This window comes from Ptychodera flava, chromosome 17, assembly GCF_041260155.1.
Source record: "Ptychodera flava strain L36383 chromosome 17, AS_Pfla_20210202, whole genome shotgun sequence".
In the NCBI taxonomy this organism is placed as follows: Eukaryota; Metazoa; Hemichordata; class Enteropneusta; family Ptychoderidae; genus Ptychodera; species Ptychodera flava.
Genome location: NC_091944.1, coordinates 15,702,101 through 15,760,870, shown reverse-complemented (window position 1 = coordinate 15,760,870; position 58,770 = coordinate 15,702,101). Strand labels below are relative to the sequence as shown.

Genomic DNA, 58,770 nt, shown 5'->3' with positions numbered 1-58,770 from the left:
TCTTCCGTGAATTTAGTGTGTGGCTTCACCAACCGATTTTTCAGCTCTGCCTCACACAAGTTTCGTGCATGCCACGTAAAGCTGCGACATTCTTTCATCGTGACGTTGGTTCCATTATCGTTTGTGGCTGGTCTTCCGTATTCACTCTCTTTTCATTGCACTAGAATGTCGTCTTAAAGTCAACAAGCGTAACATGTCGTACGCCCGGGGGCAGTACGCCTGCTTTTCCTACAAATGTGAGTGCACGGCAATTTGTTAGGCGCAGAAGAGAAGCGCACTAAACTGAAGTGCATCTGCAGCGGTCAAGACCACCTCACTTGTCGGGAAAGAGTCTCCTAAACATGCTAAACCATGTTCTATCTCTTTTTCCGATACGCCACGCGACTAAGTGTAAACCAATGAAGATAATCAATGAAACGTAAGATGTAATAATTGGCAAGACCACATTTCCACCACACACTATACATTTTACAATGTCATGTAGATGGTTTAGACAATTTTTTGAACAGTGAATTCTAAATAAAAGATTGGGAAAATATAAGAATGGAACAATATCCTTGATGGTAGAGTGCAGGAAAAGTGACAGAAGAAAGGAGACTAGCAGAAAATGAATAATGAATGCTGATAGCTGTTACTAGCCAGCACAGTGACTTAAGGGATGGACCATTTGACTTGGGAGGGGGGATTGGCAGATTGACTCTGGAGCATATATATTTTTTCTCATTTTTTTCAACTTTGTGAATTCTGTCATCTTTTCTTTCTCACTTCCCTCTCAGAGGAATCCGCTTTTTTGGTGCGCATTCGCACTCTGAAATGCCCGTATCCATCAATGTTATTATTGTCAAGATGCTTTTCTTCACATGACATGACAAGGAAAGAAATGTACAACGGCACAAAGTTCACATGGCAAACAGCATCTACTTCAGAATGCCGAAGAGTTGGAAAGAATTATAGATAGAATCTTCCTTTACTGCAGCAAAATTACTGATGGAGACAAATAAGAAGTTATCGAGGTCTCAATCTGTGAAAAACCACTACCACTGTCAGTGATTAAGTTTTTTTCTAGATAGTAGGCTAAAATAAAGGATGTGGCACAAACCGACCAAGGATTTGAAAGACCACAAATACATAGAGCTAGTAGGATACTGAAATGACAAAATTAATGTGTTATTTCTGTACGTTATTTTTTGTTATGCGCAACAGAGAATATGAAAATTGAATTTTACACATTAAAATGCGGTTCTGCAGAGGTCATTTTGAGTATTTTAAGAAGAGTTTTCATGAAGATTCAAAATATATTAGACACAAAATGATTTCCCATTATTATCAACAGAGAAAAGTGAATATTCCAATAGGAATACTTTATAAGTTTTTAAATAATTAAAGCGCAGTGGTCGTCGCGCTGCGCATCCTCCTGAGGGGGTCCCCCTCTGTTGTAAACAAATCCAAGAACGCCGCACATGTTACGGGTTGATTGTAATGTTTGCGATATTGCCGCTTGTTAAAATGGCGGCTGATCTGTCACATGTATACCAACTAACCAAATGTAACACGCGATAAAAGGTCAATTAATCTAAGTTAAATATCTGCTGAATATTGAACAATAATAATGCACGCTGGATTGAGATCACATTTGCTCATGATTTTCTTGAATCAGTTGAATGGGGCTCGGCTACTGTTATCTCTCGAGCCATAGAGCTAGACGTACGCATGTACGCATGTATACGCCAACAGACTATCAACGACCGGGCTCTAGTTTTCGACATCGCTAGCAAGGACGAGAGCTTTCATTTCAAGAGGCCCGACAGGAGTACAAAGACAACAACCCAAACTACAGAAATCTACAGCTCGCAGAGCAATGCCCGCTGCAGCAAGAAGCATCTCTGCATCTGTTCCGTTCCGTGGTCTGTATGAACGTCCGTGTCAAACCGGGTATATGGCGCGCTTCACTCGGCTGTGGAGAATCCAACTCAACTACAAAGTTTACCCCGTTTTGGGGTGCAAACGAGAATTCCGAGTAGGCCTACAGGTATCAAGTCAAGCGAAGGACCTTTCATAGGTCTTCTTGTTATGTGGGGGTTATCTCACTTGAAAAAGGATTCAGACCTACCCGGCAATCAGGAGGTACAACAACGAAGTTTGCCCAGCACCGGTAGGCCTACACCAGCTAGCGGTTGGATCACTGCCATGACCGTGCACAGGGCCGGGGCACAGGATCTCTCGATACGTCTATGCACGGTGTAGCCGTGCAATTTTCCTGCCAAATGCCGCGAAAACCCGCTCGTTTTGTCTATTGTTTCCTGTCATTTTACTATTTCTTACCACGTAATACTAGGAGAAGTAAGACATGGTGATCAACAGTTGGTTGTGGGCCAAGTCGTCGCGGGCCGGTACGTTGTGGGACCGGATTCTCTATATCCGTGTACGTCAACGCGGTGACCGTCTCCCAACAACATCTCTCGTGTCCTGCTCTGGCTTGCCGATCATGGTCTTGAGTGTAATTTTTGTGTTAGGCATTGTGCTTGTTGCTGGTCTACATATATAGGCAACGTTGATCATTTTAGTTATGTATTTTCACTGTACTCCTATTGAAGTTGAGAAGACTTATGTTTACAAAAATTTATGTTTATCAACAAAAAAATCACGCACGCGCAGCGCGACGACACCTGCGCTTTAATGCAAAGAAATTTAAATTAATGCGAAATCAAAATACAGCTTCTGCATATGTACATATTTGGGATTTCTTATTTTTCGAAAGTTCATATGATACATTGGTCCAAATTCAGGGAATAACTATTCATATTGGAATGTAGCTTCTATTTGGATATTAACATGTGTATCCTATAACATGCTTTGAAAGACAAAATAAATCTTCAATGCATATCGAGACATTTAAGTAGGTCTATTTTACGGCAAATTCTTGCACCCTTGTTCAATCCAACGGTCACATTGGATTGCAAATGTTGTGCTTAAGGTATACAGTCACCTGTAATCTAAATATGCCCATATATGGTCAAAGGGGCGTTCCTTGGTATTCAAAATGCCCATGTGAGGGCGCTGTTTTTAAAAAGCGGCCACCCGCTTAAAATCTGTGATTGGTTAGATTTTCTCTTTCCATGGTATCTGTGGCAAAATTGGAACAGGTGACAGTATACCTTTAATGTTGTTGGACACTGAAAAAGAGGAGTTTATGGAAACATTTAACTTTGGTGTAAGGGCAAGAGCCATGGTACGACAAATAATTTTGTTGACAAGTCATGATCATCTTGGCACACTAAGAACAACAATTGACGCACGATATCCAGTGCAGGCTATGTGGACAAGCTGAATCGAGTAATCCATCCTGCAGGTGAGAGGATGAGAAACTGAAGCGGAAGCACACCAAATGAATAATGCTGATTAATGTTTCAAATTAAAACACTGGGTACACGTAAAACGACAGCAAATGTGGGTTCATTATGAAATGTAATGAATTTAATCAGATGTTAGGTCGTGACCAAAGGGTGTGACGAAAATGGATCAAGTCATGAAAATAAGGCTCCCGAAGGGAACGCAGAAATTGTAAGATATTATAACCAGATATGAACTGTAAATGCTCACGTGTTTCATTATATATTGCAGTTATGTGTAAATTTGAACCTTTGCCACATGTTTGCAACTTCATTGAAAGTATTATGATCAACATAATGGACAATATTTACCACAGATTACCTCTATAGGTCATTAAGTATTCAAATACGCAATTACCTGAAATAGAAATAATTAATTTCTTTGACTGCTGTCACTGTATCACCTCTTTATATAGCAAGTGTAATTGCCTCTTGTCAAGTCCTTCAAACTAAATATTCCAAACTTTGAAAGCTCATTAGATATGCAAACTATAAATTAGCTGACTTCCAATTAAATGACTTCCAATATTGGTATAACCTGGTATAATCATCAATGTACATAGCATGTTATGCCAACTTTGATCAAATAAATCCAAGTATATATCCCTAATTAGGAAAGCTCATTAAATACACAAATTAGGAATTGGCTGAAGCAAAAATGCTTAATGCCTTTCAATAATGTTAGCCTACATAATGGTATCTTTAATGTACATAGCAAGTTTCATCAATTTTGGTCATGTAAATTCAAATATATATCCCTAATTTCAAAAATTCATTAAATATGCAAATTAGGAGCTGCATGAAGTAAAAATGCTTAATGACTTTCAATAACGTCGTATTATAGTATCTTTAATGTACATAGCAAGTTTCGTCAACTTTGGTCTCGTCAATTCAGATAAATACCCCTAATTAGGAAAGTTCATAAAATATGCAAATTGGGAATTGGCTGAAGTAAAAATGCTTATTGACATTTAATAATGTTCTATCATAGTATCTTTAATGTACATAGCAAGTTTCATCAATTTTGGTTATGTAAATTCAAATATATATCCTTAATTTCAAAAGGTCATTAAATATGCAAATTACGATTTGGATGCAGTAAAATGCTTAATTACTTTCAATAATGTTAAATCATAGTATCTTCAATATGGATACAAAGTTTCGTCAATTTTGATTGAGTAAATTCAGATATATACCCCTAATTAGGAAATTTCATTAATATGCAAATTAGTAAATATCTTTCACGTCACCCCTTAATTACTTTCACAGCTGTATATCTTGATGTGATCAACATTTGTAGCAAATCTCATCAAATTGTGTGCAGTCGTTCTCGATATATATCCGTTTTTTCTAAAATAACTAATTTATGCAAATGAGCAAAAAGTAAGCAAGCCACCAACCAAAAACTAATCAGTTCTTGCCATTTGCAAACTGAATCTATGTACCAGATTTGATTCTTATCTCATGAGCCGTTTTTGAGATATTGAGCACACAGACAGACAGACAGACAGACAGACAGACAGACAGACAGACAGACAGACACACAGACAGACAGACATCGCTGTGACATATGCTCACGTGTGTCAACACGTGAGCAAAAAATGGTGCTCCCGAATGGCGCGCCGAAAAGGAAAGACTTAAAGTAACTGTCCTGGCATTATTTTTCATTTCATATCTGCTGGCAATCTTATTTATTTTTCCTGCAATCATTGGCTGCATTTATTAAGGCAATCTCTCGGGATCTTCCCCTCCCCCCAATCTTCAAAGCTTCAAATGGTCCGCCCAAAAATAAATTCTGAGTGAAGGAGTTCCGCGCTTCTTACGAGATAGGTGAACAGCTGCTAAATATTCCCTTAGCGGCTAATAATAACCTGAAGGCCAACCCCAATAACATTTTCAGCAAAGTACGTCAGCTCAATATAGCTACTTAATATCCAGTCTTTCGTGACTATTGACAGTCGTAGCTGAATAGTTGATGACCGTTTCAAATATGTATGTATGTATGTATGTATGTATGTATGTATGTATGTATGTATGTATGTATGTATGTACGTATGTATGTATGTTCACTGCAAAAACTACACTGAATGTATCACTTTAGCGGTTCTCTCTGTGTTTCTTTAGCGGTTCTCTCTGTGGCGTCTCCGCTAGGCGACTGATGCCGTATGTTGTGGATTCGGATTGAAAACTAGCCGTATTTTCTACCCTGGGTTGGTAACTCTGCTGGTGGACAGAATTGTCCCCTAGGTTATCGTTCGCCCAGTTAAAGCGATGTATTCGTTGCTGTTCGCTTCGATAAAGTTTGTATGTGCGATGTGTGATAGTGAGCATGCGTGCGTGAGTGCTTCACGAACTCTACAACGTGTGGAGCGGTCTCAGTCAGAAAAATGTAACAACTTAGCCGGCTATCTTTTTTGGGAGTGGAGATTTAGCCGAGCGGTTCTCTCTGTGGCCTCTCCGCTAGGCGACTGATGCCGTATGTTGTGGGTTCGAACCCGATTTGAAACTAGCCGTATTTAGCAATTTGTTTTGACAATGACGGTGAGTTGAAGACAGAATTTTGTTCATGTGACAATTTTACGTAAAAAACATGAATTCCAAAAATACTAAAATGATCAAAATTTTAAAACTCAAGAATTACTTGTTCAATTAGCAACCAACAAATTTAACTCCTTGTAGAGTAGAACAAGTTGGACTGCTGTTCGTGAACGTATGGCATTGCACATACCATAGATTGTAGTTCTTCTAAGGTCTATTATATGCACACACTAAGGACAAAGTCGGATGACATTGTCTGGTATCATAAGTAAAACATTTTATCATTTTGTATCAAAATACACTGTAGGAGACTTACATCGCTCAGGAAATATCGATTTTGAAAAGTATCGAATAAAAATTCCATACTCCCAAATGTTATGGATAATATCGTCTGATGTCATATGTTTTATATCAATGTGAACGTACAACACCAGCGGTAACATCGATACTGTCGGACTGGCGAAGATGTGTTTAAAATCATAGTTTTAAAAACCTAGACGTTTAATCGGCAGTATCCGACACCTATCTGGTATTTTAACGCACGGCATTGTCGGGCCACAGGTCAAGATGTGGTGAAAAATGGAGGGACCGTTGAAAAATGTATACTTTTGAGAATGATAGCACACGATACAGCTGATAGTATTCAATACGACTGGGTGCTTACCGAGAATACCTGAAAATAGTGATCATTGCCATCTACATTTCTTATCTCGCAACTGGATGATATATATATATATATATATATATATATATATATATATATATATATATATATATATATATATATATATATATCTCTCAACTGGATGAGATTGATATATATATATATATATATATATTATATATATATATATATATATATATATATATAATATATATATATATCTGATATCGTTTATATATATGTTCAATGTCGAGCTGTCCTCAAACTGGTCATTCGCATAATACTCTACCACGCGACATTAGGCCGGAAATTGCCAAGCTGTAAGCCCTGCAAGGTGCAAAGGTCGATTTTGCATACGCATTTCATTGAGTCTCGTCCCATGCGTGCGGCAAACACGCAAGTGGCAGAGGCAATTCGGTGTACACAGTGTCACTGACGGTTCGACGTGCTCAGCTAATTCCAACTTAACAAGCTTGGGACATCAACGTAAGTAGATCTCGTCCATGTTTTGTTGATTTTATCAAAAGTTTACATTCTTGACGCAAAACAACCGTCAATCGTCTTTCTCTCCGAGAGTCCACGGGAAAGTTTTCATCTTGTCAGTCTTGTTGCGGTTTGTTTACAGCGCTGAGCGGCTTATCCTATGCACCTTTATAGGTCAGCTTGGTACAGACAATACTCAATTGCAGTGCAGAACTTCGTACCTGCACTATACGCACTGATCACGACATCTTTACAACTGCTATGGTTCTAACAACATCCAATCCCATGAAACACGGCATTGCCTATCCTTTTGCTTGGGATAAGAATATGGAAATATCATGGAGGTAGCTACTACCTCCATGGAAATATACAGTATCCTTTAAAATATCGCTCCATCGCAAGCTACGGCCTTCTTGAACATTGGATTATAAATGATGTCTACACGTCAATAGTCATGAAGCTAGCTCCATGATCAGACCATGTGTTGAAGCAACGAAAAAAACAATGTTATCTCGATTCTTTTCTTTCCCCTAACTCATAAATAACGCGCTCGAGTCAGTTCGTCAACACACTGTCCCATTGCTTGAGCAAGGTCGTTCTACGGTATCTGAAGGAACAGCGCTAGTGAATGAACGGACAGATGGGTAATGAATACATCAAGTTCGTTGTTTGTCGAGGTTGTTTTTGCAGTCTGTTTTTTTTTTCATGTGAAAATATCAACGGATTAGTCTGGTCAAGGACTCCATGTAGCCCGATCTCTACCTCTTCACCGTAGCACACTGTTTCGGTTGTTTATCGACGTGCGTCACCGTGTTGTTGATTGCCTTGCCAGGTCACGGAGGTCCCGGATAGAACCCGTATATCGGATGACTCTACTGCCACAGTTTGAAGGACGTTTAGAGTACATTGACAATGTTCAAATGAATCAACAAATAACTTCTTGTCAAATTTGTATGGTATTTTGTACTCTCTATGCTGGGAAATGAGGGCTACTATCTTTGTTTGCAAAGTAAATACAAGGTTTGTTTCAAGTAATCGCCCGCATCGAAAACCCTTGTTTCCTGTTCTGCGCCTGCATTACTTCAAGACACACCTTTCTTTCAGGCGTGTGCTCCCGATAAAACCCATGCAGATTGGAACAAGGGACGGAAAGCGTTTTGCAGTATGAAAGCGTATCTGGCGTTGTAATCTCATACTAGGATATAGGAAACATAAGAATCATGTAAAATCACATCACCGCATCACTTTCGCCCAATGTCAAGGTCAACAAAACACGATTCCAATGTCTCTTCCGTCGCCTCATGTTTGTCTCCTGTCAAGGACATCTCCCTTTGTGTGAAATGTGAAGGGTCGTTGAAATTTCACTTGCTGTTGACCTGGCGTAACCAGAGCCGTGTTTGTCGGAAAGAAGGGTGTGGGAATAAAAAAGTACACACCAACTTCTCTTAGACTAGGAAACTACTTTGGGGTGTGACTCCTCCTTTGCTTCTATATATCGCCATCGTTGCACCGTGCACGTAAACACGTGGTAGGTTCATAGCGAATCTTATAAGATTGGTTTCAGGACAGTGTATTGGAGCAAAACTATATTTCAGAGTAGTTTGTCATTGTCATTATGATTTTCTCTTCCCCCCAGCGCTAGAAGAAAAGTATCCTGATCTGGATCGGCGCTCGTATCATCTTTTGAAAGTACACTTACCTCCATGCATCACAATGCATGGACTGTCCATGCATAAAGCAAGGGAGTGTCAGTGGCTCAGAAAGAGCATGGAGGTAGCAGAGGCAGCAGTGACAAAAAAGTCGGCACCCACGAAATGTGGTGTCGGTTTTTAAGGGTGTATTAAGGTAGCTTTCTGCCTTTGTTTTGGTATTTTGAGATAAAAACACGATTTTTCTTTTATCCCTGAAAAGTATTCCTATAATATTGATCTTCCTTGTGTGTAGAATATCTTGGTCGTGAAGTTCCTGTTTTTGGGTGAAATTTTGGAATAAAAATGTACGAGAGGCACAGGTGTACATTTTGGCATTTGAGACTACCGTTAAGTCTTGATTGACAAGGGATTACGCTAAGCAAGTAGCGTCACAGTATTCACATGCACTTAGACAACATCCGCTGTGAAAATCCCATTAACACCTACCGTTCACTGCGTGGGTCAAGACCATAGAGTGTACCTGGCGAAAGGTGGGTCTTACCGTTTTTCTCATAGGGGTGGCCGCTCCCAAAAGATCATAATTTATCGACACAATCGGACAAGGTCAGACTTATATGACATTGTTGACGGTACAATTTCAGATTACAAAAATGGCCCACACACTAAATGTTTTATCTGGGACATTTTTGTGCTTTTGTAAAAGCACCAGGAGTGGTGGATAAGTTTCGTAATGTTAAACATCTTTGAAGAGGCTGTCCCGTATACATAAATGGTACGTTCCACTGGCGGCCTCAGTAACAGCGGGAACACTTGAATACCGCAACAGACACCCTTCACATCTTCAACATTCAAGCAACATTCGCCTCTTTCGGCCGAAGTTTCGGCTTCTTTTCGCCCCAAGACATTTCGACACCCCCATTACGATTTGTTTTTTTTTTCCCTTCAAACTTATAAGTAACTGACAGACCAGTCATATTCATAAGAGTGACCTTTGCGTTCTGACCAGTATGACTTTTACAGTGCCGTTTAGGCGCCGCTTTTCAAACTTTGACAGTGTCGGCGGCTATTGCTATCGAAAATGATATGAAACTCTTTCCTCACGGTTTTTCACCATGTTCTCACAAACTTTAAAGCATGTGAATGCTGACACTATACTTCTCAGTGTTTTGATTTGTAACATTTGGCACGAGTTCCCCCACCAGGTAGTGCCGAAACGTCTTTGGTCGCGTTGCCTAAACGTCTTGGCGTCGGAAATTGTGCGGCCGAAACGACTTTGCGCCAAAAGGTCTAGAAACCCGACATTGTCCGTTCGATGAGAATACTGAGTGAGTTGAACAATTTATGAATAAAAATGAAATATCAGAAACCGCGGCTCTTGAACTACTTGGGATTAGAAAATACAAGGTGGAAACAAATTGAATGGGCTTCAAGACATCGACAGGAAATTTTCCCAAGGCAAAATACGTAGCAATGCAGAAATCACGCGCCACAAAACAATAGCTGCTTTGGTTTGCAGACGTTTTGGCACAACGGCAGTGAACTGAAATGTCGAAGTCGTTTCAATCCCGCGGTCCCGTTTTTCCTTGTCCCATTTCGTTACCGACCTTGACAAGGTAATACGTCGACTAACAAATGTTCATCGTACACCGGACGAATGTGAATCAAATGATTTTATGGGAATGGACACGACAACATTGTTATCAGTTATCATGGCAGTAGCCAAAATGCTGCAGGACCGAAGACAAATTTCAATATGAATTTGACCGTCACAACGTAATAACGTAATCGCCCTGAGTTTTCATCAACATGTCATCATTGGTCGGTAAACCATTGAATGAGACGCTTACGGGCTAACTACTTGAATACAGTGCAAAACACCATCCTAATCCTGAAATTTACATGTAATGAAGACGGGTCTGATATCATATTCGCCTGGAATCGATGGTACTCATGTTGGATACGAACGACAGCAGAGAGTTATCTATCTGTGACGTATGACGCTTGACGAGCGGTCTATGGCATGCAACTTGCGCTTGATGAAATTACGTACTTTTCTCTATGTTCATGTTTTCTCAACTTCTCTCCTTTGACTTATGCCGCCGACAGGCGATTGGCTCATCTTAGCATAAATGACTCCAGAAACGGTCTTCACCCACAGAAATGCTGTACAGAGTGAGGACGAACTATTGTCTCAGAAATTCTCGTAGTTTGATTAGTGTTAATCGGTTTTCAAGGCGCGTGAAGATCTAAAAAATGGCTGCTTACTAGAATCCTCGTTACTCTAACCGTAATGGATCACAGCATGGAGCTGTTCTTTTTATCTCCATGATCACATCACCGCAAATGTACATCCACATACAAACGCAGATATTTTTGTTGTCAGCCAATATTCTTTTCTCTATATCACTCATCGGGCTCGCTTTCATTCCGCAGCCGTGAGTCGTTTCCGAGGTCGAATCGAATGCTGCCATAAACTTACACTACAGTGTACGCTTGTCATGGAGGTAATTAGTCCAAGCGCTCGTGTAGACGGCATCGAGATGCCGTAGCAGTTCCGACAGTTAGGTCGAACAGTTAATACTCTATTTAAACCTTACAACTAATCAGTCAACAGATTATGCATAATCCCTTCCCTGGCACTCCCCAAGTTTATTTACTCATCAGCTACTGTGTAGATTGCGCTCTAAAAAGAGTACAACGCTCCCAAATTCACCCATTTTACTAGCCTCATTTCGACCGTTGACACTGATTTCAATGAGTGAATATACTGTTGAAGTTGAACACTTTGATTTCACTATCTGGTTTTAGTGTTTTGTCGGTTGAGTACATTGTTTATTGCCATTCAAAAGGAAAAACCCGAACCAATTTACTAAATCGCCTTTTTCTCAGTTCGGCATTTTGTCACATTGCAGCACGTTCAAAAGAGTTTAACTCGAGAACGCGTGAACGAAGTTCACCAGATTTTCACAGACGTTTGTCGAGTAGGTTGTCTCCAAAATCGTGTCTCAGTTTTTTATGAAGATTTTTAAAGTCGAGTTATTGCTGCTTAATTAGGCGGCATTGTAAGACTAATCGGTGGATAAACTTTGACTCAACGATGTGAAAAAACTAAGGCCTTTTTCAAAAATCTGAGACACGGTTTTGTAGCCAGTATTCTGAAGACCAATTGCCCGTTAACACCTAAACAATAGCCCCTATCCGCTCAGACTTAAACTTTTTTACGTGAGACCACCCATTTTCTTTACACTTTCACTAAGATCTTCAAAAAAATTCATCGCACACTAATTTTCTCGATAAAACAAAAAATTCATAGAAATAGCTTTTAGGTGATATATAATACTTGGGTAAAAGTACACATCTTGATGGCAAAATTCACGTTTGAAAATAGGTCGTCGCAAAGGTGGAAAGCTACTCTCATCATGTTTGTCTTGTAACCAATGTGTTTTTTTACATGAGACTATCGTGTGATTTACTACAGCGGATCAGTCGACCAAACTCATAGCCGTATATTTGTTGTGTGCCTGGCATTTTTTTCAGCACTTTATAAATTGGATATGTGGTGTGATCGTCGGAAAGTTGTGTGTTATGTGCGTGTTGACACTTGTTTGCTAAGGCAAATCAGACATGGACAAGGTGCTCATGACAAGATTAATCAACCTCCCGCAGATCCAGCTGATGAGGCTGCAATAGGTGTGAACAACCCGGAATAGACCGGGGGGGGGGGGGGGTAACTGTCTATGGAACAACGAACTACTTGGCAACGAACTACTTGGCCATCTATTGTTTCACTATGCTTGTCACTGACACTTTTCTCCTTTTGACATCACATAGACAGTAGAAACTACTGTCTATGGTCACCATAATAAAAAAAGGCACTCACATGAGTGACAGCTTCTGATTTGCTTATTTTCATCCAAACTGAACACGTCACGGCAAACCATGAATAAATGCATATCAAATTAGCTGGTCACCCGTGATTTTCACGTGTTGAAAGGGTCTCTGGCCGGACTCTTCCAGGCGGCGTTACTTGGCATTCAAACAGGTATCATAGATCTTGACCTTTAGATCCCTGAGGTCATATATCCATGGATCAAGAAAACCCATTGTTTAGAAATCACTTTTAGCCATGCTGGCTCTTTAAAAAGAGAATTGCAGACTAAAACCCGAAGGGATGGAAAATAAATTGTCAAAAAATTCATAAATATGGTTTCACAGAACTACGTGATCCCATATTCTGACGATCCCTTCCAAAAGAACGTATGATCCTTCCCCAATCTAACAAACAGAGAAATATTATAGTATAGGTTCCTACAGGGTGATTGAGCAAACAGACTTTTCATTGGCCATCAGTTGTTACGGATAGCGTCGTTTAAGTGTTGCTAACGTTATATTTTCAGGAGATGGAAGGTCGAATAAGGCGGTCATCGACTCGTGTATCCCTGTCCAGCCATGATATAGCAGATTTGAGAGCATCATTATCAACGAGTCTAAGACAATCAGCCGAATGGCAGCATTCATTTGCAGATTACCGGGACCAGAGTGCAGAAGAGAAACGTTCTTATACAAAGAGAGAGTACCTCATACTGTTTAGCATGTGTCTAGCCAATTTAGCAGACTTTCTCATGTATAGCGTATTGGCGCCATTTTTCCCGACTCTAGTAAGTGACTTTTTGTACGATGCAATTGTATAAGCGTTTGCATGTCGCCTGTTGCCCCACTCAATTATCAGACTTATCTAATATAAATATTATTTCCTCGATAAAATATTCAATGGAAAACAAAAGAATGACAAACTGTTAATGGGCTGTTGACACATTTGCTAATGCGAGAACCAGGGATTGAGAAGGGTGCCTTTAAAAATGAAGGTTCCCGCTTCTCCTTAAACTTTACCTTTCGTCTATTCTTTTTTCCCGCTTCCTGTGCCATTTCACAAAGGTTGTATGCCTACATTCAAAATGCACAGATCCTCCACGCTACACTGTGGAGTTAGCTAAACCATCGACCCTGAAACGAGAACGCCGGCACGTTCTGCTTTTGCGATGTGCTGTGCACTATTTCAAAACCGTTGATTTTTGTCGTTTGTCTTTGATTCGTCTGCAGGCGACAAAAATGGGTGCCAGTCCTACGCAAGTTGGTCTGGTGTTCGGCTGTTACTCCTTGACCATGTTTTTACTGTCGCCAGTTTTTGGAAAATTGGTAGGTTTCGTCCATCATGTCAAAGTGAACTTGACAATGAAAGGTAACACACCTGTACAGCGGCTACAATCTGAGACACAGTGTATTGCTTCTCCGGTCTGCTGATCGAACAAGTGTTAAAATCAATGTTGTGTAGTTTTCTTTTCTCTATCGGTATCACAGTTTGAAATCTAGTACATGCTGTACAATATTCAGAAAAATGTCATTGCATATTTTTACTGGCATGATTTGTTGGGAATCAATGTCTCTAAACTGACAACCTTTGTAATTTGTCAAAGGATTTTTACAAATCCTTCTCTTCTTCAGAAAAAAAAGAACTTTATAGATAAGGCTTTGTAGAGAGGGCCGGAACAATAACTTCAAATATTCATGTATTTTTTACTTTAATTGATACTCTTCCACACGGTGGAAGTTTCATGGTATGGCTGTGTTTCATAGTGTTGGCTGTGTTTCATGGTGTCGGCTGTATTGAATGCTTGTGACCTAAACAAGTTTTTGATTTGGTCGTTTCGATTTCCCCGATCAGATACCCGTCCTTGGAGCCAAGTTCATATTCTTAGCCGGATCATTTACTGGTGGATGTACCTGCATAATATTCGGGTGAGTTTAAATAAGTTGCTTTGTATCTAATTTCCGATTTCAAAATGGCGTACTGTGGTGAAGGGGCAAGATTTGTTTGCGCAAAATAATTTTGTTTGAATTGTTAGTAACAAAGGGAGCACATTCATACCATCAATCCCCGTCAGAGCCCCCTAAGAATGAATTCATTTTAGCTTGAAACCAAAGGTGTGTCCACGAATCTTCAGTCGTCCTGATAAAGGTGTCCTGTCCTTCCCGTCATAAGTATTTTCATATAAAGCTGGTCGTCCGCTCCACTGTCTATGGTATTTTGCTGCAGTCGTGTTGTTCACAACATCTAGTGTACCGGAGGAAATTGGTGAGACACACAGTAAAAATTCATTTTCTCTCAAATAGTTTCTTAGATCGCCTTGAGCCCGGAGCGATGTTTATTGGGTTTTGTTTCGCCACTCGAATCTTGGAGGCTGTCGGTGCGGCGGCCAGTTCAACGGGAGCCTATGCCATTCTTGCTTCAACTTTCCGACACAATATTGCCACGGCATTTGTGAGTAGAGAACCCCGATTTCGTGTTTTAATCATCAAATCACCCCTGTTTATGAGACAAAGGCTGTGAGAAATTCTCAGAATATAATGTTACTCATACTCAAACTCATGACGGCGACTTATTAATCTCCATTTTTACAGTATATCTATCATTACGATTAATTCCGACTTATAATTGCTTTCACTAAAATCAAATGTTACTCTAGATAAACTAAAGCTTCTTCAACTTCCCATACTCGGTAGACTAAAAGAATCATGTGCTATAGGACGGTTTTTATCTTACTGAATGAGCACAATTACCGAGGGAGGGGGCAGAGAGGGAGGGGGTGGACGGAACAACTCTTGTTTTTCAAGGATTGGGCCTTGAAAATTCTAGAGTACCGTGAAGGAACCTCAAACATTTTGCTCAATGCAAAAAAAAAACCCGATAAATCACTGAATGTGACAGAAGACAATTATTTCGTAAACCAGTTTTGTGAGATTATCCAATGAAACAGCTCTTTCAACGACTGACGATCATAAACAATTTGTGCTTGTGAACACTATGATGTTGTCTGTAAAATCATGGGAATGATAAATGACAGCAAAAGTTGACTATCATGGATGTTTCAAAATGAAATTTCCGCTATCGTTATATGGGCTGTTGGAAAACATTGACAAAATATTTTCTCTTCCACCCCTTTGCCGTCAATGGTGCTCTTTTACTTATCAATTAATCGGTGGTGCCACATTCATACTGTAGAATTTCCGTTGATATTGTTTACAATCAGCGATTTTAACATTGTAGAGTGCCAAAGCGTCTATAAGTTTATTCATTATGAATTTTGTTACTGAACGTGTTTACAGGGGGCAGCCGAAATATTTTGTGGCTTGGGACTTATGATTGGACCTCCGGTAGGTGGCGCACTATACCAGGTAAGAATTTTGTGGTCTTGTCACCCGTAGGTTAAAACTTTGAGAACGTTTAGTTATAATGGTCTCGTATCGACAACAAGAAAATTTTAAATACATAGTAAATGAAAGATTTTCCTGGGAAGGTAGATTTACTGAGATGTGCTACAGTCAACGAGCACGATATTGATTTTGTAAACTTCATTTGTACACTTGTTTGTTGCAGGTGGGCGGTTATTCATTGCCATTCATTGTATGGGGGTCCTTTTGTGTCGCTATCGTCGCTGTCAACTACTTCATTGTACCGGACGAGAAAGGTTGGTAGCAACAATTTTTAGGAAGCTAAAAAAGATAATGCATTATTTAAAGTCTCCTTTCACTGAAACAATCTAAATATCCTGTTTGTTCGAGTGTGAATACCCGATCCCGGTGTCAGCAAGTTATTTCAACAATTGTTAATCCATTTTGACCTTGTTGAAACATAGGGTCTGCGGTTGAATCGATATTGGTAAAATCTCCATGACGACCACACGTAGTCGTCAGAGGTATCCGGTAAATTAGATCATTTGGCCGAGGAGACGCGAATACCACGGTTAACTCAGAACTACTCGAGCAGCAGTATCGTTAAAAATGTTACTCCTTTTGTGGGACGTCTCGCTTTTGCTGTTTTTCAAGCCTCCTTAGAGTACTATGCGCCTAGAAAGTAAAAGACTTAACTTTGCTCAAACTTTCCTAAATGGAACTTTCAGCCATAATCGTAACAATAAATCGAGTGTTACCGTTGCAAATGTTGGTGTTAGAGAAACAAATTACCTAACGTTTACTGATATTTGAAATTCAAAATGGCCGCCATCCCTATGTTAACACTATGGAGAAAAAATAAAATTTTCGATTTTCGATAAACTAAGACGATGAAAATATTTCTTACTCCAAGAGCTTTAAAATGAGCCCTCACAAGTGGTAGATCAGAAGAACTGTAAAAGTTTGGGGCTCATTCTACCTTAAGCCATTCACATTTGATTTTTTTTTCTTGTCAGAGGAATGCAAGAAGACTGCTTCTTTGATTGAGCTACTGAAGATACCATCGGTGATTGTGACGTCAATCTGTGTATTGGCCGGATTCATGGGCATTGGGTTTTTGGATCCTACTCTTGCGGATCACCTCTCTCAGGTATTTTATAGACTAGTAATGAGTACCGTTGGCGATAATGATACCAATGGACACCTATTCTCGTCAAGTCTGATTCCTTGAGATTACAGCCACAGAGTATGAAGGGAAGGATGGGGTCTGTCTAGTTCCCAGGTTATTAAAGTGCATGAAGGCTCCGACCCATATGGAAGCTTTAAAGGGATACAGTCGTCGGAACTGCTCTCAAAGGTCGTATGGGACCCATGCGACCAATGTAAACACTTTATCCAAGGTACGATGGTGATTGATGAAAGTTAAAGCATTTCTGCCATAATCTACATCGTATAATTTAAATATCGCAACTATGTTGATGATGTATATCTAGATATCGTGCACGAAATAGATTGTTTGTAAACAAGAAACTCGCACAGGCGCAGTTCCGACGACTGTTTCCCTTTAATTTAAAGAGACATTCTCCAATCTCTGGTTCTCATATTAGTCGTTGTTGACATTGACGCTTAATGTGGTTTTAATCATTTTATTCCTTTGAAGATCGTGTAAGATTCTGCCCCTTGAAGATTCCACTTTAAATCCTATCACATCAATTCCACTCTTCCTAGTATCCTTACATTTCAAGCTGTTTAGCTCGATGCCCATATTTCAATTGTGTTTAATTCTGTCTTTCTTCTTGCTAGAATTAATTAAATGGAAATCATCCTTCTTCTACGATAAATTTTTGGTATACAGTGATCCGTTGGAGCAATAATCTTAGTTTCCTTCATGCATATTCATACTTAATTTTCGTAAAACATCAAATCTTAATTCATTGAATTGCCATCATCGGTATTAAACAACGACTATGGCCAGATATCGGAAATTTTCTTTGCTGTGTTTTTCGGATTTAATCTCAAGGTCAAAGTATAAACCGATGCTGCGAAAGCAGAGCCTGTCATTCCAATAAAGACGGTCAATTACCTCTACAGGATTGTTCACCCCTAGAAGAATGAAATCTAAGGTTACCGTATTCTCTAACCTCATTCTGTAACTTTACAATTTTTTGCAGTTTAATTTGACTTCAACCCAAGTTGGCTTGATGTTCCTGGTGAATTCCGGCGCTTACGCTGTGTCAGCCTTCTTCTGGGGCTGGCTGACAGATAAATACGTAAGAAGCTATATTTTTCTCAAAGGTTTTGGCTTCCAATTCTCGCCATCTTAAACAGCTTCTGTCTCGTGCTAAGGGGTCAAACCGCATATTGAAATGCATTGTCGTTAAAAAGAAAACTTCTCACCCCAGAAAGAGTTTTATATGGTGATTTTATAAATACAAATGCAAAAGATTCTTCTGTTTTTTGAAATTTGAATCTCGTGCATCTTTAAATCTAGGCATATCTTGTATGGAATTCCTTTATAACCTAAACTATTACTTTGACTTCTGTAATCTTAAATGTTTTACCTATACAAGTCGGCCATATTGAAAATATCGTCGAGCGCCTGAGACTTTAATGACTCACTTAGGTGGCAAAATCGTATTTAAGTGACGAATTCGATTACATTCTCCGAGTCTATACGGCGGTTTATGATGTGCATACGGAAGTCACAGATGATTATGCAATATGAGACGGAGAGAATAAGTCTGCGACACAAAAAGATGCAGCAAAATCACGGTATGAGGACCAAAATCTGCAAAAACAGCCACGCTCATTCAAGTTGGTAGACAGGTCAAAAGGAGGGGTCGTCCAATGTCTGCGCGACTTTCTTGTTGTTTAGCTCACCTCTTCCCAAAGATTGGCGATGAATGTCGAGCAAATTTAGCATTTGATGCATCTTCACAGTTCACCAGTAGCTTTCCAATCACTGCAAGACTTTGTCAAATAAACTTTGGTTGCGTCCCTTTGTTCATATGAAGCTGCTTGGGCCATGGTTTCCAGTTTCGGAATAGCCGCCATTTCAAAATTTTGGATATGCACAAAGGATATTGCAATATGCTTTGCATAGCAAAATCCGTCGTATGGGTCCCATATGCGAAAATACCCTTCCTTTAAATTCAGACAAAGAGGACTCATTCCATAGGGCACAGTCTGAACTGGCCAATAAAAAATCGTAAATTGAATCACGCATGACATGGTATCGATACCATATTATGACGTTAACGACGATGTATACAGATATTGCAATTCTTATTATAGGCTTGTAAAACTAGCACAAACAAATAATTATGTTGTCCACAATTGATTTTTCACAGAATATTCCCAAAGTACTTATGATCGTCGGGAACTTAGCAAGTGTGGCCGGCTATCTGTATGTTGGACCATCTCCCTTCTTTAACATGGACAGGTAGGTTAACACATTGAGGCAGAATTACCGCGCTGTTTCGAATATTTCTCCGATGGTAAAAATCGTTTGTGTTCTGTTTTAATTCTTATGACATATCAGTGAAACGTTACAATTGAAAAGAACACGTTATCTACTGACGATCACACGATTCCACATCTATAATCTGCAGAGTTGTAACTTATTTATATTCGATTGTAGAGCATTCATTTGTGGCGTTTTGGGATGTTTATAACATCATACAGCAGAAACATTCGTTTATGAAAAGCTCCTTTGCAGGTGTTTTTCACGTATTTTGCTTTTCATTTTTTCTGTCTCCAAAGTAGAGATTCTTGCTCTATTCTGAAAATGACGCCAAGTGCCCAGACCGCGGTTCAGCATGTTAACATAGTATGGGTACTGTGCAATGATCATTACTGACGATTGATTCTGGTCCGGACCAGAATTCATGTGTCAACAATACGATACATTGTGTTGGTAAGGTCTGTATTTCAACGCACTTTGGCGACACAAAGTTTGTAAAGAAGAATAAAGTGGAAATATGACAATTACAGAATGTTTCTAAATTCTATTTTCAGTTCTCTCGCAGTGGTGGCCGTGTCGCTGGTGTTGCTAGGCCTGTCGTTGGCGGCGTCAGTCCTACCAACTTTTAATGAGATGGTGTCCTCTGCAAGGTGAGATCATTACTGTTGAATAGACAGTGGTCATAGACGTAGTCAGCACTAATTGCTAACAATTTGTCCCGTATAAGTCAAGCCGTAGACTAGCCCACCAGTCGCTCGACTTTTCTCGGACGTACGCGGTAGTCATGTGTTACACGTTCACCTCACAATCTACTCAACAGTCTGCTTAAGTATATTGCTGCATTTTACGATCACCAGCATCGCGACAATCTACAGGTGCAGCCAACGAACAATGCACTTTTAAAGGGGTCCTTACTATGATAAGATATATTGTGCATGACAAGTAATGTGAACTGACTAATTTTAAGTCATGAGGGTAATTAATTAGCTATTCATAATTTGCCCTCCCACTGAAAACTTTTCGACTTGCCCTCCCGCACTCAAACTTCATTTTACCCTCTCCCCACTTATTTTTGCCTTTTCCCCCTCCCCACTGTCAATTTTTGAAGCTCCCCTGCCCTGTGGCGAAAAAACTTGCCGATTTTCCCTACCCTGCAAAAAATTCCCCCAAAAAATTGGTCATTCCATTTCCCCTGCAGACATGAAGCTACCATGAAACACCATGGCCAACTTCCCCTAACCCGTTTTATAAAAGAAGCTCCCCGTCTCCTCGTTTTTCGCAAAGCCTCTCCCCGGGACAACCAACCGATATCTGCCCTGCCCGACAAAAAAACTAAAATTTGCTCCCCTGCCATCTAAAAATATGTCCCCTGCCCAAGCAAAATTACAATTTCCCCTCCCTCAAATATTGCTCCTGGAATAGCTTTTTCGATGAATAGCTCCGTTGGCTGCACCTGAATCTGCTGATGTCTATTCCTACAATTTACTGTGGTTCGATATTTGTCAGCCTGCAGACTTTGGGCTAGTGTAGTCAAGCGATACTGTACATTTGGTAAGCGTAACATACAGTGGCTGTTTGTCACCGGCCACACGATGTCTTTATCATTAAAGCAATCTGTGTACGCAAAATCCCGCCTCCATTGTGACATTGCATGCACTATGGTATAGCCATGTATCATTGAACATTAGGCTACAGATATGTAACTTGTTCCTAAAAAAGGCGTTTACAACGTGGATCTTGATATTTATTCATGATTAGAGGGTCCCGCCATTGACCTTTCATTATCCTCTTACCCATTAACAGTAACTGGGTTGAATAGACAAATAGTCATGAACGAGGCTACCTTTAAATTGTTATACTTTTGTCACGCCAGGTGGTACGGTATGGAAGAGAATCTAGGCACATACGGTATTATTTCCGGCCTCTTCTCAGGACTGTTTTCGTTAGGGTAAGGTTTCTGTAAATTGAAATTCGCCATTTTGAGATGATAGCGCAGAGACGAAATATGATATTTTAGTGTAACGAGAATATTTGTGCTACTGAAAAATTACAGTGAATATCTATTTAACGTTTTCGTGTAAAAATTGACCATTTTCTGATGTAAAAATACAAGGAACAAAGTAGATCTTTACATTTCTCTCACCCCCATTCAATTACCCTAAACTTGTTCAACTCGTTTAAATTGTAAATGCTATCGAATATTTATTTTCGTCCAATGATTACGCAACATTAACTTTGTTTGACAAATATTCTGTATTTTCACATATTTGTGATCCAGTAATTTTCTAGGTCCTACCGTTGGAAGCGCATTGGCGAGCAACATAGGTTTTGATCGCACGGCAACCCTATTCTCCGCCATGTACGCCGTGGTGGCGCTAATTCTGATCGTCTTCTGTTTATGGGAATACAGATGCGGAGGGCAGTAAGTGAAACGTTTACTCAGAATCCTCTTTGAAGGACTTATGTGAGGCAGAGGAGGAAAGAAACATCGAAAGGGCTTTTTTTCATATCCCAATGGATTAAATAGTGAATGTTGTGTTCAATCGCTTACCTTTTACAATCACTTCAGCGAAAAGATATAAAACAGTTGGCACCTCGAAATTTAAAGACTTCAACTTTCGCCAAGGCGTTCCTCAAGGAAACTTTACACGATTCCTTTAAGAAATCCAGAAATAACATTCAGAGGTATAAACTTGCAAACTTTGGTACTACAGAAAGAAATTACCCAGTATTTAAGCTTACCGACACTGGACATTCAAAATGGCCGTCATGCCCGAGTTGACTTTATAGGGGGAAAATCAATTTTCCATTTTCACAAAAATAAGCCAGTAATTTTTTTTTTACTCCATAAGTTTCACATGAGTGCCACAGTGGTTGAACAAATAATTATAGTAAAAGTTTGAGAGTACGAATATCTGTCCCCAAGGCGCATTCTACCTTACATTGTAATATAAGAGGTCCAAAGTGTAAATTTCAACCGAATTTTAGTCCGGCAGAGTTCATACGTAGACTGACATTGCATACTGTACGCACAAGTATACACACAACGTATTTTATTTTCAGGCAGCTTTTTGTATTTCGACCTACTGTAGAAGACAAATACGAAAATGTTGTTTGAAATTCAGATCAAAATGGCGAAAACTATATCTAAAGAGACAATTTCTATTCCGAAAAATGCCGTCCCGGATATTTTTGTTGTTATGAATATGTCATAATTCATTGCACTCTTCGTCTGTTTGCAGAAGGCGAGCCCCTCCTTCAAGACAAAAACTGGCGAATAGCAGCATTCAGAACGGATATGACAATGAGAGGAGGCCACTGATTTCATGACACCAGCCCCGGGACTCCGTTTACTTCTCGCGATGCAATATGTGACTTTCGCTCTGAGTCCAAGGCTTCACAACCGCCACAGATGTCATGCGCGAATCTTTTTGCGTGACTGAACTCTTCCTCAGAGAAGAAAATCAGTCATGTTGTCTGGGTGTAAAAAGTTATGATGCCGCTGTAAGCTTAAATTCATTACACGTCACCTTGCTTTGCTTTGTCTATATTTGAATGGCGGCGTTCTCGTTTTGAACACTGATCTGGTGAAGAATCTGGAAGTTGTTTTGGCAATTTCGATGTTTTTGACAAATCGTTAAGTACCTTATCGTTCTAAAGCTGAAATGTTACTGGTGGGGGGGGGGAGAGAGAGAGAGAGAGAGAGAGAGAGAGAGAGAGAGAGAGAGAGAGAGAGAGAGAGAGAGAGAGAGAGATCATTGTCGTTACTCGTCGGAAAGTTTCAAATCAGGAACAGTAAAGTGCTTTTCATAGCTATTGTATTGCGTACAATCATTACACATTCATTGCATTTGCAACGAATATTATTAAAAAAGAGAAGTATAAGATAATGGTCCCTGTTTTAATTACGGTCTTCGAGATGCTGTAATAATTTATTAAACGCCAGTAGCCATTTCAGGGAGGAGTTGTACCGTTGTGAAAATGCTGGAGATTGTTATATGTGACAGTCGGATATGCGGCAAATCGAGGTAGAGCTCTTGATAGCTCGTTCGTCGAGTTTGCTGTAGGGATTCCTATACGGCAACGTTCCAGGGCTTCATGTGAGCTGCTGTATAATTATGAATCACTCTGTGATGCAGTTTACATACTGACTTCAGTGATATTATTTGAGTCTTTAGTCTTTCTGCTTGGGATCGAGGCGTTGCCTGGCCAATAGTTACATCGATTTCTCATTCCATGTACATTAAAGTATTGTAGAGAGTATTCATATGACCCTCCAATATCTTAAACTTAACGATATTCGTAATTCAAAGTAACCGTCATCCCTATATGTTATCTCTATGGGGAAAAATAACATTTTCGATACTTCATGAGTGGTAGACCAAAAAATAAACGTTTGAGAGTCCGAATATCTGTCCCAAGGCACATTCTATTCTCCACGTGGATTGAATAGAGACTGAAATTTGACAATACGTATATACCAACAGAAATAATCATAAAATACATTACCATTGGATGCATATACATACTTCTACTGTCAAACTGCATGGGCACATTGTCTCTAAGAAACGAGGGCATTTTTTACATGACTGTTCAACTTTAGTTTAAGTTTTAATCTACTTACACATGGAAAATCAAAGTGTAACATTGATATAAAGTCGTTCTAAAAATTTCGTTCGTACCAGGTTCCAAGTAATGTCCTCCGACTAATGCTTCTTTTCCTTTTTCTTCGCGTGGAAGGCACGTCGGAAGAAACGGCACGTCTTCAAAATTGCTAATCCAGCGATCACTGAAATAATGGCAAGAAACGCGATAACATCGATCAAATAATACTGAAAAGCATTCAGATTAGCAGCTTGGGACCTGAGATGTGTCCCGCCATGTCGAATGATGTACTCGATCCAGAAGATGAATAATTCTTTAGGTTGCATCGGTCTGTCCCTGTTGATTCTAGAAAGACGTAAGGCGTTCTCCTTGTACCTGAAAGAAAAATGCTAAAAGTTAGTGCCTCTCGATCGACATAGTTAGCTGCCCATGCGTATAGGAAGATTCCGTCATCTGAGAACTGGCAAAGGTTGTACAAGTTAATTCTGATAAATGGACTATTTGCATAACAGAAGAAGGCGCACTTGTTGAGTTGGAGAACAAAACGCGAAGTATGCCACCGACTGTGAAGGCCACTGGAAGATTGAACATGGAGCTGGAGTAAAACGTTGATATTCACTTTCTCCTGCAATGCAAACGTGCATCTCAGCCCCATGCTGAAAGGATGCCTTCAGCCCTTGCTCCTGGCTCGACATTTGGTGAAATATATTCAATTGATGATGTAATATGGCACAAAACTGGTCAAATAATCATATCTATTTAAGGTAGGACAATACCAAATCCGTGAGGCATGGACCATCCTATAAAATTAAGAGGTGGTTTCAGGTACCCGAAGTGGGTAAGATTACCCTACTAGCACGCTACATGCGTTACGATTGATCCAAATTTAACAAATTTGTTAGTGGCGCGGTTTCAGATATGGTGTCACCCAAATGATATTTGAATCTGCCATAGAACGTTTTGATATATCTTATAAGTCTACTTTCCGAATATACCCGACTTACTAGTTTAGATGCTAATCCAGTTAGTCTTACTCTAAAACCCTCACATGAATCACAAGTCCTATTTATGTATCTCACAAGCTTGGAGACAGAACATTTCCGCTAGCTTAATATAATTTTTGCTCACTTACTTTGGGTCTTCAATTACTTTTGTTGTGGCCTGGTACAAATCTTCTGACGTCATAGTGTTTACATCTAAGGCAACAGCCATTCCTCTTTCAACCAACAGTTGAACATTATCATATTGGTCCCAAAATATCGGCATTCCGACGACCGGTATGGCGTGGTAGATAGCTTCCTGAATGCCGTTCACACCGCCATGGTAGACGAGGGCTTTGGTCTTTGGGTGTCCTTAGGATTATAAAGGAATTTTACGAAAATAAGGATTTCACTTACACAGTGCTGACTCGTACTTTTTAGTCTGTACACAGAAAATCTGTCCGTACTTCGAAATTATATTTCTGGTCGTGTGCTTTAACGAAGGGAAAAAAAGACTTGTTGGTATAGGTGCCGAGAACACAAGTAATCATCTTTGTCTATGCTATCTCGATAAGACATCTTAATGAATATGTATGTACTAAGAGGAATTGCCTCGGCAGCGGTGTGAGTGATGTGGTGATATGCTTCTGAACTCCCCAGTGAAAAATAATCACGAGCCGCTTCAGATGTTGACACAAGATGTCAATCCTACTTCGCATGCACCGTTTTTCTAAAGTAAATTTTGACGACTTGTTGCTATTTTAGTTTCAATGTTCTTTGTGTTGTTTAAAGATATGCCGAAATGCGCATTATTCGGCTCAGCATGACTGTCTCAGAATAGAAATCAAATCAGTTTTCTGCGAGGGCCACTTCTAAGTTCATATGTACACCTCTTGTTAAAAATATTGTCATGGCAAAGAGCCTTCGGCCGAGACTGCTCAAAAATAACATTGTGTTCATACAACAGAGCTGCAAAGAGGTTTTTGCCACGAGTTGTACTTTACAAAGTACCATGGTTCAAAAAGTTCTTTATCATTTGTGCCGTTGTTACGTGCAGAGAAAACGAACAAAAGGGTGAACTCAGCAGTTAACGTTTAAACAAAATTTATTATAAAAATAAAACTAATTGCTAAGTCAGGGATAGAGTACAAGCTTTAAAAGTGTACAGATTACTTATCTCAGCTGGGACGGCAAAGCTCCAGTCTCAGAGTTGTAACAGTCAGTCGGATGAATGAACAGTCCTTTGGCTTGCAGGCTTGAAGCTGCACAAAGTCCACAGTATAAATCCAGCGTTGGCAGTGAAGGTCTTGAAAAGTCTTGAGAAGGACTACTGCTGGAGTTTAGTAACACACAAGAGACACGATCCCAAAAGTCTGACTGGAAGCTGTGCACGTCCCTTTTATAAAGGCATATAAGAACAATCTAGAACTTTTATTGACATGCTAATTACTGTTCTAAAATTATCTCCCTTACACAACTAATCATTTTTCCAGAACATTCCAAACATGACTAATTGAATCCAAGGTTGTTAGGTCATCAAGGGCAGTGACCTTGAGAATGTTCTAGACTAATTGAACTCAGGTCATGATGAGTGTGGGGGAAATGACCTACATAACACACCCCTCTTCAAAAAAAGAAAATTTTTCAAAGAAAAATCTTTCTTTTACAAATGTAATCTTGAAAAGGATTTAAGTACTCAATTTTGTTTTACTCTAAAGTAAAATTTCTTGAAAGTGAACAACAATAAACTCTAAATACGAGAGAGACAGTCTGCAATTAAATTGTCTCTGCCTTTGATATGTCTAATATCAAGATTAAACTCCTGTAACATTAAACTCCATCTTAGCAATCTCTGATTTTTGCCTTTAAATTTCTGCAGAAAAACAAGAGGGTTGTGATCATATAAACCACTATTGGCTGATTTGAAGAAGTAACATAAACTTCAAAATGCTGTAAAGCTAATATCAAAGATAAACACTCTTTTTCAATTGTAGAGTAGTTTCTCTGGGATTTGTTAAATTTGCGTGAAAAATAGCAAACAGGATGATCTATCCCATGACTATCCTCTTGCAATAAAACAGCACCAGCAGCCGTATCACTAGCATCTACAGCTAATTTGAATGGCAAACTGAAATCTGGTGCAGACAACACTGGAGCACTTTGCAGTATGGCTTTAAGTGTATCAAATGCCTGTTGGCATTGCTCTGACCAAACAAACTTTACTTTCTTTTTAAATAAGTTAGTCAAAGGCTCAGTAATTGTGGAGAAATTTGGACAGAATTTTCTGTAGTAACCAGCCATACCGAGAAAGCGCATCAGTTGTCGTTTGCAGTTTGGTATGGGAAAACTTGAAATGGCACTGATTTTGGCATCAACAGGTTTTACCTCACCCTGTCCTACAGTATGTCCGAGGTAAGTTACCCTAGCCCAACCAAACTCAGATTTGGCAAGGTTGACAGTCAACATTGCTTTGCTCAGTCTCTCAAGAACTTCCGCATGAGCTTGATGTGTTTCCTCCCAGGTGTCACTATACAGAACGACGTCGTCAACGTAAGCTGCACACCCGTCTAGCCCGGATATGACGTCGTTGATCATCCGTTGGAACGTTGCCGGAGAGTTCTTCATTCCGAATGGCATCACCTTGTACTGAAACAATCCGTCTGGTGTAACAAAGGCGGATATTTCACGAGCACGATCCGTCAGAGGGACTTGCCAAAATCCCTTCAGTAGGTCAAATTTTGTCACATACTTGGCTTTTTCCCACTCGGTCGATGCAGTCATCAATCCTCGGGATTGGGAAAGTGTCTGTCTTTGTTAAAGTGTTGACCTTCCTAAAGTCCGTGCACATACGATAACTGTGGTCTGATTTGGGAACAAGTATGCACGGCGAACTCCAGTTACTTTTACTGGGTTCAATAAAGTCATTGTCCAGCAGGTATTTGACTTCTTCCTGGAGATATTTTGCTTTTGTTGGATTCAGTCTGTATGGATGTTGTTTTACAGGCTTACTGTCCCCAACATCAACGTCGTGATAGATGACGTTTGTCCTCGTTGGAACATCTTAAAAGGTGTTTATATTCGTGGAGCAGTTCTTTCACCTGTTGTTGTTGTTCTGGCTGGAGGTGTGCCAACTTTGTAGACTCCAGCTTCTCCAGGATTTCTGAGTTCTGAAGCTTGACCGAGCCCAGCTTTGAGTTTAGAGTATTTTCACTCAAGTCAGTTTCAGTATCACTATCTTCATAATGGTTTGAACTGACTGCACTGACAGGCTGAGTTATAGTAGGATTATCCCTATCCAAATATGGCTTAAGCATATTTATGTGACATAGCTGTTTTTGTTTTCGCCTGTCAGGTGTTATTATGATGTAATTTAAATCACTCAATTTCTTATCAATTAGATATGGCCCAAAGTAACGAGCATGGAATGGTTTTCCAGGAATTGGAAGTAGAACAAGAACCTTTTGACCTGGTTCAAACTTCCGTTTTGAGGTGTTTTTATCATATTTGGTTTTCATTGACTGCTGAGATGACTCAAGATTTTCTCTGGCTAATTCACATGCTTTAGAGAGTTTTGTACGAAAATCTGACACATATTGCAAAATATTCAGACAATCATCATCGTCTGATAGGAATTTCTCTTTAACGAGCTTGAGTGGGCCACGGACTGTATGTCCAAATACAAGCTCAAATGGGCTAAAACCAAGAGACTCTTGAATTGACTCTCTAACAGCCAAGAGCAGAAAATGAATTCCTTCATCCCACTGCTTCTCTGTGTCAAAACAGTAGGTCCTAATCATGGTTTTCAAAGTTTGATGAAATCGCTCAAGAGCACCCTGACTTTCTGGATGATAGGCCGATGACGTATACTGTTTAATGCCTAGCTGATCCATTACTTGTTGAAAAATTCCAGACATAAAGTTGGAGCCTTGATCGGACTGGACACATTTAGGGAGGCCAAATAAAGTGAAAAATTTGACTAAAGCTTTCACTATAGTCTTTGTCTTTATATTTCTCAGTGGTATGGCTTCTGGGAACCGAGTTGATGTACACATTATTGTCAGCATGTACTCATTTCCTGATCTTGTTTTTGGTAGGGGCCCAACACAGTCTATTAGTATCCTACTAAATGGTTCTTGAAATGCAGGAATTGGCTGTAAAGGGGCCTTTGGAATGGTCTGATTTGGCTTTCCTACCATTTGACATGTGTGACAAGTTTTACAGAAATGTGCTACATCCTGCCTGAGATTAGGCCAATAAAAGTGACTGAGAATTTTATGATAAGTTTTCCTGACTCCTAAGTGACCAGCCCAGGGGGTTTCATGGGCCAGGCACAATATTTCAGCATGGTAGGGCTTTGGAACCACAATTTGATGTTTTATAGCCCAATCGTCATCAACCAAGACATCTGGAGGTCTCCATTTACGCATGAGAATACCAGATTTTGTATAATAGGAAACAGGACTATCCGAAGTTTTACCTTCGTCATCAGCCCTGTCAAACAAACACAAAATATCTGGGTCTTTGTGTTGTTCTGCAATGAGATTTGATCTAGAAAATGTCTGACTTTGGTCAGCAGAAGTTTTACTGGAAGTTTCAAATCCACGAGGGATAACGGAATGATCCGTGTCAAACACCTGACTGAGAAAGGTGTCATTTAAGTCAACATCTGTGACATTATTTTTGAGAGTATTTTGATTCTCGGAAGTTTTCTTTGACATGGCTCGAGTAATGGCACATGAAGGAAATAAATCGGGTATCTCTTGTTCAATTGGCTCTGGATCCTGATCTAAAGTAGGATTATCAGTCACAAGTGGATTAGTAATGACCTTGTCCCCAGCAAGGTCGTTTCCAAGAAGAAGGTGAATCCCTTCAAAAGGCAAAAAGGCCTAATACCTAAAGCCACAGGTCCAGAAACAAAGTCCGAAGACAAATAGACATTATGGAGAGGAACAGGAATGTAGTCATTACAATCCACCCCCTTAATAAGAACTTTAGAACCTGAAAATGACTTTTCAGAAACGGCAGGGTATCTGCCAACAAAGAGACTGGGAAGCCCCGGTATCTCTTAAAATTTTGACAGGGGTAGCAGAAGAAAATCACTAGAAAGTGATATAAAACCATCATGAATAAATGGTTCGAAAATACCCATAATGCTATCTTGAGAAGAATTGACCTTGACCTCATTAATTGGGGATAAGAGGGGTTTAACCTCAGAAAATGTGTTGCACACATTATTAGACTCTAATTGAGTTGATGAAGAAATAAAGCCGGTGGGCTTAGATCCACTTTGACCACTTTGACCTTCACGTTTTCTTTTCAATTTGAAACACTCTGACATTAAATGGCCGTCTTTCTTGCAATAATTACAAGAAAGTGTACCGAACTGTTTGTCAGAAGGAGATTGAGACTTGGGATCTGATGATGTGGAAGTGTTACTTGAATTTTGTGAACTGTTGTCATTTGATTTCCTACTCTCCTTTGAAAAATTCTTGGATGAAAAGGACGTGTTAAATTTACCTGCATTGTTTCTGTATGAAAAGGACTGGGATGGTTTGCTGAGAAATGAAGATTTGTGGGTCAATGAATAATCATCGGCCAAACGTGCAGCAACCTCCAATGTATCTGCCTTTTGTTCATTGATAAACGTCTTGATGTCACTCCGAATGCACCTCTTAAATTCTTCAATCAAAACAAGCTGTCGTAATTTGTCATAATTCTGACTGACCTTTTCAGAAGAGCACCAACGATCAAACAGTTGTTCTTTTGTTCGAGCAAATTCAACATAAGTTTGATCCTTCACCTTCTCACAATCCCTAAATTTCTGACGGTAAGCTTCAGGCACCAACTCATAGCCCTTGAGAATTAATTCCTTCACAGAATCATAATCTGAAGCCTGCTCTACTGACAACTGAATGTAAATTTCTCTGGCTTTACCCACCAAAGCACTCTGCAAAAGCATAGACCAGGACTCCTTAGGCCAATTCAGGCTCTGAGCAATTTTCTCAAAATGGAGGAAATATTTATCAACATCCTTTTCTTGGAAAGGGGGAACTAACCTGAAATGCTTAGTGATGTCAAACTTGTCTGAAGGAGAATTTTCCTGACTGTCCAGCTCTAAACGTTTTATTTCTACCTGCAATCGCTGTTCTTCTAATCGCAATTCTTTTTCTTTCTGTCTTTCTTCCATTTCTAACTGCATTTGTATTTTTTCCTTTTCTAATGCCTGTCTCTCTTTTTCCATTTGTAATGCCTGTCTCTCTTTTTCCATTTGTAATTCTTTTTCTTTCTGTCTTTTTTCCATTGCTAACTTTTCACGTGCCAAATCTGCCTGTATTTCTAACTCTAATTTTCTGAGTTCAAAGGAAGACTCAGGCTCATAATCTTTTAAGGCAGACTCCTCAAAATGGCCAGAATTAACTAAGTGTTTTGCAATCTTGAACTGTATTTCTCGCTTGCGCATAGATCTTTTGACATCTACTTTAAGGAAATTTGCCAGTGCTATGAGGTCGTCTTTTCTGAGAGAATCAAATGTGTCCTGATCAAGGTCATCCATTTCCTCTGGTTTAAATTCCGCCATGATTAAATTTCGCTGAGTTCACAGTATACAGTAGTTTTGAAAAGGCTGTCAAAATGTTGTCAAACGGCTCAAAATATTCGTATCCCGGACGAGCCCCCAATTTTGTTACGTGCAGAGAAAACGAACAAAAGGGTGAACTCAGCAGTTAACGTTTAAAACAAAATTTATTACAAAATAAAACTAATTGCTAAGTCAGGGATAGAGTACAAGCTTTAAAAGTGTACAGATTACTTATCTCAGCTGGGACGGCAAAGCTCCAGTCTCAGAGTTGTAACAGTCAGTCGGATGAATGAACAGTCCTTTGGCTTGCAGGCTTGAAGCTGCACAAAGTCCACAGTATAAATCCAGCGTTGGCAGTGAAGGTCTTGAAAAGTCTTGAGAAGGACTACTGCTGGAGTTTAGTAACACACAAGAGACACGATCCCAAAAGTCTGACTGGAAGCTGTGCACGTCCCTTTTATACAAGGCATATAAGAACAATCTAGAACTTTTATTGACATGCTAATTACTGTTCTAAAATTATCTCCCTTACACAACTAATCAACTTTCCAGAACATTCCAAACATGACTAATTGAATCCAAGGTTGTGAGGTCATCAAGGGCAGTGACCTTGAGAATGTTCTAGACTAATTGAACTCAGGTCATGATGAGTGTGGGGGAAATGACCTACATAACAATTTGCGCCGTTGTCAATTTCATTGAATAAGGTACATGTACTTTATCGTTATCTCATTCTAAGTATATTTTACAGAGTATTTAGACTGCCGTCACAACATACTAAACAAGTTATTTCCACTCTGTTTTATGGCATACGAGACATACTTTACAGATTTACCGAACATGGGTGTAAATGAGCCCAACTACACATGTATTCAGACTATAGTGAAATGACTACATAGAATTGCAACATTCCGAGAATCACTCTACTTGCTAAGATATTTGTACACTAAAACAAGTCTTCTTGTCTGTGGATATTTTTGAAAGTTAAGTGAACCTCTAAGGTGGGTGAAAAAAAATTTCCTAAGGAGCTTTTAAATCTGAGATGAACCCCGAAATTTGCATGCCCCCTGACTATAAGAGGTGGATGCTTCCTTGAAGCCGGTCATACATCAAAACAACGTTTCATATTTCGTATTATCTCTCTCGACTGCGTGCCTTTAATTATTTATATTCGTTCGTTATTTCTCCTGAATCGCCGTTAATTGCATGGCTTAGCAAGTTGCTTTGTCCCTTCATTTGAATATTACTTACTATTTAACGTTTGTAGGCTATTGCGACTCTTCTTACCTGTCTTACTGAGAATATTGTATCAGGTATCAGTATAGTTGGTTCTTGATAGATTCATTTTGTGTCAACGCCATTAAATCTTACTCTGTATCATTACATCGCCACGAAAATGTCAATTTTAGTACGGTGAATTTAAACAATGTTTCATATGAAACAACTTCATGTTACGGTACATCGCTACATGGCCTAGCAGGATTTACTGCAGTGTCTTTCTGCCAAATTTGAATGAGATCGGTTACGACATGTCTCAGTTATTGCCACCATGAAAAAGACATTGAAGACAATTTTATACGTCTTCGAACTATCGATCGTCACAAGAAAGCGTTTAGGTTTCAAGCATCCTCAGATTGCATGTTTTCTTACCTAATAAATCGTTTTGGGGTATCCATTTCAACAGTTTGAATTTGGTGGTGTTCTTCAAATAATCCGGAGTGTCGCCGCCACCATATTTTGCAATTACTTTCTGTGGCAACCTTCCCAAGGCCGCAGCAAATCTCTTGAACTGTGTGTTGGTAAGTACTTGATATGTGCCTAAGGCAAATATAACGACGCCATGTTTGCCTGATGAGTTGATAAAATCTTCCAAATCCTGCGCAGATCAAAGAAAGAAAGATGTATTAGACCAGAGACACTATCTTTAAAGAAACATTACCGTAACTTTTGAGAAGTAATATTTTAATCGACTTTGTGTAGTAACACGAGGACGTTTCCTGCTCCTTCCACGTAACATATAAACATATAAACTTGTCAACACAACGCACTGTATTCGATATTGATTTTTATTGTTGACAAATCATTTCAATGGTGGAGTGAAATTCGGTCTTCAAAACAAAATCAGACACCATACATATACATATACAGATTGTATTGACTAATTGGTCACAGAACAAATCGACATTCCTGTGGGTACAGAACAAATAGTTAAAGAGACATAAGCTGTAACTTATGGCAAGTTTTTCAGTATTCTGCTTCTGTATATCAACTACCGTGTCTAACCGTTATCCGTTTGTCATGCTGAAATTTCGAGTATTCTTTTCTGTCAACTCAGCTTGTATGTGTGTAGTGATCATTGTTTATTGTTTACAAATGAATTCTATTCCGGACTTGAATAAAATTTTCAACATTAACAACGTAGATTATATTCATATAGGTTGTGTTGATATGATAAATACTTTGCATTAAATTACTGTTCGGGGATTCAATCCAGAAAGTGTAGGGAAACCACAAAAAAAGTTCTGAAAAGATACTGATGGAATTTTAACTTTTACAAACACTGAAAAGTAGTGACAAATTAATCAATATGGATTTAACACCAAAATAACTATTCATATATATATATGAATATAAAAAATATTAAAATAAATTATTCACAGTTCCATCATAGTGAATGAACATTTTTGGTGAAATTCCAAAATCAAATTTCTTGTACAAATATTTACTTGTAACCACCCTATGCTACTCAAGCACATGTGTATCAATTACCAAACGTCTATTAATGCACATATATTGCTAGTTTTGTATAGGAAAAAATGTTCATAGTTTTCTCATAGACTACCATGTATAGTGAATCAACGTTATCGATGAAATCCAAAATTCAAATAATTTGTACACACATACACTTTTACCTACCACTTCAAGCAAAGTACATTTACATGAATTATCAAACATATGTAAATCTACAGATACAGCTTATTTTTATTAGAAAAATGTTAGTAGTTTGCCCAATAGACTCCCATGTATTTTTGATATTTTTGGACGAAGCTCCGCTTTTTGGGGACTTCAAAATTATGGCATGTCAGAAATGAGATTTAAATGCATTTTGAGTTTGATGGGTGCATTTGAAAAAATCCGACAACCTGTTTTGGAATCTCTTATCATCCCTCATCCAGAGGTGTTTGTGCATGAGTACCATTCATCTTTTTAAAATCACGTGCAGGTACCTACCTTATCTAATGGTCTTCCAGGTTCAGTAAAATATCCTCCAAGATAAATCGTATTTGGCATCAGGGGTCGGGGAGAACTACTAGTGAAGTCAATGTTGAATAAAAATAACTCGGCATCTCCATAAAGATCTCGAATTCCTAAATCGGGTCTAATGTTATTTTTCTGCTGTATAGCTCCGAATTTGACTAGGGCCATATTGAACTCTATGTATTGGGCGATGAAGAAAGCTGTGTTGTAGACTCTGTCCCAAAACGTCATTTTATCTGTCAAGCCTGTACCAAGACAAGGGATATATGCAGGGTTATTTGGAACGTTGTACATACCAGCATTCCATACCGGATTCATGCGGTCTGTTGACACCAAAACAAATGGTCGATTAAGGTAATGGCCAAGTAATGCACCACAAGGAGACAGTACACAAGCGATAACCAGATCAAAGTTTTTGTCCTGTAACCGATGTAGGACCACATCATCCTTGAACAGCTCGTCGCATACCTCAGCGAACATGTTGTGTACGTTTACGAACGCCCGCACATTACTTATGCTTGTTAAGGACTCCTCTGTTGAACCATTTCTTGATTCGCTGAAGTCGAGAACGCTAAGAAAGCACTCTACCTTTACTGTCGTATTATCCATTTTGTCGACTGCGTGCTGGCAGAAGGGGCTGGAAACCAAGAGAGTTACAGTGTGTCCCTTATCGGCAAGATCTGTCGCCATCTTCGCAATCATAGCGAACGCACTACCAAAACCTAAACTCGGCACCAGAAGAATATTACTGGCTGTCGATTTTTCAACATTCGATAGAAATAATAGTAGGAACAATAATGTTGTTTTCCAGAGAGCCATTTTCAGCAGGTAAAATGGTAAGATTCCAACGTTGGTTTTACAGCAACTCGAACGCTGGCAGCCGCTGATACTCTATATCATGATAATTTTAACCTTCAGTGTTATCTGTGTTTATCCATATCCAGTTCTATAATCAACATTCATGGCCTCACTCGTACTTCAGCAACTGCAGGCCTGAAAGGTCACTGCAAGTAGCAACCCAGGTTGGCAATGACCTACACCAAAACGTGAATTTTGAAACGAAATTTTGTATCTTACCAAGGCTTTATTTATCAACTGAAAGTATTTTTATGAATTTTATTATGTATTCAACAAAATTTCTCGAAAGGCAAGTTAACTTGGTAAGCTGTCTTAATGTGTAAAGTTCCCAATGAAACACAAATCAACTCAACTTTATGAACTACCTCCAATCTTTTCAAATGGCATGTTTTTGCAAAAAGATGTGTATCACCCTGCTTCCTATGTTTAAATGCATTATGAAGGTCATGTCTGGCGACTTGTAAATGCAAGCTTTTGTCAAATATTCAGCTGTGTAAATTTCTAGTTGACCCTCTTATCTTATTGTTCGACAAGTGAACAAGACTCAGCACGTGTACGTTCTTGCGTCTTCAATTCCGACGATTCACCTTTTCCACCTTAGCCATCAATCTTCACACAGAGAGAGGCCTGGAAAATTATAACCCGGCAGGGGAGACTGACCAAGATTCACACAGCAACGACTCGGAGACTCTCTAGCTAGGTTAGAATTATCCACGCCGCTCTACAATCTCTGTGTTGAGATTGCTTAACCATATCCTATCCTGTACAATGACGGGTGTATTTCAAGATCATATCCAAGGACAACGAGAAAAGCAGAAATTGTTGTTGTTGTTTAAAAAGCTCATTAAGAGATGTTCACGTGAAGTTCTAGAAAACTGAAAAAGCATCTTGCCATGAAATTTATTCGCGCATTGTCTTGAGATCGTAGCAGAACACTGTCCTTTAGACCAGGGCGTTTGCATTTTGTTATATGCGATGCCTATTCAAGCGCAAGGTCCGCAGCCTATGAGGTTCAAGTGAAATTTCATGAAAGCTTGAAAGCCATAAGTCACCATTTGCGCATGTCCTGAAAATAATTTCATGTAAAGGCATAAGCGGTGTCTATTAAGGATAAGTAACTGACTGAACGGGTAAGTGTGCATTGAAGTTTTGACCTTAGGTTAATGGAAGTCATCTTGCTCGATGTTGATGAAAATGTCGTACGACCTAACTCATGCATTGATTTGGCACGGCACTGAAGAAAGGTAATAATCCAATAATCATTTCCATTCAAGGTAATATATTACCAGGTCCATGGGACAATTGTGATTTACAAATTTAAATAGGACCATCCTGAACCACTGATAGTTAGTGGTGGTACCAGGTGTCCAGAATGGGTAAGCGTACCCTTCTAGCATGCTACACCCGTCAGGATTGGTCCCAAAATTGTCTAAATATTGCATGAAAAGATACAGGATACAGGTAATTTTCATCAAAAGCGAAGCTGTGATGTTTGTATTGATAAATACATTTGAATCATTATATCTGTGGAAACTCACATTTTGCCTAAAGGATTCTAAATTGCAATTTGCCATAAGCTGCATAATCTGCACACTCAAACATTGCCTAAGTAATATTTCATGTGTTAACAGTGCCAGGGGATATGTCGTCTTTATGGCCGTTACCAATGGTTCCTCAATGTCAAGTCTTTGTACGGAACTCTGAAGGAGCGACATTTTTTCAGCAGTACCGGGTGTCTGTCAAACTTTTCAGGGTCATTAATGGGTTTAAGCTTTCGAAGGGCCATAATCGCTCAGGCAAAACTGTACGATCAGAAATTATGCATTCCTTTCCCCGAGTGGCGGCTTGTGCCATTAATCATGTCGTCTAAAATTTCTTCACACTCGATCTCGATAGCAATATGACGTCCATTTTGTCATGCGTATTTGTCCTAATGAAATCTTGCCGCGGCAGCATAAATTTTTGATGAAACGTTTATGTTTTGAACGCTACAAATGACAATCAAAGCCATTTGTGTTCATATAAATTACGATTCGGTTGAAGTATGGAACTAGTGAAGTGATAGGTTGTTGCCGTCATTGTCGGGTCCGATTCCAGGAGAACATTCATTGGACGAATGTTATTGTAGTATTGTATCTCATTGTTACACCAAAATCGATCCATTCCGTTGCTAGAATCAGCATGCGAGACGTACTTCACACTGAACTGAATTAAATGGAATACTGTCACGAGTGGTAGATCAAAAAAGCATTATAAAAGTTTGAGAGTCCGAATATCTGTCCCAAAGGAGCATTCTATTCTACCAGTAAATTGAATACATATATCTCATCAGAAATTATGATAATTTAAAAATATATTACCATTAGATGCACTACTGTCAAATTACATATTAAGCAAACTGTCTCTAAGAAACGAGGGCATTTTTACATGACTGTTCAACTTTAGCTTAATTTTTAATCTACATACACATGGACAATCAAAGTGTAACATGGAAATAAAGTCGTTCTAAAAATTTCGTTCGTACCAGGTTCCAAGCAATGTCCTCCGACTAATGCTTCTTTTCCTTTTTCTTCGCGTGGAAGACACGTCGGAAGAAACGACACGTCTTCAAAATTGCTAATCCAGCGATCATTGAAATAATTGCAAGAAACGCGATAACATCGATCGAATACTGAAAAGCATTCAGATTAGCAGCTTGGGACCTGAGATGTGTCCCGCCATGTCGAATGATGTACTCGATCCAGAAGATGAATAATTCTTTAGGTTGCATCGGTCTATCCCTTTTGATTCTAGAAAGCCGTAAGGCATTTTCATTGTACCTGAAAGAAAAATGTCAATTTAGAGTACCTCTCGATTAGCATAATTGTCAATGTGGAATATAATTCGATCAGACATTTGTTAAAGATTGTGCAAGTTCTAACCAATGGACTCTTTGGACAACAAAAGACAGCGTACTTATGAGTATGTCACCGACTGACAAGACCACTCGAAGATTAACCAAAGAACAGGTTTGAAATCTTGATATTTACTTCTTTAGGTTTTCATTTTGAAGAGTTTTGGGATGTTATGTTTGGCATAATCAAAACGATTTCTTTTTTCATGAATAACTTTACTTTTGTTATTGACATTGACATACGTACATTTGAGAAATGTAACGGTGCATCCCAGGCCCTTTGTTCATCCCGTGGTTCTGGTTTGACGTTCGGTGAAAAATATTCAACGGATAATGCAATGTTGGCATTGTTAAAATAATTTTTCAGTCTTTTTGAGTTAGGTTAGGGAAGAAGAATTTTTACGCACTTACTTTGGGTCTCCTAAAACTTTTGTTGCGGCCTGGTACAAATCTTCCGACGTCATAGTGTTTACATCTAAGGCAACAGCCATTCCTCTTTCAACCAACAGGTGAACATTATCATGTTGGTCCCAAGACATCGGTATTCCGACGACCGGCATGGCGTGGTAGATCGCTTCTTGAATGCCGTTCACGCCACCATAGTAGATGAGGGCTTTGGTCTTTTGGTGTCCTGCGGATAATATAGGGATTGTAGGTAAATGATGAATTTTCTTACACAGTATACGTACTGATACGCACGTTTCAGTTTGTACATTAAAAATCTCCCTGTCATTAGTAATTTCGCCTCTGTGCACGTGCCTTTAGCAAAAGCAAAGATACTGGTTGTTATTGATTGGTTCTAGAGACACAAATCATCGTCATGAACATTTTGTAAGTTGATTGGATTGTTTGTTGGTGAGGGCACATGTGGTTGGTCGAGGTAAGGAATTGTAGAGGCTGAATGTGTATTTGTGTGGAAGAGTTTTGGCAGCAAGGCATAGGTATAGTGGTGACATATTTCTGAAAAATCTGACAATTAACCATCAAAGACGTGATTATTCCTTAAACAAAAACAATGTTTCGTACTTTGTATGACCTTTCTTAATCATTTATTTGAATGCATCTCTTATGTATTCGGAATTTTACCAAGTTACTACCTGATGGTATGTTTGATTGTGTCACATAACAAATTAGATATGACGCTTTCACCGATTGCACAATGATTGTGTACGTCGTAAACGCTGCAGAAATTCACAATTCATGTCGTATTAAAGACAAAGGTCTGCGGCCCGGGGATCAAGTTGGTAATGACTAGTACTGTTTATGTAATTCAAATCCTTTAAATTCCTTTGAAAGTTGTATATAATTTTTAGATTTATTCAGAGATAAAACTGATAAAATACTCTGCCTTTACGTATTCTATAGATGTGATGTGTTTCAACGCCGTGTCAATGTTAACAACTATTCGTATTTTGTATGTTAATTTCTTTGGTATCAATTTAAACTGTGTGTTCATGTTAAGAATTATACTTGATATATAATGGTACATCATTATCTTCATTGGTACCATCACAAATTGTATGTTGAGGCCAAGATTAGTGATGTAGCAGATTAATATTTGTTTTGGCTGCAGTTGTTGGTTTTTCTGCCAAATTTGAATGAGATCGGTAAAAGTCATGTTTAAGAAATTAATGTGGACAGAATATGAATCCAAATAGAGACTAAAACATTCCCTCTTGCAGAACCTGGCGGTAGGCCGTTTTTTTACCCAGTAAATGGTTCTGTGGTATCCATTTTAAAAGTTTGAACTTTGTGCTATTCGTCAAACAGTCCGGAGTGTCGTCGTCATCATACTTTACGATAACTTTCTATGGTAACCGTTCCAGGGACACGGAAAATTTCGTAAACTGAACTTTGGTAAGTTCTCGGTATGTACCCAAGGAAAGTATAACAATGCCATCGTCTCCTGATGATTCGACGAAATCTTTCAAATCCTGCACAGATTAGTGTAAAAAATACGACTAGTTTTCAATCGGGTTCGAACCCACAACATACGGCATCAGTCGCCTAGCGGAGAGGCCACAGAGAGAACCGCTCGGCTATAATCTCCACTCCCAAAAAGAGGGGTAAACATATTTTAGTAAAGCACTATTTTGAAGAGAAAACACTTGCACATTGCAAAATATTTCCTTTACTGTTGTTCTACAAAAAAACCCAACATTTTCTTCTATTTCCCAATAAGAATGCTCGAAATGCAATGCTGTTGTTGACAAATGAACTCTAGTCCGCATCGACAATCAGTTGGCGTTACTGTTTGTACTGGCAAGCTGATTGATAATTTTTTTCGAAAAGCCTGTTATAAGTATTACAAATTGATAGAGCATGTAAACATCAATTCTCCAAAGAGAGTAAAATACATTTCCTATCTTCTGAAAACTACTGTTATATGATTTGAAAAATGATTTGAAAATGATTCAATGGAGGATAGACGAGATGTTGTTTTAAAGTTCTTCCATGACTTTCAGAGTAGAAGACATTGCATGGAAGCCACCAGGACAAAAGTTCCTGTTGACATCAACAACCAGAAACCATGAGAGGATTTCCATGCCCAACCCACATGTAGTCGTCCAAGTGACAATAAGAATTATTACCATCACACTAATCACATGGCAATGAAGGGCTTTTCTTTCTGAAACAAAAAGAACTTATGATGACGTGGGATGTGAAGTTGTTATTTTCTTGCTTCTTAATCTTTGTCGAGGAACCATGGATTCATGAGAGGTAGTAGTTCATGATAAATGATAAATTATGACTCATAATTTCAAAATCATGTGCAGTCACCTTCGTAGTGAACTCACGGGTCCGATAACATATGAACTGTGAATAAAATGACGTAGACGGATAAATAAGATTATCACTCAAGATTTGAAAATCACATGCACCCACTTACCTTATCTAATGCATCACAGGTTCAATGACAAAACCTCCGATATAGATCGTATTGGGCATCAGGGGTCGTGGAGAACTAATGGTCAAGTCAACATTGAATAAAAATAACTCGGCCTCACCGTAAAGATCTCGCATTCCTAAATCTGATCTAATGTTATATTTCTGCTGTATAACCCTAAACTTGACAAGTGACACATTTAACTCTATGTACTGGACGATGAAAAGGACCGTATTGTACAGTCTTTCCCAAAAGCTCATTTTATCAATCAAGCCTGCACTTAGACAAAGGATATATGAAGGGTTATTTGGAACGTTGTAAATATCAGCATGCAACACTGGATTCATCCGGTCTGTTGAGACCAAAGCAAATGGCCGAGAAGTGCACCACATGGAGACAATGCGCAAGCGATAACCAGATCATAGGTTTTTTTCCTGTAACCGATGGAGGACCACATCATCCCTGAACAGCTCGTCGCACACCTCGGCGAACGCGTTGTGTAGCTCTACCATCGCCAAAACATTACTTATACTTGTTAAAGTTTCCTCTGTTGGACCATGTCTTAAATCGTTCAAGTCCAGATCGCTGAGAAAGCACTCTACCTGTACTGTGGTATTATCCATTTTGTCGACTGCGTGCTGACAGAAGGGGCTGGAAACCAAGAAGATTAGATTGTGTCCCCGATCGGCAAGATCTGTCGCCATCTTATCTTCGCAAACAGAGAAAACGTACTACCGAAACCTAAACTCGGCATCAGAAGAATGTTACTGGCTGTCGTTTTATCAACATTCGACAGAAATAATAGTAGAAACAACAATTTTGTTTTCAAGAGAGCCATTTTCAGCAGGTCAAATGGTAAGATTCCAACGTAGGTTTTGCGGTAACCCGAACGCTGATAGCTGCTGATACTCTATGTCATAGTAATTTTAACCTTTAGACGTTATAAACAGCAAACGAGGGTATTTGGTTGCGTACATAAGTCTGTTGAAAATTAGCATATTTGGCGGGAAATAAACACTGAGCTACGCGAAGTAATTCTAGTATTTCACCCAAATATGCCAATTTTCATCCCAGAGGTCTTATATCGGCAATCAACTACCCGAGCCCACCATTTATAGCCTCGTAATATGCTAAATTTAAATACAAGTGGAGAATGCCATTGTTTAGGACCGAAGTCGGAACGAGGTTTCAGGACCCCACCCTCAACAAAATCTCGAAAAGGAATGTTTCAGAAGGCGCACGTGTGCACAGTTAATTTCATAGAATACGGTAACGCAGCGCATCGATATCGTGATAACACATCAAACTTGAAGAATTTTACTTGAAAAAACGCCCCCCCCCCCCAAAAAAAAAAATATGTTGTTGCTACATCGCCGTCGCTGCTTTTACAAACTCTTCATTTGTGGGTTCATCGAGCTACACCAAACTAAAATTTAAGAATCAGACTAAATCTCAAACCGTAGACTTGTTCGACATTAGGCTATAGCGTGTTGAGCTGTGAAGCTGGAGGTCGAAATTTGCACGAGATGACAAGTGTTATGCAGCACGCAGATCTTCTTGTTAAGAATATTAACTCCGGCTCCAGCCAATCCGATTGCCTGATTCTAGCTAAGCATATTATAATAATCTTTACGGGTCTATACGGGTTCAGCGGATTTAGGTTGTACCGCGGAAGGGCTCGAGCGCGCGAGGGCCCATACGCCGTGACGACCGATGATCAGGGTCGTAAAGGTTTTATCTTATTCCTTATGGAATCATGATAAATACATAGTTACGATCATGGTGAAAACATTTGGAGAGAGGGATACATGTTATATAAAACATTTATCGCCATTTTTGAATTTTTTCGGAAACGCAATGGCCGCTTCTCGTCCAGTATTGATATACACAGTGACGTCATTTGTTTACCTTTAGAACTTGCAAAGCAAAGTACGTATACCAACAAGGAATGGGGCGTAAATCGAGGAGTAAGAATAAATACGGTGTGGTGTAAATTACCGCAAATTACGTTTCACCGGCAGCGAGACATGGTCATCAGAAAAAAGCTGGACTAGAAGTAGGCCCCTATGTTGCATTTAAATTTATGGCGATTTCGAGATGAAATGACCTTGTACTTGGACCTGCCGTGGGTGATGACGGGTGATGGTTTAGCTTATCAATATCATTTTATCGCATGATCTCGGCCGCTCTCGAAGCGAGCATTAAGACTAACGCGTGTACACGAAATTTAGAATGGAATCTCTATATACCTACGAGTTTGAAAAGGGTGCACTTCCATGGAGGCGGCCATTTTGAATACTTTTACACGGATTGCGTGAAATTAAAGATATCATCTACCACAAATCCTACTCGACAATGTGTATTTCCGACAAAAGAATCTCTCTATTCCAAAGAAAGTGTGAAATTTTGTTCAAAATGACTATTTTCGATCACTTTTGAAAGCCTGGTTCGGTCATCACTAGGCGCCGCCATTTTGAAACAAGCCAACTCTCGCGAGAACGAACGGTCAACTCACGCGAGAATCAAAAATCGTGTGCTTGAGAGCTACCCACGGGAATATCAAGTACGTGTTTTACATTAGACTGCCTCTGTTCCCACCCCTGTTACAATAAACTGATCGGAATCATGTAATTTACCAGTTTTAAATAATTTTCGTTAGTGAACTTGGCATTTCAGAGTTAAAGGGCCATTATTTGTAACTTTTGACCATTTTTTACCTCGGAAAATTCCATGTTGGAGGCTCATATTTTTTGCAAAATGTTGTTTTACGAAGAAACAAACATGATTAGTGATGTTATAGCCACATAAAACTGCTAATTTTTGTTCAAACGTGTTGCCCTTCCGAGCTCGTTTGTTGACGTCTGGCGTGCTCAGCGTGCTGGTGGGGAGAACGCAGATATGGTGATGCCGCGATCACGCCAGATGTACAAGTTCACGTTTATTGCTGGATCAAAACAACATTGCGTTGTGGATTGCCAGACATCTGGCTACGCAACGTGCTCGCACAATGGACTACGACGTAAGTACCGGGCATAAGTAATGAATATTTATTTTGAAATTGCTGTAAATGGCTCGCGCAGGTGCAGAAGAATGCCTACGTTGCAATTCGCGTGTCAACAGAGTTTGTATTTCTGTCCGGACAAAAATTGAAATTTTCGTTGTAAAATCACATGTTATTTAGTTGTAGGGCACGTAATGTTTCCGAATAATATGCGATTCTCTGTTATTTGACAGGCTATTCAACATGAGCCAGTGATCATTTCAATCAAAACTAACGGAAAAATCGCCAGAAGATACAGCTAATGGAACTTCAGAGTTAAATTGCTGTAATAATCTATAAATGTTATTCTAGAAACCAATTGACAGCAATTCAACCTCAATGGCCAAAAATATGTATCGTGCATCAAACACAGAAAATTAGCATGCTATTGCCTGAAAACATCAATGACGATATACCCTACGCTGCGCTCGTCTCAGGTCAGACCTGTTACATATTATTCAACTAACTATCGAATCTTTAAAAAACGTAGACATCATCAATACAGTGCTTTGTAAATAATTAACTTATGTATGAGACCCAGAGAAATGTCACCAGACTAACCTCACAGTCGCCCGTACGATCAGAACTAGTGGACGTTCGAATCTCGGACTGGCTTTGTTTACGAATGGAACGTTTGCTGATAGCAAAGCGCGTAGTAACCAGAATGAAGGTAGTTGCCCATAGTTGGACAAAGATGTGCCTGGGCGTTTTTCCCAATAGACCTTTTCCCTATTATTCAACAATGCATTGCTATGGCTACATCGTATCAAACACCGTATATACACCCAAAACAAAAAAACAAACCGATTTTGTGCAGTACAACGGATTTTTGTGCAAGAATGACACAAATTTGCAATGCTAAATAGTGCTCCGTGTATATTCTAACCATCAGTGACGAAAATATAGTTCAGGGTGTGATCTGCCATAGAGTTCTGTGAGTACATACCCTGCGTGTACCCTACCGATAAAAATTCTAAGCGTAACTTACCCTAGAGCGCACTGCTTCATGGAACTTGTAAAATAACTAAAGCTTTACACAGGCATGTGAATCTTGATATAATTATAATATATTCCGAGGGGGTTACTGCGGAAGGGCCCAAGCGTGCGAGGGCCCGTACGCCGTACGACCAAGGGCCGCAAAAGCTGTATCAGGGCCGTAAAGGTTTTATCATATACCTTATGGGATGATAAATATGTAGTTTACATAATATTCAACATTGTTTAGGAGATGAAAATGCGTGCGATTTCAAAAGTTCATCGCCATTTGTGATAATTTTTCATTTGCGATGGCGCTTCCGGTCGCGGATTGACATACATAATAGATATCTTTTGTTTACCTGCGGAATTCTAAAACGCGCAAAGCAACATGCGTTCTAGTACGTACCAACAGAGATCCTGGCTGAAATCGAGGTGTAAGAAGGACAAAAGCGTGATGTTTATTTATTTCAATTTTTATACTGAACAGGCACGCACTTAGTAAACACAGGAATTCACTAGAATTTAGAAATATAAGCCGATTTCACCGTCAGAACGTAGCGCCAAAGGATCGTAGTGTCACAGTAGTCTCTCCGCTCCAGTGCGGATTCACACAAGACACGTAGATTACGGGTACGTCTCGCCATGGCTAAGCAACATTTTACATAAAACAGCCAAACATGATATACACTTATATTATACACAATATCATACATAAAACGCAAACAACCAAAATATGAACGATGTGTGGAGTTGCTTTCCCTTTACAACCTACCTTAAATCTGCAAAGAAAATGCAAATTCATAAAACTATATGCAGATTCTCAGGATTTTATTTGCCATTCATGAATATTTCAGATTACCCTATTCTATTTTAATAGTCGCGCCAGCGGCTGGCTGATTTCACATGCGCAGATTCATAATATGCGAGTAACAGGACGTGTACTCGACTTAATTCATTGGTACGAAAGCCCATTAGGGACATTTTTGTGAAAAAAAAAATTATTATTATCTCGTGCGCACGAGATACTATCTTGTGCGCACGTGAATGTACCTGGTGCGCACCAGATAGTATCTCGTGCGCACCAGATACTTTCTCGTGGCCACGAGATACTAGTAGTTTCTCGTGCGCACATGATAGTATCTGGTGCGCACCAGATAGTTAGTTTCTGGTGCGCATGCGATCTGGTGCGCACCAGATAGTATCTCGTGGCCACGAGATACTATTACGTGCGCCCGAGAAACTATCACGTGCGCACGAGAAACTATCTCGTGGCCACGAGAAAGTATCTGGCGCGAGATACTATCTGGTGGGCGCCAGATACTTTCACGTGCGCACTAGATACAGACACGTGCGCACCAGATAGTTATCGAATCTTTTATTGCCTTGCTAAGGTGCCACATTTCTAATTAGTCATTCATTGGCCATATCGGTTCCGTTTTTTTGTTTGTTGTTCATTTGAAAGTAAATTATGAAGCAAATATTGAACTTAATTCTACCTCTCGTTTATCATTTGGCTGACTTGTTGCACAATACGCCTTGATAATGTGTAATCAATTTATGGTTAAAATTTAGATTTGTATTGTTTCATTTTTTTTTAACAAATCGAATTATTAATTGCAAACCAAAATTACACCTCAGTTCCGACATGGTTTACACAACCATCATGTTTGCGTAAATGTACCATGCCGGAATAAATTTGCCCATTTGACGTTCTTTCTTGCCAATACCTTCCGATTTATTTTATGCATATCCAGACTTTCCATTTAGCCGATACCATGTCCTCTTAACGAAGACACGCCTTTACAGACTAGCTATAGGGCAAGATGTTAAAGGTATACAGTTACCTGTATTCTAAATATGCCCATATATGGTCAAAGGGGCGTTCCTTGGTATTCAAAATGCCCATGTGAGGGCGCTGTTTTTAAAAAGCGGCCACCCGCTTAAAATCTGTGATTGGTTTGATTTTCTCTTTCCATGGCAACTGTGGCAAAATTGGAACAGGTGACAGTATACCTTTAAGAATTCGAATGCGCCCCTAGGGCACATATCCAGACTCTCAGCTGCTTTCTACAATACTCTTCTGATCTACCACTTCTATGGGCTTATTTTGAGTCCCTTGGAGTAAATCACCGACTTATTTTTGTGAAAATCAGAAAAGCATTTTACATTAGACGTAAGATAGGAATAGCGGCCATTTTGAATTTCAAATATAATAGGCAGTATAATTTGTTTCCATAGACTAAGTGCCAAATTTTTCACGGTTACTAGTGCCAAAATTTTCACGGCGACTCTTGGTGTTTGATCTCGAGTTTGAAAGAGACCAGCTGAAAGCTTACCTGAGTTTGAGCAAAGGTTTAAGTCTTTCACTTTCGAGACGCGTACTACCGTAATACTTAATGTACATACTTGTATTCCGACTACAATTGAAATTACATCAGAGAATGAAAACATGCAGGGAATCCCCCCGCTGTTCTCGGAGTGTGGAAAGAATGTATTACCTCTGAGAAGTGACTACGATAACCCATCAACCCAGATCACACGGAACTGCTCCAACCTTCTTTTTCTATGGGTCAACAGAAACATTGATGAAAATTGAATTCAAGTCCGGACTAGAATTCACAGGTCATCAATAACAATAATTTCGGTCATTACAGATTTACAGAATCATATTTTGCCAAACAGAATATTTGTTATTTGGAATGCTGTGGGGAGCGGAACAAAATAATGCAGTCAATACACGGAACAGAACATACTGAAAAATTATCCAAAACGTACAGCTAATGCCTCTAGTGTTCAGTTATCCTGACAGGTGCAAGAGGTCATCCTGTTCCCCGGCCAAACCTTTTTATGTAATTGTTTTTTTTTTTCTGTTTTACAAGTTATTGTAGAGAAAATATGTCAAAAGAGTGCCCTCCTTCCCTAGAAGACAAACAAACCGAAAAATCTCTCCATTCACTCCAGTTTTATTTTAATAAGGAGAGATTTTAAATTTATAGCAAGTCAGAAGGGGCGTTTGAACGCGCTGTGACTTTGTTAGGGGAGCCATCTGAAAGACAAAGAACTTTTTTTGTATTTTCCTGCCCCCTCCCCTCCAGAGGTGTTTGTGAATACAACAAAATATAAAATGAATTTCCACGGTGGACAGATGGCCGCGTGGCCTAACGGATAAGGCGTCTGACTTCGGATTCACAAGTAAGATATCAGAAGATTGTGGGTTCGAGTCCCACCGTGGTCGTTAACATATCTTTTATTGTAGAAGGGTTCCTGTGATTTTACGTGCAACAATACTGTACTATGTTTTATTTGTTTGTGCCATCCAGCCAGTGACCAGTTTAAAGCAAGTCAGAAGGGGGTGTTTGAACGCGTTGTGACTTTGTTAGGGGAGCCATCTGAAAGATCAAAGAACTTTTTTTGTATTTTCCCGCCCGCTCCCCTCCAGAGGTGTTTGTGAATACAGAAAAATATAAAATGAATTTCCATGTACAACAGATGGCCGCGTGGCCTAACGGATAAGGCGTCTGACTTCGAATTCACAAATAAGATATCAGAAGATTGTGGGTTCGAGTCCCACCGTGGTCGATTACATCTTTTTTACTGTACAAGGGTTCCCGTGATTTTACATACGACAATACTGTTTTATTTGTTTGTGCCATCCAGCCTGTGATGCGTCTGACTGGCCGAAGCTATCAATCAAAGCAACTGTGGCGGCGCTTTATGACGGCTTGCACCATCACTAACCTGCGACAGTCACTGCGCATAGCGCAGGCACATGATTTTGTCCGTCTCATGCCAAGGTTTCATGTTATAAAACTAACTGTGGTCGAAATTTTTCGCTCAAAGGTAAAACTACTTCTTTTAACATCATTTTTTGAATTCGGATAAAAGTGAAATCACCTTAATGTATATCACTTCAGTCTAAATTATTTTACTAAAAAGGTTGTAAAATTCCATATGTTGGCAAGTTGTTATAGTGCTGTGTCCTCCTACGGGGCCGCCACTTTTCAATGCATGTGTGCTAAAGTGGCAGTATGCCTGTCAAAGGTCAAGGTCAAGAATTTCTGAAAGATGAATGAATTATCATGATGACCGCGCTTTTACAAATAAATCTTGGTAATGCCTTAAATAAATAAGTTTGTAGTTAAGTTTACTTTTTGGAGTAGTTTACAATCTTAGCTGCTGTATTGTTTTGATTGTGATTGTGATGTCTTCGCCAGGTTACTGGGTGCCGTACGTTTTGAGTTCGAATCCGATCGAAAATTTACTGAATTTGCCCATGCTGAAGAGTAATCATACTTCTCATCAAAACTGTAATGCGACGAGCTGCTGAAAATTATGCAAATTGCATGTCCTAATGTAATAGGCTCACAAAGTGCTAACAAGGAAAGGAACTTACCTCTCAAATTTTAACGACTCAACTTTGTGTGCTTCCGATAACTAAACCTGCTCCGTTTTAAAACCATCCTACCTAAAACTTTTCATCGCACATTTGAAAGTCACGCTGGATGTTGCTATGATATTGCGGTACTTTTAGTGAAGAATTAAAAAAAAATAAAAATGGAAAAGTTCCAGAACCGCCCGACGTCATTTCCTGTTTCCCATGTTTACGCGGAAGCAAGTTTTTTTTGGCGTAATCAGGTCTAGTCATCGTAGTGTTATCATGACACGTAGAATTGTATCAGGAAAAATTGAAAAATATGAACGTGTTTCAACCAACTTATCATTTTCAAGTTTGTTTGCTAAATGTCCAAGACTATTATCGTCACCACGTAACGCTGACAGGAGATCACTATACCAGTCTTGCTTCTTTACAATCAGTTCGAGTAGTAACGTTGCCCCAGCACGAGCTCCTTCAGTCCTTTCTCGTCCTTTGATGTTTTCCCAGTCGGGACTTGTCAGGCATTTCAAGTGTGGGAGGAGGTGATTGGGTGTTATGCTCGTCACCAGCTCGCTATTCCAGTCGTTCAAAGCCGCCAGCTTTTGCTTACTCGAATTAGTTTCGTCACTGTCGTCTGCTGCTGCTACAGTTCCCTCCATTTCTTTTTTTCTTATTCAATACAATGGTGTAGAGTAGATCATGTAGACATTCGGTTCGAAGGCTCTGAACATAGCTGAGCTTCGCATAAAGTTAGTTCCTGTTCCGTATTGTAGGTGACAGGTAAACTCAAATCACTGGTGGCGCCCTACAAAGAAGTTAGCATGTAAACAAAGGTGCATCAATATGTCTCGATGATGTAAATCTGTCACAGTCTTGTACGTTAGGTGATACCGTGTCGTGTTGGCGCCCTCAGGTGGTGATATAAGTACCGAGCAGTAAATACAACATTTTGCAAAATCAACAGATCACTAGTACTTGGCAATTAGTCATTAGAATACAGTGGATATTACAGGAGTAAATGTACATTTTCTGAGAACGCAAACATGAATTGCAGTAAATGAGCAAAGGCATTGATATTCTAGGGAAGAGACGATATCAGAGCTGAAGTTATAGCCCTAGCAGAGTTCCTGTGTTGTAAACAAAACCATCAACCTCAATTCTACCTGTGTGTTCGTCTTCATGTACGCCATAGACAGTTTCTCTACCGTCTATGTTTACACAAGCATGGGCCATCGTGTGGCACCTCCAATGACTGGTGAGAGTTAGACTACTGTACCGTACGCAACGAAGATGTCGGAGAAATTTCCAAGTAAGCTTAAAAGCCTTGGCGAATGTGAAGAGAGTTTCTTCACTTTCAGGTAATAAAAAAATTAGAGCCACAATATTTTATTATATCACTTAAAACACGTGCTTTTAAATTATTCTTAGATTTTGGACACGAGTACAATTGTCGTGGCCCTGACATGTTTCCCCGGCAGCGGTCAAAAAGCTATAGAGCGCGACAGAGTAAAGCAATAAATAACTGAGGTGGCACGGCGTTTCATCATAGTAAGAAATTTGACGATAAAATTCTAGGAATTTACTGTGCCAAATGTACCTCTTCTTGGCCCGCCTCAATATGTTGACAGGTAAGATAGTAAGTGAATTAAAAACGGAAACCTTTTTACACCTCCATAATTTACAATATGACGTTCTGCAAGCATTGAGGCATTTATATCTTTTACAACATTTGTAATCGAAACGATTTGTCTGCAGAAAACCCACGCGGTAACGTATTATTCAAATAAACTATGTTTTTCTATGAAACCTCCCAAAAAAAAACTACGCGCGCGGGGACGCAAAAAAAGAATTTACTTTGGCATGAACTACTTTTTACAAACTCTGAAACTACTTGGCCTGTTTTAATGACCATTTGTCACCTTTTTGTGATTGTAACGACGGTCAGAGCAGAAAGATCTTGGTGTGCTAAGACAACCAACACGAAACGATGGTGGTTGCTTTACGAGTTAAATTTATTCAAAACCGTCTTTACAAAAGTGACCCAACGACGGTAAAACTCTGTCTGTAAAGATCCACGCAACCCACGTTTTGAGAAGATCCAAGCGACAACCGTCACTTTATGAGACAGTCGTGAGTTGACATGGAGTTTAAAGCTTACAAAGTACTATTTTGTCGTTTCCTACGCTACTGTAGACAGTAGTGAAAACTGATTGAACCTCTGAAATCACTGAGTTTAAACATGGTGCACACTTGCTTGCATGTAAGAGCACGGGCAGCCCAGACGTATTGAGTTTTTCTCACTGTTTTCTCTATCAGTTCCGCTCTGGCTCTGACTGATCAGAGTAAATAAAATAAATGATTGTATAACCTAACCTAGCCTCTTGACTCTTTTTTTTATTTTAACCCCCCCCCCCTTTACGAGGACGTTTATCTCTCATATAAACATCTTGTAATTAATTAGTCAACACAACTAATTATGCTAATCCGTGGAGTTATCAGGGATTTTATGGGTTAGTCAACATTGCGAAAGATAGAGATGTCCCCTTTTAGTAACTCTTCCTGCGGTAAGAGGGACGGAGTGTTGACATTTTGTTTTTGTTGGTTCGGTTATTTTAGAATCGATCAAGATCGTACGTATTGATTTGAACAGTCTGTGTTCAGCCTTTAGGGAGCATTCGTTATTTACGGGGAGGGGGGGGTTGGTGGAATTTGAGCGACAAATGAAATGTAAAAAGCGACCCCCCCTCCAAATCAGATTTCTAAAATTTGACCCCCCCTCAATTCATCAATTGTAAAATGTGACCCCCCCCCCCCCATGAAAAAAAAATTTCATCAGATTTGATTCATTAACCCTTCGCACCCTGTGCGGCCCCGGGCTGAAAAAGTTTCCTCACATACTAGAGAATCAACATTTTTGGTGAAATGCCAAAATCAAATTTTTTGCACACACATGAACTTGTAATCGCTCTAGTCTAATTAAGTACACTAATATCAATAATCAAGAATACATAAATACACAGATTTGCCTAGTTTTATATTGGAAAAAAGTTATTCATAGTTTCCATATAGACAAGATAGTGAATCAACATTTTGGTGACATTCTAAAATCAAATTTCTTGCACAAACATCCACTTGTTGCCACCCTAGTCTAATTAAGTAAATTAATATCAATAATCAAGCGTACATAAATACACAGATTTAACTAGTTTTGTAATGGAAAAAAATTATTCATAGTTTCCTCTGACAAGATAGTGAATTAACAATTCGGTGAAATTCCAAAATCAAATTTCTTGCTCACACATGCACTGGTAACTACCCTAGTCTTATCAAGTACATTAATATCAATAATCAAGAGTCTATAAATACACAGATTTAGCTAGTTTTGTATTTAAAAGAAATTATTCATAGCTTCTCATAGATTATGTATGGAGGACCTGTGTATTTTCTATTTTGCCTGGGAGTTCTTGTGTGTTATCACTGTATACCTAGGGAGTCCAAGACGGAACTTTCCAGAGAGTGTTTTACGTTGTATGCTGCACTGGCACTGGAAGGTTTGAGTGTCAGCGTGTGCTTTTTAAATCAGATATTTCTCTATTTTGAGTCTTACTCAAGTCAGCAGATATGTAAAGAAACTGGTGAGTGGCAGAGATCGAATTTTATGCGGATCGGACTGTTTATTTAAACCCTACGCCATCCTCTACTTTAGTCGATGGAACGAACATTGCTCACACAAGTGAAAGCCGTGCCGTATATTTGCAATATACGCACTGGCACGCTAAGATGATAATATCACCACAAGTTGAAAGCTGATCTTTCTGCAGCAAATTGTGTGTTAACTGTGGACTTTATTCCGTTTATGAGTTCAGTCAGATGTCTGAGATTGTCATGAGAACATTATTTGTGACCGTTCCACTGAACTTTTGTCGATGCGCGGAGTTTAGCAGAGGAAGACTTCAGATTAGTTCGGCATGTCCCGACCGGAAGTAAACAAAAGATCTGGCTGCTTCCGTGGTAGCTGAACTGGACGCTGCTTAGCAGTGAATTGCGTGTGTTGTCGCCGACTTTCATGTGCAGACATTACACGGGACTTACAATTGTGCTCATCATCGAACATTAGTTAAAGTCGCGTGTGAACTATTTGTGTTTCCCAGCCGCGTGGTCAAGTCTGAGGTACCTCTGCGGTAACGTTAAGTTTTCCATAGAAATTGTTAAGCATTTAGAAAGGGTTTGAACAGAGTTTGTTCTGAAAGTGTGTTCGACTCCTGCCGTCGGGAGGTCGATCAGTACGGTTACTGTTACCATGGAGTAATATTTATAGTTTTGAAGTACGGTTTTACTATTTTATATGTAGACCCCGATATTTGACACAATATAGTAATATACAGAAGTTGTTTGTTACATTATATGACTGTGTGTTGGTTCCTCATTTCATGCCCAACGCTGTGTAGCCCTGCGTACAGGTGTGTGCACGTGTGTTCCCAGCATTATATGGCCTCTACCAAAGCCCTGCAATGGTCTTTGAACAGACTTGAGGTCTCTGCGGCCTGGATCTGGACCGCAATGAAGACTAAAGGGTCTTTTTGGCCGAAATTCTGCTCTATTGGGGCAAAATCTTTTCCCTGCCTACCTTTACCTCCTAACCAATCCCAGAAAAGATGCGATTGACTTCTCTAAACGCTCATTTTCTGAAACATAACAAAATCGACAAGTTGTTTACCCATGGAGATCCCCATTTTGAATCTCGCTGCAGAGACCCAAGTTATCTCCACAGACCGTTGCAGGGCTGTGGTGGAGCGAGGCCGTATACGCCAGGAACACACAGACCTGTACTCAGGGCTACATGCTCTGTTGCTGCTCTAGAGAGGTTAACGTCAGTCTCGGACTTGTTGGCCCTGCTAGAGAAATAAATTTGGCTGAGCTTCGGTCGGTTATTATTCTGCCGTCTCGAAACATCGGTTACACAAGCAACATTTCGGTGAAATTCCAAAGTCAATTTTGTTTTCCATAACTCAATACAAACCTTTGTAAAATTTGACCCCCCCTTCAATCATTGATTGTAAAACTTGACCCCCCCTAAAAAGCGGTTTTGTAAAAGTCAACCCCCCCCTGATTTCCACCAACCCCCCTCCCCGTAAATAACGAATGCTCCCTTAGCTGACCACTCAGTGCGGAATTCGTGCACGAAAACCGCTAGTGCGATTTGACGGTTCCCGTTTCTCGTTTTCCAACGGCACTCTACCGTCTTCTTTGAAGATCTTCGATACGGACAGAATTTTCCAGAGTGCCGATAAGGTATGCTGATGAGCCGTCGGATGCTGCGCTTCATACTTGTCCTGGTGATTGTTGGAAATTCGGAAGACCCGGCTCGCTGCGATCCCCTTCTGCAACTGTCTCCATCATCCTCGTCGCAATGTGTCAGGATCACGAATAGCGGGATGGCGCGATCCCCTGGAGAAAAGAACAGAAAACATAGTGACAACTCATTTCGCGTAATAGTGCTGTTTGTAGCGGTTACAGATTTGTAGCTAAATATGCCCGCACGAGCGCGACATCGGACAATGCACCCCGAATTTAAATCCGGACAAATTTTGTCAGTGTTGCATGCATGGCTGTTGTTTCAGCTGTTAGTCTAAGCCATCAACATGTCCTTAAGTGTTCGTTGTAACATTAGCGGTCGGCTATTAAGTTGTGTTTTTGCCGTTCTTGAATGAGGATGTTCCTAAATTTGAGGACAAATATTTATTTTTGGATATGAATGACACAGCAGTGACATCATTAGCGACAGCTCTACGCAAACAAGAGAAACATCAACCTTTGTAAGTGGCAATTACATGTGTAATATATATAAATACATATATATATATATATATATATATATATATATATTATATATATATATATATATATATATATATATATACCTTTGCAAGTGGCAATTACAAGTGTAATATATATATATATATATATATATATATATATATATATATATATATATATATATATATAATCCCATGGTATTTTCCTCTGTTTGACGTCATCGTATACGAGTCTTTTTTTCCCGGAGCCGTACAACTTCGAGCCGAAGGCGAGAAGTTGTGGGGCTCTGCGAAAAACACGATTAATGATACGATGACGTGAAACAGAGAAAAATACCATGGGATTATATATTTATCACATGAACAGTCTTCTTATTTTTCTTTTAACGTAGATAGATCAAAATTATTGTAACAAATTGCATTAATTTCTGCGCTATTTGTGTTTTACTTACGCGGAATACTTTCATTTAATGAGTAAAACTGCCCGTCATCCAGGAGATACTTTCATTTTTGAATCGCAGAAAGTAAGCTCAACCCGGATGAGATACAAACTTGGTTTTGGTGATATCAACTTTCGTAATTACGATTTATTATTTTTCATTATTACGAAAATAATATCATACTTTTAGACTATTAATGTCTAGGTCGCCTGTTCTCTGGCTAATAACGGGTGTATTGTTCCCTGGCAATGCTCACGCAGGTTTGCAGATTAATTGTTGCCGGCCGGCGAGAGCGTCCAATACACTTCTAGTACATTGGACGCCTGGCCAGCCGGCCTCATACACAACTCATACATATACAGCGTTTGTATCGAGTCCTGCTCCGCAAAAGGGAAGATCGATCTGGTTGAAATACTAACTTGCTTTTGATTATATCAATTGTCATAATTAAGATTATTATTTTTAATAATCACGAAAATAATATTTATTTTTAGACTATTAATGTTTATTTCGCCTGTGGCCAGACGCGCCAATATTAATCAGTTCTTACCTTTTTTAAAACTTGTTATGTGCGACAAAGATGATCCAATCTAATCATCCATGCTTTACAAAATTGTGCGATTTTTTATGCAATTATACCGTTGTGAAGTTTTGTTTTAACATTTGTTAACCTCACCTTGAGAATTAGGTTCACCGCTTTTTCGTATCGATGACGTCATTCGCTGTCGTGTTTTCATCACAAGCTGCAAGCGAAAACAAACTAAAACAAAACACGTATTATACAGCTAAAATGTGGAATTTACAGAAGGTGAATCCACAATCTCCACATACAGATTGTTGGGCGGAGTGGATAATTCTAAACCAGCTGGAGAGTCTCCGAGTCGTTGACCGCGCACTGACTCAGGTCTCATGCCCTGATACGAAATAGGCCTATTTTCGTGAGCAGCGCAGCCAGCGGTAGAAATGGGGCAGGGAACCAGACTCGCAGTAGTCTCGGTTTACCCAAACTGCAGTGGGGCTCTTCTTCCGGCCGCCCACACGGCCGGAAGAAGAACCCCACTGCAGTCTGGTAAACAGAGACTAGACTGGCAGGGGACCAGATTAGACCGTGCACGCGCCCAAGCCCTGGATCAAGCGGTGAAAACGACAGCCGTCAATAGCTTGTTCTCACATTAGTTCTTGCTGATACATTTCCTTTGGAATTTGTGTCCTGTCATTCAATTTAGTTAGAGATGGCTCATAGAACTTCGGGGCGTAACGTAGAGGGAGCAATGTCCAAAGATTGAAATGATAAGTATAACAGTCAGATAGCTCTTTTCAGTGGAATGGCATGCCATATGCCATACAAGAAGGCAGTTACGAACAGCTCCACTTTTCTCTCGAAATTTTAAGGTCAAAGTCAAAAATATGTAAAACCAGTATATCAGCCTTCGAAACATGTCGTGATTTCTTAAAATTGACCCTATTTTAAGTTGACTGCACCTGAATCATACTTTATACGGCTTACTCAGGGATACCCTGGGGTGAGTCTGCGTACGAAATAGTGAACGGATTGTTTTTCCCCCATTTTGAGTTTACATACGTGTGTCACACTCGTTGGCTTATGAAAAGCGGTGTCAGTGTGTGTGTGTCTTTCTGTCTGTCTGTATACACGATATCTCAAGAACAGCAGGACAGATTTCAACCTAATTTTGTACGTAGCTTCAGATATCAAATGGCAAGAAGTGATTAGATTCTGGTTGGCATGGTATGCATATTAATGAATTTATCAAAGTTATAATTTTTTTGTTACATGGTTGTCTATGGGACACACGATGACCATAGTGTAATATATCAAGATTCACTGCACTAAATACGATGAGACATGTAATATGCACGAAATCATAGTATTTGGAGCATCATGCCAATTAAATGCTAATTTTTATATTGTAATTAGTGATACAATTCTGAAGTTTGTTCAACAATTTTGATAAAACGTGCAGATATTAAAGTGACAGACATTTGACTGTGCTGTAAGACATTCAGCAGAGCCATGTTAATTAACAGCTCGCAGTGTTGATGGTATAATCTGAACCAGTGAAAGAAAGGACTGCTGAGTACTGAATGCTGGATTTTTCATGCCTTTGTCAGCTCAGTCCTGTGGTGAAAGAGGCTAGTGATAGCGCCACCGCTGGGTGGAGGGTGAATATGTTAGTGAAATGATTGTTTCACAATATCGGCACTATAAGTACCATGTATATGTATGGAGTGTGACTGGACAGAAACTTTAAATATTAATTGGGATAACTATAAAAAATCCTTATTCCGACTTTGAAATTCAGAAAAAATTGTCAGCAATGTGGTAAATGACCTTAACTGGAAGATATATCATAGAGGTTTAGTCACAGAAATTTTGGCAAAAATTTTCAAAGTTATAGATTGGAAATGCTACAACTGCTGGGACGAATAGACATTGAATATGCAAGTTTTGATTGCAGATATGCAAACGAACTATGGGATAAATGCAAACTGTTCTTAATAAAAGAGCATGGACTACATGAAGACACTGACTTGAAAAAAATGGCAATAACTGGAGCACACATTGATGATTCAATCTCAGAAATAACATATTGTATCTGGAATATACGAAACTCTGTGGTTTTTG

At 39.4% G+C, this 58,770-nt stretch overlaps 2 protein-coding genes and 2 non-coding genes across 5 annotated transcripts; 3 read left to right on the top strand and 1 right to left on the bottom strand.

Annotated features, from left to right (window-relative positions):
* Positions 1-6,947: 6,947 nt before the first annotated feature.
* Positions 6,948-23,309, top strand: LOC139115592 (MFS-type transporter SLC18B1-like). Its single transcript, XM_070677834.1, has 14 exons — positions 6,948-7,077; positions 13,124-13,384; positions 13,827-13,922; positions 14,449-14,522; positions 14,898-15,045; positions 15,891-15,959; positions 16,162-16,252; positions 16,973-17,106; positions 18,128-18,226; positions 19,307-19,398; positions 19,974-20,069; positions 21,293-21,367; positions 21,698-21,841; positions 22,662-23,309. The coding sequence occupies exons 2-14, from the start codon at positions 13,127-13,129 to the stop codon at positions 22,747-22,749; spliced, it is 1,464 nt and encodes a 487-aa protein (XP_070533935.1). The 5' UTR covers positions 6,948-7,077; positions 13,124-13,126; the 3' UTR covers positions 22,750-23,309.
* A 521-nt stretch (positions 23,310-23,830) lies between these two features.
* On the bottom strand, positions 23,831-35,810 carry LOC139115593 (UDP-glucuronosyltransferase 2A1-like). Of its 2 annotated transcripts, XM_070677837.1 has the most exons (5): positions 35,428-35,810; positions 34,813-35,162; positions 33,232-33,457; positions 25,157-25,376; positions 23,831-24,399 (listed from the first exon to the last, which is right to left on the bottom strand). In XM_070677837.1, the coding sequence occupies exons 2-5, from the start codon at positions 35,155-35,157 to the stop codon at positions 24,126-24,128; spliced, it is 1,065 nt and encodes a 354-aa protein (XP_070533938.1). In that variant the 5' UTR covers positions 35,158-35,162; positions 35,428-35,810; the 3' UTR covers positions 23,831-24,125. The 2 variants fall into 2 exon arrangements, with proteins under 2 accessions (XP_070533938.1, XP_070533936.1); XM_070677835.1 differs by lacking the exon at positions 35,428-35,810 and having other exon boundaries at positions 34,813-35,410.
* A 12,832-nt stretch (positions 35,811-48,642) lies between these two features.
* Positions 48,643-48,730, top strand: Trnar-ucg (transfer RNA arginine (anticodon UCG)). The gene is given in 2 exon segments: positions 48,643-48,679; positions 48,695-48,730. It is a non-coding gene; the product is annotated as a tRNA-Arg (tRNA).
* A 256-nt stretch (positions 48,731-48,986) lies between these two features.
* Positions 48,987-49,074, top strand: Trnar-ucg (transfer RNA arginine (anticodon UCG)). The gene is given in 2 exon segments: positions 48,987-49,023; positions 49,039-49,074. It is a non-coding gene; the product is annotated as a tRNA-Arg (tRNA).
* Positions 49,075-58,770: the final 9,696 nt, after the last annotated feature.

Excerpts from the sequence above, each read along its gene's own strand:
- LOC139115592 (XM_070677834.1), top strand. The coding sequence starts at position 13,127 with ATGGAAGGTCGAATAAGGCGGTCATCGACTCGTGTATCCCTGTCCAGC. Across the intron at positions 13,385-13,826 it reads CGCCATTTTTCCCGACTCTA|GCGACAAAAATGGGTGCCAG; the intron begins GTAAGTGACTTT and ends ATTCGTCTGCAG. Across the intron at positions 21,368-21,697 it reads TCAGGACTGTTTTCGTTAGG|TAATTTTCTAGGTCCTACCG; the intron begins GTAAGGTTTCTG and ends TTTGTGATCCAG.
- LOC139115593 (XM_070677835.1), bottom strand. The coding sequence starts at position 35,319 with ATGTTCGCTGAGGTATGCGACGAGCTGTTCAAGGATGATGTGGTCCTA. Across the intron at positions 33,458-34,812 it reads CTGGAAGACCATTAGATAAG|GATTTGGAAGATTTTATCAA; the intron begins GTAGGTACCTGC and ends TGATCTGCGCAG. Across the intron at positions 24,400-25,156 it reads AAAGTAATTGAAGACCCAAA|GTACAAGGAGAACGCCTTAC; the intron begins GTAAGTGAGCAA and ends TTTTTCTTTCAG.